This window comes from Diorhabda sublineata, chromosome 3 (assembly GCF_026230105.1).
Source record: "Diorhabda sublineata isolate icDioSubl1.1 chromosome 3, icDioSubl1.1, whole genome shotgun sequence".
Taxonomy (NCBI): Eukaryota; Metazoa; Arthropoda; class Insecta; order Coleoptera; family Chrysomelidae; genus Diorhabda; species Diorhabda sublineata.
The window spans coordinates 41,938,070-42,010,158 of NC_079476.1; the positions used below are offsets into that span (position 1 = coordinate 41,938,070).

General features: G+C 32.9%; 1 protein-coding gene across 2 annotated transcripts; it reads left to right on the forward strand.

Moving 5' to 3' along the window:
- The first annotated feature begins 7,144 nt into the window (after positions 1 to 7,144).
- Positions 7,145 to 58,719, forward strand: LOC130441340 (T-box protein H15-like). 2 transcript variants are annotated; one of them, XM_056774966.1, is made up of 5 exons: positions 7,145 to 7,409; positions 8,560 to 8,896; positions 37,292 to 37,565; positions 51,462 to 51,697; positions 56,159 to 58,719. In XM_056774966.1, exons 1-5 carry the CDS (start codon positions 7,253 to 7,255, stop codon positions 56,718 to 56,720), a joined length of 1,566 nt encoding a protein of 521 aa, XP_056630944.1. In that variant the 5' UTR covers positions 7,145 to 7,252; the 3' UTR covers positions 56,721 to 58,719. The 2 variants fall into 2 exon arrangements, with proteins under 2 accessions (XP_056630944.1, XP_056630945.1); XM_056774967.1 differs by having other exon boundaries at positions 7,311 to 7,409; positions 8,564 to 8,896.
- Positions 58,720 to 72,089: the final 13,370 nt, after the last annotated feature.

The following is a 72,089-nucleotide window of genomic DNA, read 5'->3' on the forward strand; positions in this document are numbered from 1 at the left end:
TTTCATTGATTTTATACAAATTTAGAAGTATTTTTTGTCCTAATTCTTATTTCTAGGAATAAGAGCAATAAAAATAAGGGTAATTTTATACTTTTGCTCTAGAAAATCGAAAAATCATTCGATTCCGATGAATTTTTTTTTGAAAATCTTCGTTTTTACGGCGGATTTACGAAAAAAAAATATGGCAAATATCTCATATGGAGATTTCATATAGTTTTATGACTTTAAATGCACTTCTTTGCATATAATCGTTCATCACTTTTTTACAAAACATCCAAAACAATTCATTTATTTTTTTTTTGTTAATCTACACAAAAAACAAAGATTTTGGGGAAATTTTTTTGTTTTTATTCATTTTCTATGTCACTTAAAGATTTCATGTGGTTTTCTGACTAAATGCTATCATCAATGTTCTAGAACATCGAAAAATCATTAGATTTCGATTAATTTTTTCGAAAATCTTCGTTTTTACGACGAATTTATGTAAAAAAATATAGAAAATATCATTTCTGTCTTTAAATGTGACTCACTTCTTCGCATATAATCGTTCATAACTTTTTTACAAAGCATCAAACACAGTTCGTATTTTTTTATTGTTAATCTATACAAAAAACAAACATTTTGGAGCAAAAAAATTGAAAAATGTTTGTTTATTCATTTTTTATCTGTAACCATAGTAAGATACCATTTTTTTAACAGTGAAAATTTTAAATTTTTCAAAATTAACTTTTAATATTGTACACTCGATTACAATAAGTGATTTTTAGAATGTTTTTGTTCATATAATTTTAATGATTACTCAATAAAAAAGGTAAAAACGATTATATGTGAGAAAAGGTCAATTTTTAGAGAAATTGTTTTTATTTTTAATTGTAAAAAACTCATAAATCAACATTTTTTTATAAATTATTTTCAAATTTGTTCTTTTTTTTATATAGATTACTAAAAAAATATAAAAACTCCATTTGATTAATTGGAAAAGAGTTATCAACAATTATTGGTGAATGAATGCATTTTCATAAACATTTAAAGTCCTGAAATGAATACAAGTTTTAATTTTTCCCATAATTTTTATCGTAAATCCTCCGTAAAAACGAAGATTTTCAAAAATAGAAAATTCATAGAAATCGGAGCATAAAATTACCAAAAAAAGTAGGTAACGTATAACCCGCACGCAAAAATGTTGTAGACCAGTGTATAACTATCATAGATATTCCGATATTAATTGGAATATGGAATTGAACTTATCAGAAAAACAGTTAACTATCTCCATCTGTTACGATGGCACGATATCTATTTATCTATGAGAACACACAAAACATCCGAATCCGCAAACAGCAAAACATTTTAATAATGCAAAACAGGCTTATCTTCCATCTAGATCGCTTGACCAATCTAAGGACACAGTTTCAAAGTTTACGTTAGTGTTATTGCTCGATTCTGTCAAAAACAGACTGCCGCCTCCTGATCTACATATAAGCATTAGGCCAATAAAACTTATTTGTGGACGATTTTGCTGGGAACCGAATTGAGTAATGGATAGAGATGAGAGAGACAAGGTTCTGTTTTGCGTATAATGTTGCGGTCAAACTCCGTATAATTTTCTCGTATAAAACATAGGGGAGATCTTACGGATATTATTCTGAACGGTTATACATGCAGTTTTATAAAGCCGGTGCAATCTTGCTACTATTTTGATTTATTTCAATATATTGGTATCTGATTTCGAACGTTTGGGGTTTTTTAATGCTGGAAGAAAAACGAAAGGTCGATCAGATGTTGTTAATCATCCAAGTTTATTCAGGAAATTGATTGGGATCGTTATTGTTGCATTTAGAACGGTAAATATCTCATAAGATGTGTATCTTTATAACTGTATCATTGAATAATCGTTTTAGTAGCGCTCTAACTACAGGGTAGCTTGAACATTCTGTTTTAAATAAAGTTTTACGTATATTAATACCTAACCTAACCTAACCTAACAACAGGGAGTGTGTAGATTCTGTTTTGAATCAAGTTTTACGTATACTATTTTAACGTTTATTTTTTTCTTACTATTGATTGAATCAAATATTTTATCGTACACTTTAGAAGTGATTCATTTAGAATTCTTCAAATTATTCCAAAGGATTATTTCTTATTGTTGTTGTGAAATGCCTTACAAAAAAAAATTCACACATTTGAAGCGATGTAAAAACGAAAATCGGATTAAAAGCCCTTTCCGAGTCAATAATTGGCGATGCTTTACTAAAGATGCGTTTGTTATTTTACTGAATAAGTTGCAAACGTATCCTGAACAAAATATATGGTCACACAAAACATGAAAGGGTACTATTCGTAAGAGAAAAGCTTTTGTAGACTCCAGATGAAAAGAAGACGCAGTTTTAGATCAAGAGTTAACAACGATATCGATAATAGTGATAAGAAATGTTTAAAAAACATTATCAAAATCGGTAAATTGTAGTTTGGAGGTGGCTCAAAACAAGGTTAAAAATAAAGCAACCTCAATATTAATATTTAAAAGTTTGCTTCCTTGGAATCAAAAACATTATTATAAGCTTAACTAATAATATTAAACATTATTTTATTATTTTTTCATCTTCGCCGTTTATTTTTGAGATAATCCGCAAGTCGCGACTCAACTTCGGTTTGAAGTTTGAAAAACTTGAATATTCCAACATCTTCTGAAAGTTAAAACACTTTGAAAACGTTTGGATATACAAAAATTCTAATATTTTTAGCAGGCATCACCGTGTAGTAGTTTCATTGCGAATTTAGTTAAGGGTCAAATAACCCACCCTCAAGATGAACTACCTATAGCCCAAATAATCATTTTGGTATGAACGTAATCTTCTATCAGCTACATACACTTTTCTCGTGAATGTTTTAAGTTCGATACCCTTTTTATAATAAGAATCGTCAAGGTCCTTTAGATCCTTGACCACCAAGTCATTTTGTCAAGTACGGGAACAGAAAATAATCCTAGGAGGCTAAATCTGGTGTATGAAGTAGCAATTCAAACTTCAATTTATTCATTTTGGCCATTGCGATAACGTGTGTTTAAGGTGGTGCTGCGTTTTGATCTTCTCAGTCCAATGTCTTCGATTTTTTAGTTAAAACGTTGCAATTAGTTCGCATAATACTAAGAGATGGTAGTTTTTCCTTTATCAAGATAATCAATTGAAATTATCCCACGTACATCTGAAAAAACCGACGCCATAACCTTGCCTGCAGATGGAACGGTCTTTGTCTTCTTTGTATCCGATTCTCCTTCCATTATTTTGATTGTTCTTTTGTTTTGGGTGTGAAGCGATGGATCCACGTTTCATCCATGAGTCGTCAACTCAATGGAAGGTATTTCATCACATAACGATGACCAATTTTTCCAGTTTTCACAAATTGATGGCTGCTCGTGTTTACTATAAATGTAAGAATCCCTAAATCAGCTAAATAAGTCTGCAGTTGACCAATCTACAGTGTTCCATCTCCATTTTCAGTTATTCGCTGTTTTCGATTCCTTTATGAAAAGGCGCGTTAGTATTTATACCAAACCAAGGATAATTTTCAAGTTACCATCGACAAAATACGTCCAGAGAGTATTTTTATTGAAAATATATAATATAATTTTATTATTTCATTTTATAGACACGAGGACCGTGCGAATCGACTAAAAAACCCGAACCAGGTGTATTGCCTCTTCTTAATAAACCAAACAAACATTGTTATACATTTAAAAAGAATTATCTGTAGTATAAATCTGACCCTATATATATATATACGGTGACAGAGTTTACATTGCAACTTTAGATTTGTTAACAATTGCTGTTGAGAAAACCTCATAAATTTCATCCTATTTATTGCTGACATCTATTAGAAGAGAAGGCTTCCAGCCCACCGTGGTAGTTTAGAAAAAGACCAGGCCCTTTCTCTTTTTCTGAAAACTAGAACGCCCTGTGTTTTTGTTATTTATATAAGGGACTTATTGTGACTGAGACCACAGAAAGAATATGACTTTAATTGACCGTTAAGGGTGATTTTGAAGTGTCTTTGACACCCCGGGGTCGCTTACTGTTTTTCCCTAACATGAAATACGATATATGCTTCAAGGCTTTTCAACTGGTAGATATACAGATCATTAGGAAGTTCATTCATACCTACTCGTAGATAAGATTATTCATTTTTCAAAACAACTGCCCTCTTCATAACGTCTACGGGGTGTGTGTATTCAAATTGAATCTATAATCAATTCCACCACTTTATAATAATTGATTTGGTAACGTAAAAATTTTAAAAATAAATAAAAAGTAATGAATAAATCGATAAAAGGATTTATTTTTTTTTAATATTTAGTCTTTTTCTTCGTTTGAATTTCCTTAGGTTAGATAGGAAATAAAGAAAACGATGCAAGGAGAAGATCGTGTAAGAAAGTAAGAATTAGAAACTAAAAAACAAACTAAATGCATGTGATTCGATAATAATAAAGGAGGAGGTGAAGAAAAGTGAGAAAATTAAGCTAGAATCATAAAAAAAATAATAATAGTCGAGACGAATTGGCAGGGAAGAGGAAATAAGAAATAGAAACATATTTGGATAAAACGTATTGGAAAACCTGTTAAATGAATCACTCTGTATTATACGACTTGTCGTCCATTTTTTATGAGTAAATTAAACGAACGGTGCTAGAAGAATAAAGTCGATTCACAATAGCATTCGTATTAATCTAAATTGTTTCATTGTTAGTCAATCTTTTTGATAATTTAGTTGGTCATTGTTCCTGGAGTTTTTGAAACAAAAATTTTCACAATAGAACACCCCATTTCTATATGCTTCCTTCTGTATTTCTTATTCTGGTTACTGTTTGACGGACAGTTACAATAGACGTGACATATCTGAAAGGTTTTGTGAGAAGACGTAATATGATATCTTATGAGATTTGCTTTGTACGAAATGACGAATCCGTAACTGCTGTTCAGCGAGATTTCCGCCGTCAGTTTAATATCCAAGTGACTTTTCTCGTAACACGATATTGCGATGGGTAAACAACCTTCGAACAAGTGGATCAATTTTGAAGAAAAAACCACCTAGCACTCCGGAGAACATTGAAAGACCAAGATTCCCAGAAGCGATTACAATTTTGTCGACAAACGCTTACCATTTTTGAAGGAAATGAAAATTTGATATTAAGTGACGAAGCCCATTCTCATTTGGAGCACCTAAAGATGAAAATTCGTCGATTCGTCACTCAAATTGATGTAGATATGCTGCAAAGATTTAAGGCCAGTTTCCGTTTCCAAAATGGACATAATTTTTCGTAAGTAGTCCCATGAATGACCCTGTAGATAAAATATAAAGTAAACACAAGAAATAAACAATAAAAATAGTATAATAAGTTGAATAAGATATCAAATTAATAATTTTACCTCTTTCTATAGATAGAGCCATTCATATAAACGGTATAACTCTTGCAGACTAATTCTTAATCCATTTCTACATAAACTTGTTGTAAGCATCGGTTGGGTTTCGTTTTCGGAATTATTTTTAATTGCCTCAATAAACTTATGGCGCATTCCCTTTAGCGAATTTTGAGTTTCGAAAAGAGTAAAAGTCACAGGGATCGAAATCTGGCGGCTGCTTTCGTGCTTAGCCGAAAAATCAATCACAATTGTGCTAGAATGTGACGGCGCATTGTAGGGGTGAAGAATTAATGGCAGTAGGTACAAAATCGCCTCAAAGAAGTAAATTTCTATACTTTGGATTGACCAACGCCGAAAGATAGGTACCCCGAGTGAATCTTATGGATCAATTTTATTAAGTTTTAGAATATCCACACACATGAACTATCATTCATTTTTACTGGAATATGGAATCAATTGGATCAAGTGAAAAAACTACTTAGTTATTAATTTTGAGTTTGGTAACAGGTTTTTGTTCACTTTTCGTCCATCTAGTTTTTTCATTCCTATTATTTACTCCATGCAATACAAAAACTAACCCAGGGCCGGATTAAGCTAGGGGCTTGGGGGGGCTATAGCCCCGGGCCCCAGGTCCAAGAGGGCCCCATCATTTGGAAATCTTCTGTATTTTTTGATGTGTTGATACCACAAATCTAACGTATTGATATTATTTTGTGAATTTTCCGGGTTTTCGAATTCCTTAAAGGGGCCCCGTCATTATTTTAGCCCCGGGCCTTATAAATATTAATCCGGCCCTGAACTAACCTAACCTAACTTGTTGATAATGGTTAGGTTAGAAGAAGCTAATTTAAACAAATACGAAAATCACTTATATTGGATGATTTTTTATGATTTTAAAAGGTTCTTACTGAAGTAGAATGCTTGCAATAGCAGCTTTTGGTAATGAAACACCATCGGAGAAGATTTTTTACGATTGTTTTGCAGAATTTCGTTTTGGTGGAACGTCCGTCTGCCAGTGATGAATGACGAAAAGATGCAACAGGATTAAGAGACTCTACTGATTTTTCCTGAACATTTAGATGGATTTCGAATACCAGCCCATAATGCATGTCAAACAAATGAAGAAGCTGTTGAACAATTTCATGTTTCTACGATCTCATTTCCAGAGTAAAAAACAAGTTTGGTTTGAGGTACCTATATATACCCCGAGGGAGAATATTTCAAACAAATTCGACCCTCGTATTAGGATGATTGTTTTTATTATTAATTAATTAATGGAATATTTTGAAAAACATTATGGCTATTCGACCCAAACTCTTCGGAAAGCTGCTAGCATGTGCTACAGAAACAAGTCAATTCAAATGAAATCGTTATAATGAACAAGAGAGGTATTTTGGTAATTAACACGTACGAACTACCAACAGCAGGATCATTCCCCGTACATTGGACAAGACAAGGCTGTACATTTTATGACAACTGGGATAATAGGCAGCCATAGCCGGATTACGCTCGCCCCCAATGACCGGTGGGTGGCCCTCGCAAGTGATATCAAGTGGTCTGTCTACGTAGCATGTCGCCACTGTTACCACAATTCCCTGATTGATAGCTCCAGTCACGCGAAACTGATACCAGACCACACGCATCGCCACGCCTTTCCGTAGTCCCACCCCTTCGATTCGCCCCACCTTCTGCTCAGCGGAGCGAGTGACGTTAGTCTGAGTCTGATTGTTAGTATCTGAGTGGGCAGCAGTTGTAATGGACATGTGTAAATATCAGCATTGACGGTTGGTTGTGGTGATATCTTTTTATTATTGTGACTTGTGTGACTGTGTTTTGTGATGTTGCTCGGAGTTATGCCCGAAGATAGCGTCCCTGGGGGACTTCTCGTACCCACCGCTAAAAGCCAGAGGGCTACGGACTTCTCTATAGCCGCTATCATGGCCAGAGGTGCTTCGCCGCCGGATAGTGTCGGCGCCAGGGAACTTCAAACCGACGGTAAGTGTTCGTTCGTAAGTATGTAAAAATGAACGCGTTGTTCGCGAACGAAATCATTTCAAAATCAGTTTCAAACAAAAAGAATTTAATTTGGTATTAAAATCGATCTAAATACTTCAAAATATCACTATTCCTACTGGATTTGATATAGATAAAGTAAAAGATTGATATTTATTTAGGCCGGCGATGATATAAACTTCATACGAAACGGCAAATTTAAATATCAAAATTCAAACTATTCAGAGTTTATTGCAGGTAATTTTGGATTCGTTTATCCAATAAACTGTCAATAAGACAAGTTTATTTATAATTATTTAAAACGATTCACACGCAAACTGATTGATTGTTTAATTTTCAAAAAATTATAATGAAAAGGATTTTCGGAAAGTTCTTTCAGCTATTTCTGAATATTTCTTGTAATTCTGTACAAATATGCTTTGGCCAGTTCTTAGGTACAACTCTTTTACTACTCTTTAGACCATAAATTATTTAATTAAAGCATTTTTATTAGTCTATGATAAGTAGAAATCAATTTACTTAATGTAATGTTTTTTGAAAATCAAATTTTGAAATTGTTTGTATGTATATGTATATAAAGTTTGAAATTCCATTATTTCGTTAATTTCAAATTGACAAAATTTTTTAAAATGGGTGCAAACAATAAAAAGATGATATTAACGTAGGACTATCATTTCCTACGCCACTGCTTCGCTTTACAGTGACGTGCATTGGGATTTACTTTATATTAAACATATTATTCAACATTATCATATGTTTCATGATAAAAAAATAATCTTTAATCCCCTTAATAACATTTTAAACGACCATAATTTCTCAATAATATCATCCGTAATTCTATTGGGAGTTGAATCTGTATAAAATCCATTAATATTCATTTTTTTCATGTAATAATAAACATAAGGTATTAAAATTTCAAAATTTTCACCACAAAAAAGTCTACCGACGATAAAATTCCATCTAATTTAGTTGATAGAATTAAATTTTTGACCGGTTTCGGACATCTTGAGTCTCGTCAGCCCAACATAAAACTCCGTTTCTTCTTTTGAAAATAAATTTCATTGAAATAATTGAAATTTGGTTGAAAATCGTCAATGTACTAAAGTTTGAAAGTTTAACTATTTTTTTGCAGATAGACTTTCGCGCTTGAGCTCGCCAGACCTGGACGATCGTCTCGAAGACGATGACGTCGAAGTGGACGTCGAGGAATGTTCGGACAGTGAATCTACTCGAATGATTAAACCGAAAATTTCAAGACAAAGTCCTGCAATATCCGATTGCGGTTCCGAAGTGGCAGATTTAGATCGAGAATCGCCAGATATAATATCAGAAAAAACACCACCGAAACCACCGAAAATTCTATGTAATTGCGAAGAATTATTAAACGTAGAATGTCATCTAGAAACCAAAGACCTTTGGGATAAATTTCACGATCTCGGAACTGAAATGATCATAACAAAAACCGGGAGGTAAGTGAAAGCGATCGTATTTAAAATCAATATTTATTTTCCCCTATAATCAATTGTGATATAACAAGGGAATTATGAAGTTGAAGGGTGTATTACATCCCTGAAACATCCCCTTTTCTCGAAACCTCATATAGAGAAGGGGAATGGAACAATATTGGTGAAGTTAATACACATCGGAGTTTGGAATTATGAGGCTTGTAATGATTATTGAATTGAGATAAAGGTTATCTTCCTATATTGTCATGTGGGTCAATAATACGATAAACTAATTAATATTTACATAAATATTCATACGATCTCAATAAGTAGTATTTGTTCTCAATTATTAAAACATTTTGGTGAGTCCATCAACTAAATTTCTAATGGCACCATTACGTATTCATAATAATATTTATCTATAATATTGACAAGTAATGACAGTTCAATTGTCAAATGTCAAAATCAGCTGATGCCGTTTAAATATGGCCGCCGTGGAGTAAACAAGTTATTTGTTGGATTTTAGACCTTTTTGTTTCCAATTTTATTTCGAAATGGATTCTTAACGAGTTACTACTTGAAGAATTATTAAATTTGCTCCTGGAAACGTAGCTTTGTAGGTTTTTTTTCCTATTATGCGGGGTGTGGCTAATTGGGGAATAAAGTCTGAAAAACAACAGGTGTAACTTTACAACCTTGAAAAATTAGATAAATTTGAACGCAACAGTGGGAATTAACTTACAAAATTACAAAAAAAAACAGTTTCCGTTGTAATAATTTCATTGAAACAAATCTAAAAAGTATCTATGAAGTCTTCTTAACAACATAAAACCAAAAAACAATAGAAAACAACCAAACAACTAGAAAAATAAAACAAGAAAAGCTAAAGAAAAAGTCGATTGTTTAACCCACGGCCCTCATTTTGACGTAGATCAGCTGTTTTCTTAGAGCGTCTAATTGTTGAATATGTCACAAGTCTGGAAAATTATATGAGACTTCAAGGCAGCAGATCAACAGTTATCTTCTGACCAAAAAGAAATATTTTATCAATTTTACGAACGAGCTAAATTCCATGAAAATTGTAGATTTATGGTCAATACACCTTTGATCAAAATGGACTTTAAGGTGAATTGGACGAAATTTGTAGAAAATGTCTTTCAGTGTTACCACCTCATGCTGCATCAAACTTAAATTACTAGACTTGTAAATACACCAAACAAAAAGTTGGCATGAGTAGTTTCCATAACCCAATCATCACCACACGAAGCACCTGGTAGGTGACTTGATCGAATTGAACAATTCGTATTTATAACTCTTCATTGTGGGAATATGAAGAAGAAGGGATAGGATCCACAGCTCTGATACTTTTATATCGAAATTAACAGGAACTTCTTTAACTGAAGACGATGGTGTTGATGGAATCGTGGAATGTGAAGATCCAAAATGAAGTTATGTTATCAAGGTTTACGTGTCACCTGTCACCGAAAAAGCAACGCTGAAGAAGAAGACTTGTGGTTTGTATAGAAGCAGTTCATTGAAATTGAACGTGTCGGTTCAGAACTTTTCCTTAACCAAGTTCACTTTAATCGGTATTTCGTTTCCAATGAATGCGATATTGAAATGTAGATCTACTCTAAGTAGATGTTTCCTTGTGGTTCAATGAGATGTGTCAAGTTTTGACTAAATTGTTCTTTCTTATAGTAAACAATTCCTTGGACTAATTCTATTTTGTATCTAAATTTTTTTGATGACTTCAGTCGGTTATCGGTAAATAAATGTTCTACTATTTTTTACCAGATAAATTATTGCGTGACTAATGTTTTTACCTCTGAAAAAGTTAACTTTGTATACTTATTATAATTCAAGTTATTAGATAGCAACCACCCGCAGAGAATGAATTTTTTAATATTTATCTTTTAAAAAAACGTCGGACGATTACATGTATACCAACTAATTCACTATTTCAACGCATTCTTCAACTCTTTTGTTGACAGCAACTCAAACATGAAATTTTTCTTTGATCTGTAACCCATCAACCTGAATTGGAATAGTGCCTCCTTAAGAATTCCAAAATAGGCCAATACAAAAGATGATGTAGTTCTAACTGAATTTCAATATTAATTTGAGTCAATTTGAGTTCGTGGTAGGTGGTAAAATTTCAATGACACATTCTAGACTTTCATGTAGTTAATAATTATAAATATTCCTTACTCATTCAGGCATTTTTTAATCTTTATTTATATATTATATTATAAATGGTAATTAAATTGTTTTAATAAGCAAAAATGTACCAAAACCGAATCGAACTAGTTTGAAAATCATCACCTCATAGCCCACCATCTTTTATTTAAAATGAGGAAATGACAGTGAGGCAATCACAAAACAAATCATAACCTTAAAAAAATACTTTCTACCTATAAAAACAGACCTAATTTATTTTCTTTATTCTTCACTACGATGGTATGATTGGATAAGAAAAAATTAGAAATGAAATCATCTTCCAACCGTTAGTTTATTCGCCATTCCGATCAAGTAAACGTACTACCAACTGTCAAAAACTAACAAATACCTACTTAACGAATGTTGATAATGCTGCCAGGAAATGATTATTGTTCATGGGACAAATATTGAGTTAACTTAAGACGATTATTCAATAACTTATGATCCTATATTAAGATAAATTTTGAAATAGACAAATCATAGTTTTTTTTTTTAAACTTTTTAATATAATTTAATATAAAGTCGAAGTTAATCTAAAATGGAGTTTCAAGATATCGTGAGAATTAACCAATTCCATAAAATTGAATTTACTTTCAAATTAACCTTCTAGTTATTTATCAAAATGCTCATAAATAAATTTGGAATGACAGTTGACTTAGTAGGAGTTCCAACATGTGATTGAAATTTCTCTATCCCCTTTCACTTTCATCTTACATTTACTTTTTGTATGAATGCAATATAAATAATACGGAGTTTCAAATGTGGCAAAATATCCGTATTTAAATGGTTATTAATTCGAATAAATTAACCAATATGATATATATATATATATATATATATATATATATATATATATATATATATATATATATATATATATATATATATATATATATATATATATATATATATATATATATATTATACCTGGCCTAAATTTTCGATGCTTGACTTCAGAATGGCTCTCATAAAAAAATGAAAATGATATATGACATACGTCAGATTAGGATCAGTGAGACGTGCAGGTGCCTCGGTTTTTATATACACATGAGTATTTCTCAAAACGATTCCTTTCGTTTTATTCGCTATAATCGGTTTGATTTTGTGGAAAAAATTAATTATCATCATGTCATCGTTTGAATACGACGAGGCATTCATTTTACGGCATTTCAAAATCTAAACTCATCAATATTTTGAAATATACACTTTATCAATATTTATGATATATAAGAAAGTACGTTGACAGCCATTTATTTGTTTTTTTGATATGCAAAGTTTCCGTTTTTTTTTTAAAGATTTCCTTGTTTAAAAAACTAAAATTGATAACCCGATTTGTGTAATATTTTTTTCATTTATGTACTTATAATAAATATATTTTGGTAAATAGAATGAATCTGAAACAAACAATTTATATTTGGAATGCCCTAATTAATAACCCCTAAATTGTGTTCACTGTTCGCGATTCGAGTTTTCGTTTTTCGATTTTATTGAAACAATTCTTCAGCTTGATTTCTTATAGTTCAAATACGGTCACGAGAATTATAACATTTCAAAATTCTCTATAAGACAGGGACGGCTTCGAGGTATATACAATAAAATACATTTGTTTCCAAATTCAATAATACTAGAGGGGACCCAAACAACGTTGTCCTCTTCAAAATATCGTCCAGTGAATTGCTTCTCTTAGTTCAGTGCCTAAAAATATATATGAACCCTTATAACAAGACATTGAAGGATCAAATTCGTCATAAATTGATGATTGCTCATCTCTAGGACTCACTTCGATAGAGCAAATTTTCTTGTGTATCCATTAACAATGGATAGTTCACAATTCACAATTGAAAAGTTTTTCCCTTCCTTTATGTGTAATTATCTCAAATTACGTATAGTATTCAACCTCCTTTTTTTCAATAACGAATTCTCAAACAATATGTATATAAATCGACAAAGAAAATAAAGTCCAAAAATTCTTATCGACTTTTGTGATTGAATATTGTATAGAATATGAATTGCATTATCCGTTGCCATAAAAAATTGATAAATAATTTTTTAGCGTAATCAATGAAAATAAGTGTGTGTGTGTAACGATTTCGAATTCACTGGCAATTTGGCACCTTTTAATTCGAATTCTGTCAGATTATACCGAACACTCACCAATTACCATACATAATTGGAAAGAGTTGCTTTTACCCTGTGATTATAGACCCGGGTATAAATTTTCGAAACTCGGACGCGAAACTCTGCATTCGATATTAATGTTCACAATTAACGATGAAAACCGTGTACCGGGCCACCTGTCACCGATATTAGATACAGCACTTTGCCAAAAAGTCTTCGAATGATTATAAAAAATTTTGAATATTATGATAGTTGATATTATTAACTTGCGTTTCTAATTTAAAGAAAGTTTAAAAACATTTTTAATCAAATTTTAATTAAAATTAACAAAAAACTTAATCAAAAGTTATTTCTTTACTTTTATTCATTTCCATTCTAATCAGATTCTTTTCTACATTATTGGTATATCTCTTTTTTTTTTTTTTTGGTTTTTATTTAGTTCTGTTAAAATTTTCATCTACTTCACTATAAAAAAACCCTTTTCCGCAGAGATTTAGCGGAATCTGAAACAAATTTTTGTATGATGACGAAAGGGCTTTTGTATTATTTCTAAGGTAGTATCAGCTCCGGATTTTCTTGCATTGCAACTTTGCCATTCCAATTGTAGATACTACAAACTTTAGATAGAAATTTTGTGATGGTATTTTTAAAACAAAAATTCACTTCAACTTTAACGCTGTATATTTCTTACAAATATGACACTGATGAAATTCAATGTAAATAGGTATTTAGGTAAACGTTTTTTCAATTGATTTATGTGGAAAATAAATCGATATTTCGAATGGTTTCGGAACTATAGAAATTTTAATACAAGCATGTCGAATTTTTTCTTAATTTCTGGATTTTTCTACATTATAGTTAAAAATACACGAAAAACTATGGAATACTATGAAGTTTTTTCTGAAAAATCCAAAAATCATGTTAGTTTCCGGGTTAAAATGTATAATTTTCCGAAAAATTCAACTTTCTGCCTACATATTAATTTTTTTCCGATGACCTGATATTTTTTCAACTTCTGGTATCAAAAATCCCTTTATACAGAAGCTAAAAGTCAATTTTTTTCTACATTTAGAACAAGGGGTCTTCTATGAAATCCAACTTCTTCACGTCTTATGCTGTCTCCTAACTGAACACGCAGATAAAGCAAACCCGTCGGCTTATTTTTCTGGTCTTGCCTCATACGTCAAATCGCAAAGAAATAATTGTGCCCCTTGGAATGAAATATGATCGCACTACCCCCACACAACTTAAGCTGAACCTTTTCCACTCTAGAATCGCTCGTATAACTTCAAAATTAATTTTAACATTTCGATTTTTTATTTAAAACAAAACTTAAAGTCAGTGCACTGTGATAGGAATATTTGAAATGACAAACACACAAAAAAAATTGTTTCTAAATATATCTGATTTATCCCGCTATACAACCCTGCTTTATAAGCAATTTAGTGGGAGCTTAGCGAAGAGAAATCAATGAAGAGAACTCCAAAGAGGGTAGAAACCCAATCGGAATTAGATAGTCTACTGGTAAAAGTATATCTTTTGGAAATACTATTCCAGCTCCAGTAGTTATTCTCGTTCGCCCTCTCTTCATCTACTTAATTGCGGATCAGAAGAACTTTAAATCACGGCATGTCGCGAGATTTAACATTGTAACATTGTTATTTTATTAGTACATAGGCGTACGTCAAACAATAGGAAAACGTATTGTATTGAAAAGAAAAATAATAAATCGATTGCTTTTATTCTGTTCTTTAAACTATTCGTTCGTGTTTCTAATAGTAATACTGAAGAGGAGAATAAAAACGAATAAACCAGGTATGGAGAACCGGGTATGGAGTAGATCTACCATTAACTTTTATCTATCTAAGTACAAGTATCAAACAAAGTGAATTCATTGAAGAAATAGGTAATGAAGAAAAGTATAATAGCAAAGAATCGTGATCAAAATAACTAATATATATATATATGGGTATAAGGATACCAATAATCAGTAGTACTAGATCACGTCTACTTCACCTGCAACAACCACATTACCGCCAAGTCAATATCATAGTTAAGAGCTATAAATAACTCGGTTTCCTCCAGATATGTTTTCTTTCTTATGTGTGAAACAGTCAGTCTGTTTTACTTGTTATTTTTGACCGCGCAGTCAATGCGAATATTGCTCCCAGTTTTTCCACTAGTACAATTAGAAACGAGGATTGGACCAACAACCAGGAAATAAGGGCACGCAAAGAAAAATCAAGGTCCATCTTCAACGGAAGACTCAAGAGTCATAATCTCTTTCTTGAAATTTAAAAAAAAATGAATGCCAAGATACTTCGTTTTCTTTGTCTTATTTTATGAAGTTGAGTGTTAGACCAGATCCCCTGGACTGCCCGGGTGGTAACCAATTAAGAACTCTCCATAGGAAAGATAAAAATTCGCAAATCATTGTGGCGACTACATCATTTAAAAGCACTCGAAACTTTTTCTGTCTACACCTGACTGATCGATACCTGACTAAGAAAATTTCAAGTAACCTTCTTGGCATACAATAAAATTAATCCTCCACGACATAAATGATTTGGGAAAACCCAATACCAGCTACAAGCTCGTATTTAAACGAATCCAAGCGTTTGGAATCGAAAAGAAATTCGTTTACATCTCGAAACAGCGAAGCGATCGAATGCCGAGATCTCAGCGATGTTGAGACTTCATCATCATCATCATCATCATCATCGTTCAGCCTTATCTTGTCCACTGCTGGACATAGGCCTCCTCCAAATGCCTCCAGTTTTCTCTGCTCTGAATGGTTGCTACCCAATTTCTCCGTATTCTTTTAATATCGTCGTTATCTTGTATCCTGCCCACCGCCATTTTTGTATAAGTATTGTCTATGACATCTTTAACTCCAGATCGTCATTCCTTATCCCATCCCTCATAATGACGCCGAGCATAGATCTGTAATTTGCAATTTAAGTATTGATCTTCTGGTTAATGTCAGGATCTCCGCGCCATAAGTCAGGAACTGATTGGCTGATTGGCTGATTGGCACATCTCCTTTAAACACATCTCGCAATCTACCAAACCAAGTCCATCCTAGTGTCGTTCTTGAGACTTAGCTCGCTTGAAGTATACAGATATGCATCCTGCAAGGTAAACCATCTGGAAAAAGAGGTCCATGAAGAAGGTACTGACTTAAAAACCCTATATCCTGCTTTAGTGAATTCTCTCTTCAACTCTTACGCATTGTTGTTAATAAATTGAAGATCGTCAGTATTCGTCACGAATAGGCACCACAAGACGAGAGATTTTCCACATTTTCCATTATTTTTAGACTTCCCATTCACTATTTATATCCTTAACTGATACCAAATACTATTTTCTGGTGGGTTTAATGGTCAATGTTTTTGGGACAGTAAAGGAAACGAAAAATCACTTATTTAACGGATTAAAGGATCTAATGATCAAATTTTGAAGTTACGAACTTTTATTTTTTTGTTTCGATACGTCTCTGTATTTTCAATCCCTCTTAAATCGAGTAAGTGACAGTGCGTTAGATTCTATTTATGGTCAAGGTGGTTCGCTTCGCACAAAGCGATCGTTTCATTCAATTTATAAGCGATTTATTGGAGATGTTCCCAGCTGGTCCCCTCCGTTCTATCAATAAACATTATTTTTTTATTTTTTCTTCTCTTTATTATTTTTCGAGCCGCGAAAATTGAATTCTTCGGTCATAAGAACGATGAGTATTCATTAAAATTATCACTGAAAATGATGATGGTGTTATATTTTCCACTACGGTTTTGCTTTCTCAAATAGTTTGACAGAAAAATGAGAATTTTCCGACTTTTGGAAAGTCAATTGATATTTCGGTATCGAAGCATGTATAATTTTCAATTTAGTTTAGAAAAATTACGTTTCAAGGTGGCGAAAAAAGATAAATATTTCAAGTAAGTACAAAACCCATAGGACAGACTATTCATTCGAAGGACTAAGTGATTAGTTATAATATAATGTGACTAAATTCAAGGTTTCACTGTCAAATTTCGCTTGTCAAAACAGACAATTTGATATACTTAGCTGAAGTTCGAAGAAGACACGCTTAGGCAATTAGAACGCTGCAGGATAGATTTTTAGAATGAGATCATTTTTAACTTAAAGCGAAACGTGCAAAGTAAATACTAAATTTAGACCGATAGAACTAGATGCCGAAGATGGAATATAACTAGAAATAATCGTTCAATCAATGGCAGTTGATTAATAACGCCAGGATCTTCTTGTCTCGAGACAAAGAAGGATCAATAAACATGGAAACATCTATAAGACACATTGTACAAATTTGAATGTTAATTATGTTACGATCTAGACGTCCTTAAGTCTCTCTCTTCAAGTCTCTGTCATAACAAAATTGTCTCTCCCCAATTTTCTTGTATATTTTTTGATAATGATTGCAATATAAGCGGTTGATCGTCATCAGTTTCAAGTGTTGTATCATAACGGTCCATCAAATGATTCAGATTTGATTCCCACTGATATGTAAGCGACCAAAGAATAGTAATTCCTCAACACAATTAATGATGTATATTTCAATAGAATTTGAGTTTAAACGTTAGATGAATGGACTATAAAATTTGAATTATAGATTAGATACCTCAATCTATTTGTATATTTATTTATATTTAATGCAATTTTTATTAATTTAGGGTAATAAAAAGTTTCTAAAAGTATGTGAGGAATATTTAAAATAATACAGGGTAATTTCCATTTGACTGGTTGTTTCGTTCAAATTACAAATTATGATCTATTTTGAGAGGAGCATAAAAAGGAAATAAACAAAATGGAGTTGGATATAAAGAGATCAGCGGGTGGGTGAACCGTAAATCATCGACATTACACCGGGTGAAGTCCAACATGCAGTACGTATTTATCGAAGTGGGTGGTTTTACAAGTTTGTCCCGTTTACGAGTTTCAAGGTTCGAACTTGTATATATACTTTTATTGCGTTTAACATAAATATTGTAAATGTCGTAGGTATATACCGAGAGACTCAATACGCACCCATAAAAACTCAAAACCATTTTTATAGTCCAATTTGAATATTCGCGATATCAAATGTTTGATCGAATTAAATTTAAAATATAGCATTATAAAAACGGTTATTGGAGGATTTAATGACAGAATCATTACCATTTAGCAGCTATAATAACAAACATGAATCTCAAAAAACCGACGCCACGACATTGCTTGCAGATGGAACGGTTTTTGTCTTCTGTGGAGCTGGTTCTCCCTTTTCAGTCTATTGTTTCGATTCGGGTGTAAAGTAATGGACCCACGTTTCATCCATAGTTATGGAACATTGCCAAACACCTTCACGACTCTGTTTTTATTCCTTTGGTGGCAAAAGCCGCACCCATCTTGCGCACAGCTTTCTCGTATCGCGATGTATCGCACTTTTTGGAAAGCTTACAAGTTCTGCTAGTTCGCGCATTTCCAGTCGACAATCATCCAGTACCGATTTGCGGACATTTGGTCGACCAGCATCACGATCATCACAGCTCGTACGTTCACGTGGCGTCTTCAAACTTGAAGCATATACTGTATGACCAGGTACTTCTGGGACCACCCTCGTAATCTAGATCCTTCAGTAAGACCATATTTTGACGGCGAATAAAGAGGTATTGTGGTAATGGTAACGCAGTGAACACTTCGACGTCCCGCGCAAAAATGATTGTTGATTCGATCGGATTATTTGTATCAAGTTTCGATAACCAAGTTATCGCCTTCAGAGATTAAAACACACATATTTTTGTATCGTACGTCTGTACTTACCTAGTGCCGAAATTATATTTTCGAATGTAAAATTTAAATTTCAAATTAGTTATTTATATAACCAAAAAATCGTACACAGAAATCAACATATATATTGGTGTTTAAATAATACCTATATGCGTTTCCGGTTAGTAGTTTCCTTCAATTAGATTCAACCCTAGATAAATTTTAATATCTCTTAATCATATTTATGTGGTTTTAAATATAATTTATATTTATTTTCATGGAAGTTGCATTCTACAAATAAGGCCGGTGATATCTAGTCGTTACCATCGAAATGGGTCCGTATAAACGGTTTCATGTTCTGTCACAATGGATTATATTTGCTTGGTTGATGAGCACTTTGATCTGATGTAACCTTAATGTATAAGGGTATTATCTTCGAAAAGTACAGTAATTACTTACAATTAAGACAAAGAATCAATTAAAGTATCGTTTAAGAAAAATTCTGTGCAAAACAAACGCGGGAGTGCTTGTCGATGAGCTGGAGTAAGTTTTGGACCAATCGCAGGTGGTTTTGGGGTTATTTTCCTGCAATCTTCATCTTGATATTGTTGACACATTGAAGTGGTCATTACAAATGGCTGTAAATCATCTTCGTGCTTGATTCAGAGCGTCTATGAAAGGATCCTTGCACACTCTTCAAACCGCTGCTCGGGGCATATCCAGTTGTCTATCCATAGCTCGCTGACCAGTTCCATTTTCGATTATAGCAATAACTTTTTTTTGGTTTAGTACGAATTAAACTAACAAGATTCATATTCACATCGAAACATTTAAATTATTAGGGACAATTCAAATAGAGCAAAAAGAAACAGCAGGAAACTTAAAACATCGATATAAAACTGAAAGATCGCTTTGGATTTTTTTGTTATTGAGATTTAGGGAAAAGAATATGTATGAAGTTATTGGTATATTACCCATTAATTGAATACTTGTTTGTGTATTACTTTAAACATGGGTTTCCAATGAGACCGCCATGTAGATGTAGAGTTTACTACTAGAGTTTGATAGTATTTTGTAGGAAAAGGACGTTTAGTAAGTAATTTATCTAGGTAGGTAACACTTCATTCTGAAAAGAGGTCTCTATTCAGTATATTTTGGAAATCCCCGCTCTAGACATTCTCATTTTAATTTCAAACATTGGAAAAGCTGTCGAACTGTACCCATACCAAGAGTCGAGAGGTCGCTCAATACCATTATCATGGAATTATCGTTTCAGTTTAGACCGCCGGTCCATTAATTATACGGGTAAATTGGTGACAGGTAGGTGGGGGCGGTGAATCGTTAGAGGCGGCGAAACCAGCTTCCCTGGGGGGCGGGAACGAATCACTGAGAGGCATCTGCCAACGTATCGATCGCGTACGCAACAATGGCGTGACGCATCTGTTATTGTTAGCCGCCGTTTACTCTATATGTGCCGCCACCATACCGCCGACGATGAGTCGATTATTATTGGAACGAACTTTGTTTTCGGTTAGTTTGTTTTATGATTATCGACTGTTAATTCGGCACTATGTTGAATTGAAACAGAATAAATTAGAAATTTATTGAGATATCGACGATTGTTTATAATGAAATTTTTTCTCGAAAACGATTTTATGGAATTTGTAAATTGCCGAAGGATTAAGTAGAAAATACTAAGAAGCCGCTATGCCTGCTCTCATGTAGATTAAGAAGATACTCAGTTTTGTTCGCCTAGTATTACCTAAAATCGAAAGTTAATTGTTTTTTCCGAAGTTCATGATCAAATAATTGAATAATTGAGTAATTAGCTACAATAAACTAACACGTTAGTTTGGTATTTATCACTTTCGTACCTATTTTGCATATATTATGCATGTGTAATCTACACCTGCAAAACGTTTTCACCACGTTACACATAGCGTCGTCATACTTGACTCGGTTGGAGAGGAAAGTAGCATTCTGCGTGTCTTTTCAATAGACACAGTCGTACAAGTCAATGACACGATCATTTATCATTTTGTAAATTGTTAATCTGTTGTTGTAATTGATTGCTGTACTCGTAAAATAAGCAAACTACTTGAACTTATTACGATTGAAATCGACTTATCGGAAAGAATTTTATATACTGGGTGTCTCTAGAATAGTCTAGAATAGTCGATTACCGATAAAAGACAAGTTCATATAAAACAATAATTTTATTACCAAATTATTTGTTCGACATAATCGAAATAATCACCGAAGAGATTGAGACATTTGTCATATCTGTGGACAATCTTTTCAATACCCTCTTCAAAGAAAGTTACCGCCAATTAATTCAAGTATAAAACAGACCTTAAAACTTTTGGAAATTCCGTCGAGAATGCACTAATTGTGAATCTGTTGCACCAGGCCATCTAAAACGACGGATTCGCGTCCTTGGCCCCCATCATCATGCACGTCATTACGGCCATCTTTAAGCTTTCGACATCATTCACGCACAACACCATCACTCATGAACTTTTCCCCATACACACGACTCATTCTCCTATAGATTTCTGCATAACTATGGCCTTCAGCCTGCAGAAAACGAATCACACTTCGCAATTCGCACTTGGCGAGAGTATTAATAATGGCGGACATGTTTACGTGGCTGCAGCACAACGCCGACTGACGTCTGATTGTCAACCGCGTCTGCACGAAGTTGAAAAAAATACGGCCCTCGTAGAAATTCTTCTGGAAAGGATGGGGGTGTAAGAATCAAATTTCGTTTTTTAGGAGAAAATCTGCAAAAAGGTTTTCATGGAAATATAACATGGGCTTCCTACTTTTTCTTATACATCCATCTCAGATCTATCCAAATCTAAAATCGCGTGCCTGTCATTTTTTTTACGATTATTGAAATAAGATAGAGATGGGAATTCAAGAAAAAATTAGAGCAATTATTTCAAAATGAATAATTATTTCAATAATGTGCGTCTAAATATACCGATATCAATTTTACATAAAGCACCACATAATTCTTGTTAACTAATGTTATAGATTCCATCGTAATGAAAGAAATTTTTTTTCACGTTTTTATAAAGTAAAAAAAAACAATTTTTGTATTTATTGGTGTTTATTGAAGTTTGACAACTGTTCCTTTGATGGCGAATTTCTAATCGAAAATTTCAACCAATCGCAAAAATTTAATGGTACATTCTAGGGTTGGTAAATTATATATTTCTAACAAAAATATTGCAAAAATTTGAAATTATAAAGTATGAAATTTTTTCGCTTAAAATAATACAAACGGCAACACATTAATTTCTAAATAAAATACTAGATACTTAAATTAGTTGATGATTTTTTTATTGCGAAAATATCGTTAATTAGATTCGATTCGGCATTGGTATATTATTTATTGATCTTGGTCCAGCGAGTTTAACCTCGATGAATATTTATCAGGGCCACCCGTGTCTCTAAAATTGACATAGTATCGGGTCTTCGATACGTTATGTCGGCGTCAGCCAATACTAATTATCGGTAATATCACAAGGTGTAAATAAAAACTCAGTTGGGGTTGTACAAATGTCCCATAGTTGATGATCCGATCGCGTGCATCGGCCAACAACTGGCGGACAATTGTAAAAGTGTATCCGTTAGTCGCCTTTCATCATTAAACAAACCTCTACTAGTTCGACTCCTCGGTATCATTTATTACACGGAGTAAATTAGTAACCATAAAATAAACAGATATGGAGTCAGAACAATTCATTTTAAGAGTTTATTTCTATCAAATGCAACGTCGTAAGTAAAAAATTCTTCTTCTTCAATCAAAATGAAGTGCCTACTACTCACAAATACATGTACATACACTTTATTATTTCTAATTTGAAGACATAACCTTCAGTATTCCTTTAGCAGTAATCAATACCGAACGTTTCCAGTTGAATTGTGAACATGGGAAAAATTATTTATACAATCAAATGGTAAGACCAATATAAAAGCTGAAATATTCTACTCTGATCTTTCATTTACATCAGTGAAATATTAGTACGAGCTACCAAGTCGAGCATCGATGTGGTAGACCAACTGAATAATGAAGAAAATCCAATTAACATTCTACTAGATACTATAGTTATCCCAAAAACGGACTTTTTTGTATTTGCTATATTAATCAAGATAGTCGATCCACTGGCAATATGGTAGAGACTTCTTGGATTATTTTCTTTTTCCAAACCAGTATTTAGTGGTCAAAGATGATGAAAATTATTATCTCTAGTTCTAAATTCACAATTAAGATTACAAAATTGATCAATTAGCTGAAGCTGTTGAAAACGTTGAAAACAAAAATACAGAAAATTCCGTACCAATTATATATTTAGAGACTGCGATGTCTTTTTTCAATGTTCATTTTGCAAACAGATAAAGTCAAAATGTATTATTTTGCATTGTGAAAATTCTAAACAATAACTAAGAGTAGGTATCAACAATATATTCTGCTTCTTCATGAGCACCAAAATAACATTATTGATATGCTTTACAGGCCATGTAGGCCTGGCATCCGTTCTCTATGTAGTTTCTCAACATCTCACTCTCTGTCCCTTAATAATAGAGCTTATTGTAGCTTCTCCATAAAAATCCTCCAGCCCTCTTCTGTGTGTACTCCTCCGTAGATTCCTCTTAGTATCTTCCTCTCCCATCTTCCCAACATGGCTTCATCTGCCTTTTTTAGTATCCGTGTCTCTCATGCGTATGCTGCGATGGGTCTTACTACCGTTTTATATATTCTTATTTTTGTTTTTCTGTACACGTATTTTGACTCCATCATTGATCTAATACTTCCGAATTTTTATGTTCCTTGGGTTATTTTGGCTTTCAATTCTAATTCTTCTTTTCCCTTGTGTTCTATTACTACTCCTAGATACACAAAGTTGGGAACTCCTTTGAAATTGTACTCTTTGTGTCTGGTTGTCCTCAAGTATCTCCCATGATTATATATTTTGTCTTCTCTCGATTTATTTCGAGGGCCCAAATTTTTGGCTTCCTCTATCAACGCTACGTCATCTGCGAAAGCTAAGCATCGTTATTGAAGATTGTCCCATCGCTTTTTAATTTACAGTCACCTTGTCTGAGTCCTCTATTGACATGAAATTCTTCAGACTTATACCCTTTCCAAATCATTTCATTTTTTGTTTTATCCAAGGTTAGTCCAACTAATCTGATTATTTTTGCCAGTACGCCTAATTATATATTTATTTTGTCATATATGCCTGCTCAAAATAAAATAAAGGCGATAAAAAAAATAGAAGGTAGAAGCTTCACGTGAAGATAATCTTGTAGATTGAGATTTCGTCATCAATAGTTTCACATTAAGATAATTTTTTATCGAATTCGTTCTAGTCCGATCCTGTCAATTCCACAAACCACAAAGTAGGATTTCAAAAATTAAATATGTTGAGGTGTCTTGAGAGTAAAAAAAAAAAAAATAAATTACATTTACCGGAAACACACCGAATGGGTTCTGATTATAGTCGTTTTCACTAGATGGTAACAGGTTGTGAGGATTTTTTTATATACATTCAATTTGATGTTCTCGGAGAAATTCTAATGAATATGAAGACGATGAATGATAAAAATTCGTGCAATAAACGTAGTTATATAAACAATTAATACAAAAAGTATGAGGATTAATGTTTTGGACGTGCTCGTGTTTTAAGAAGGCAAATATTTCAATAGGACCCTCTTGAATTTTCCTCTACCTACGCATCTGTTGTAGGCAGTAGCAACAGTTTCGTGTAGGTTTTAAACGCGTTCGAAATTACGTACAAAACGTAACAAGCAGGACAGATGTGACGTCAGGACAATGGGGATAACGAGATGGTATCCCATATCTTACAATTCACCTCAACTTTGGCAGTTCATTTGTATTTTTGTTAACAACTTTTGAAATTAGCTGCTATTCGTTTCGAAATATTTCACGCGCATACAATGGTTATTATATGAAAGAAAAGAAATCGTCCAGTAGGCCGTGTCGACACCAATAAGTGTCCTAATGATTTTTATGGTCATATGTCAACAAGTCGTTCGGTTGAAATTCCTAGGGAAAAATTTTCAACCAAATGTATTATTAGTGGAACTGATTAAAACCACAAACTATTTACGTCTACTTCCATAAATGTACCTGAGCTTTTTCGAACTGTCGAGACCATCAGCTGTACAAAACCATAGAAAAAGGTTTGGTTGGTTTTTCCATTTAGTAAAAAAGTCCAAGTATATTCTTAACAGTTTAGTACAGTTGCAGCTTGCAAGGTGCAGTGCAGTCTATTCCGAATTCTAGCGTTGATACGAAAAATTTGAAAAAACCACGTAAACGACGAATGTTATTATCACTTGCTTCAAAATAAGGCCTTTACACACGAATTGCATACAATATTTTTTCTATTTGCGAACGTTTTATAAAAATAAAAAAGCTTAATGGTAATTTTCTTCAAGTATTAGTGCGTAAAGTAAGTTTAATTTTCAGTTTTATTGATTCCTTATAAAATAGGTTATATGTTTATTGATATTTCTAACATCTTAATCAAGATTAAAACAAATTAAATAGAAAACAAATTGGACTGGACGCGACTTGAACCTGGGATCTTCTGTAGGTGAGCCATTACGCTACAGAGACCTTAATCACAATTTTTTTTTACATCTTAAGTATAAACTTTATGTTGTGGTAGAAAAAAACATTAATGAGATTCCAACAGTTGAATCAGTTAGTAGTCCGCTTGGCGGTGTTGCTTTAAACTATTAGTTATAATTATAAAAAAAAAAAATAGGATGAAATAAAATAGTTACCGATGAAGAACAATGAGGTAATTATTTTTCAAAACAAACATAACTGACTTCTTCTCACTGATGGCGAATTCGTGAGTCCTTCTTCACCCATTGTTTCATTTTAATACCATAATGGAAAAGCTTTTAAACGCGTTGTACAAATAAGGTAATTACCTTATAATATGTATTCGTGTTATTTTTATTTCACTCCAATTTCTAATTTAATTTTGATTAATGTCTAAGCGTGAGCTTTTTTATTTCTACAGAGAGGTGTATGTAGGTACATGTAGGTAATTGCCCCTATGACATAGGGCCTATGTTAAATCAATTTTCTTTTGTTAGGTTATGTAAAATTAAAGCGAGACGTATAAAAATGTCAATTAATTGCTTAAGTACCGAGGAACTGTTTAATTAATAACTAAAAAATTATAATCACAGAATTTAAATGTTTGTAGTTGCCTCGATTAAAAAAATTCGAAATTCCAGTGTGTTCTGCGTGCTCTTTCGATGACCTACTTTATAATACTGTCTAAAACATCGTGGCGTGATTCAACTGAATAATTTACCTGCATTTAATCACGCCAAAAAATTTTTGTGGCATTTTGAATAGGTTAACAACGAATATAATATAAACCGATGAAATCAATTGAAATATAAAAGGAAAACAAACCTTCTACAAGGTAAAGTTTTCTCGAAAATATTCTAGTATAATTTAGATTTATTAGAATTGAAATCGATCAGTATCAGTATTAATGTTCACCGTTACTGGCTACTTTCCAAGGAGAATTATTATGGGCAGTGTATTTTGGAACTGAGTAAATAAATAATCGATATTGAGTAAAGTGTGTATTAAGTAAACGTGTAATGTTGTCAACTTTGAGATTTTTTATCGTCATAAATTTCGTTCAACACGATGTTCAAGTTAATTTATTGATCGATTATTGTTATCAGCGTTTCCTTGAGACAACTTCCATATAAACATATAAAAAACATTTTCTAATTATTTAATTACTTGAAAGATATTTAGAAAAACAATAGTTTCCATTACATGTACAATATTGGAAAATATATTACGAAACATAAATGGAAAATCGCTTTCTTACATCTACTAGTACTTATTTCAATATATTCAAGGTTCTACTGGATTTTCATTTTACTTTACCAGAATTTAGTTCAATCCCCATATTGTAAATGAAAGTCCAAACAAGCTGGTTAGACTAGAACCTGCGTCAGTGCCAACTCTATCCTGCAGTGGAGGAAATCACCAATACAAAGACAAACGTTTTCGTAAACGCAACTGACCTCTACATCGGATCTTATACACTTAGAGTAAAAATAAAAAACATCGACTTTTGCAATCGTGTGGGGAAGATGCAGAAATACATCATTTCTACATGCAACGATGCGTGGATATTCGGTTACAGAGAAGAATCAGAGCTCTACCCAACGGGAAACATAATACCCCTTATAACGAAATCTAAATGTCCAAACGTTCAATAGTAGTAATCTCAAATCGACGAGGTTGTGTAGATTCTGACTACCAGAAGAAGATACTACGGTATGCGGCTACAGGTTAACAAACTTGCAGTTCTTAGTACTAGGTTTAGAAAAATCAATGCAAGGAACAATAAGAAAGTTTCATAAGAAACATAGTCTAACTATACTGACAATTACGTTTACTGAAACCTTGGTTATCTGAAGACAACAACTTGGTTGTTGAAACCCGCGTCAGACTGTGTTTATGAGTCGTTTGACTGACACACAGATTATGCGTAAAATTTCGTGACATTTCGATTAGTCAGAAAAAAGTGACAGTCATTTAAGTGGAGCTACTTTTGTTATTTTCGAAACAATTTCTTGTGTTAATTGTTTCTTGATGAAAAAATATAATGTACAAGCTCAAGAGTTGCTTCAAAAGTGTTATCCGGACTCTGATCCATCGAAAAGAACCGTTTGTTATTGGTTTGCTGAATTTGAACGTGGTCGTACAGATACCGATGATGGTGAGCGTTCTGGTCTGGTCCAATTGAGGTGGTTACTACGGAAAACATCAAAAAAGTCCACAAATTAGTTATATCTAATCGTAAATTGTAATTAAGTGAGATAACTGAGAGCGTAACGTTATCAGAAAGCGCCATGTTTATAATTATTCATGAACATTTGATCACGAGAAAGCTTATTTCAAAGTGAGTGCCGCGTTTACAAAAACAACAACATATTGATGATTCAAAGCATTGTTTGACCATGTTTACTCGTAATAAATCAGGTTTTTTGCATCGATATGTGACAATTTATGAAACATGAATCCATAACTTCACTCTGAAACCAAAACGATCATCATCTGATTGGACTGCAGCGAGTTAACCACGTCCGAAGTACCCGAAGGCATAATTATCAGCTGGAAACGTTTTGGCTTCAGTATTTTGGAATGCGCATGGAATATTGTTCTTTTACTGTTTCCAAAAGGGAAAGATAATCAAAAGCGTATATTACATAGAGTTGTTGAATGGTTTGGATGCAAAAATCAAGGAAAAACGGCCTCATATGTCGAATACAAAACCACTGTTTTACCAAGACAACGCACCCATGGCAGCGATGGTTAAATTGAACGAATGACACTTCGAATTGCTTCCTCATCCACCGTATAGTTCAGATTTGACCCACAGTGACCAGTGGCTATTATCTGATTGTAAAAAAATGTTCGCCGCTTAGAAATTGAGCTCAAATGAAGAAGTAATTGTTGAAACTGAAACCTATTTTGAGACAAGATTTTATACAAGAAGGAATTCCATCTTAATATATTTTTAATTCACTTCAGAGGATTATAAAACAATCAAAAAGGTAGTAGTGGAATAGATAAGATGAAAAGCACGATAATATTTCCTTATATGATACCTTATCTGGATGCATTTACCTTAAACAAAACAGATGAAAACGTCGTTAAATATGAAAGACGGCTAGTACCTAATAAATCTTTATAATCAATAAATATTATGATAATTTTCAGATATTCTGAATCATCGACTTAAATATTCAATGGCAACAACAACGAAAAAAAAACTTTAATCCTAACCCGGTACACATACAAATGTCATCAACGTACATATTTATTCGTGCGATTAAAATTTCTTAACGGCAGTTACCGTTAATCCGGGCAGTAATTCAATTTTATTTGAGAATTATTAATATTAAGGGCCGTTAAAAGTACCATATTTCTTATGGTAATTTCATAAATAAATAGAACTGTGATCGTTTAACGCTTCTCGGGTATTCAAAATGTACAGGATGAAATTATTTGAATACAACTAAGTGTTATTATCAACTCTTGTTGAATGTAGATAAGATTTTTCACTCTAATTGTTTATATTCTCCCCTTTTTTTTGGTAAGGTCCACATGTCAGGGGTACACCATTAAAAATTTTGGTTGTCAATTTATCTCATTCAGTTATTTTCATTACCAAAAGGTTCAGGTTCGTCATCACTAAACACTTGCTTCTTTACTCGAGCTCTAGCTGTGGCATGTGGCACCGTCTTGTTGAAACCACATGTTAGACATATCCGATTATCCCATTTTGGGCAAAAAAATCGTCAATCATCACAAGGTAGCGCTCGGCATTCACAGTAACGTTACGAACATCGTCGTTTTCGAAGAAGTACGACTCGATGATGCCACCGGCCCGTAATCCACAACAAACAGTGACTTTTTCGAGGTGCATCGGTAGTTCTTGCAATGCTTCTGGCAGGTATTCACTCCAGATGCTTGTTAACGTATCCATTCAACTAGAAATGAGCTTCGTCGTTGAACACAATTTTTCGATAAAAAAGTTGATCTCCCTCCAATTTTGCTAGCGCCCATTCACCAAATGCTAGACGTTGTGCGAGATCGTGTGGCTTCAATTCTTGCACCAGACGTATCTTACAATGTTTTAGACCAAAAATTTCCGAATAGTTCCCGACCAAACTACCCATAAATTGGAAAAAGTGCGCGATGCACTCTCTTAACCGAGCACAAATTTTGATGGTAAAATTCAATAATTTGCAAGCGTTGTTCGTTCGTAAATCGATTCACGATTAAATTATCGATCAAACTGAATAAGTTTGACAATGACAGAAGACACGATTGACGTTTGATCTGTCAAAAACAGTGTTGCCAAAAAGATACCAGCAAAAAAATCACTCCGTTATTTTCGGATTATTTTCAATAGCTGAAGAAAGACCAGGTTTACTCGAAGAGTATAAGTTTTGAGATGAATTTTGGTTTCTTCTGTTGTCACAAGACTAGATGCGAAGAGGAGATACGAGAATACATTCCGATTGAGTGGATTTATTATATACTTTTTCAAACAATGGGAAAATATGGAAAATTGACACCGATCTTTCCGGATTGGCTTTGATCCAGTTGGTCAGCTCTTGATCATACTATTTAATTCAAAAGAATTTAAATCGGAACTAATGGGACGATCGTTATGAAATTATCTCCTGACCAATCTGTTAAGCGACCGTTCATGTAATAGAAATATATAATATGGTAGCTTAGAACCGATTTTTGAATATGTTAATATAGGGAAAACATAACGAAGGACTGATTGTTTCCTTCCTTCAGTTATTTATCTTTATCCCAATTCCGTTTCTTCTCCTTTATAGACAACTATATTTTATACATAATTTATTCAATTATTTAGCAAATCTATCTTCTTTTTTTCACTTGTGTTTTTGCAAACCGAAAACTGACCCAGGAATTTAGAGGAATTTATTGAGAGGTTCCTTTCCAAATGTGGGGTTGCTCAAAGTAGTTTGCGTTATCTAATTTAATGTACGATGTCATATTTTTGGAGAAAACTATTTATAATAAGAGGATTTTCGCAAATGTGTCTAAGAGACTTTACTAAAAGAGACTACGTAATGACTGAATGCAATCGTATAAGGCCTGGAGGGACGTCGGCAATGTCCTGATTAATGACTCTGGTGGCAAGTTAACAATATCCCGAGGAGTTTGTAGGCCAACTATTAATTAAACAACTCGATTCAGCTCATAAAAATAATTAAATGACTCTTAATCATCCCGTTTATTCTTCATACCGAAGATCATCAGTTTTCTTCTTATCTTTCGGATGAATTAATAATTCAAATATGGTAATTGACTTACATATTTAACTATAAAAAAGTTATTTGATAATATTGATTGCATTTCCATCAACACTTTTATATTTTTTGAAATTTTTAGACAGAGTTCTGAACAATTTTAAAGATAATGTTGTTTTAAACGTTCTTACCAAGAGTTTATAATAGGTATCAGTGGTGGTGTGTTTAGTGTTAGTATTTATAAAGAGGCTAATTACAAAATAATCATTAATATGTGAACACAGCTGACATGCATCTGCCTGCCAAGAGGCACCCTTTGAAACAAAGAAAGGATATTATGATAAATATCAACTTATAATTTTATTTATTTATGATCTCGTATTACTTTGCATGTGAATAAATATATTTTAATGTGTAAAATAGTGGTTGACCCTTCTCAACAGCTGGTGCTATAATATCCCGAACGTTTCATATCAGATTATCGATAGTAGAACGTCTTCATTAAATAAATCTTGTAAATCATGGTTCGAAGTACAAGGTGTCGTTGTAAATGAATCCAAACTACGGACTAAGGAAGATCCGGTGAAAGAATTGAACACATTACGACAAAAATCAATTTAATAGAGTACCGAATAAGATTGGTATAGTTGAGCCCGGATGCAAAAAGACTAGATGAATTTAAAGAACTAAAAACAATTATTTTCAATGAAATCGATAAAGCGAAAATTCTAGGACTAACTCTGGAAGAACACACGAAACATTACTCGAAAAGCCTTGCTAGTAATTTGGTAAATATATAATGCCATACTCAGATTAAGATATTTCAAAGTTGATACAGATTCATAAGTTTTCTACCATCAGTTCTTTAAAAAATATATCAAAAGTTACTAGTTTACAGACTTCAATAATAGAAGGAAGACAATTCATAACTTATCACGAATTTAGATTTCTTCAACAGCAAGCATTTACCGAATAAGTTGTTAATGAAATCGGTGATGATTTATTCCAAGAAGAGATACAGATATAAGTCCTTGAAGTCCTATATAAACTATAGCAACCACACCAACTCTATAGTAAAGTATCAAAGGACATAGATAGAACTGTATCTAATAAAATCAGGGACTTTGTAATGTTGGTACATTTTTTATTTAATATATATTACGTAGGATTTACCCACGACGATGTCAAACCATCGCAACATTCGCAGATGACACAGCCTTGCTTGTATATAACCAAAGTTCAAACACAGCAATTAATCTTCTCCAATTACACCTGGATAAATTATTAAGCAAATTGTTCAAGATATGAAAAAGGTTAGCAAATGAAATGAACAGCGTGTATGAAAGATTCACCCAAATAAAGTTTAACCCAGATATTTACGCAAGATAACTGTTAAAGTTGAAATTAAAGAAGCTGTATCCTACTATTGGATGATTCCAACAAAATCTGAAAATTAATTGCTGGTTAACGTAGAAAGTACGTTAGTCTTCGGCCATGTTTGCGTCCTGGTCGTGGCGAACCGAACGCTGCGAACGTCGCTAGTCGCTGGCGACTAGCGACTGATTTTGATAAAGTGTTTTTAGGAAGCAGTAATAATAATTCTCCACAGTTACTTATATCGATGGTTAGCGCTCCAAAAGCAGCGTTCCACATTTCAACAGCAACGTTGTTGTTTCCGTAAACCTTCTCTAACATTTTTGATGGACGTGAATCTTGATACTAAGGCCCATTTAGCACCAAGCCAGTCTAGTCCATTCGCGTCCAGTCAAGTCGGATACTTTTGACGGGACTTGCTTAGTATGAAACCAGATTTACACATTCTCTTTGTTTTAATGGTAAGTTAATATTTCCAATTCAAAAGCTTTGGACGCGATTGGACTAGACTGGCTTGGTGCGAAATGGGCCTAAGGGTTTTATAGTGATTAATCTATTTCGTAAATTCCTTTAAGTAGAAGAAGAAATATTTTCACTGATCTTTTTTGTCAATTAAAATGATGTCGGATTGAGAATTTTTATTATTTTTACACCTTGCATCACGCTACATTGTATAAACGCGTTTTGATGACATGAGATCAGGTCGGCCAAGGAAACCAAAATTACAGGCTGTCGATTTAAAATTAAAGGCAATTTAGTAACTTTAACACCACTTATTTTTTTCGAAACACACGTTTGTTGGGTACCTGTTCGTAAAAGTGAAGCGGTCGCTATAATGTTGGTTATTAAATATTCTTAGAGGTTAAGGTGAAATTATATGCACAAAATTTTAGGGGAAACAGAAAAAAATACCAATTAGAAGTCCTTCACACCTAGATTCTTCTGTAATTCCTCTAATCTGTTCACTGTAAACACATTTATAATTAAATTGCGAAACGTGATTTATAAATCACGTTCAACACAGATTCTCTTCAGGCTCAAATACGAGGGGATGGTCACAGAAATACTTACCTAGAGATGGCGATAGATACCACCTTATAAGAATGTACAAAATCTATAAAGCACATATTTTAAGTTTGTTGTCACAATGGAACAAAAACACCGTCGTGAAGATGTTTGATAACGTTTCACAGAAGTTTCACACCCAAAACAAAAGAACAATCAAAATAATGGAGGGAGAACCGGCTACAAAGAAGACAAAGACGGTTCCATTTGCAGGCAACAAAAAAGTATCAAGAAACAAGTGATGTTTCATCACGACAATGCACCAGCTCACACAATCGTTATCGCAGTGGCCAAAATTGATGAATCGCTACCTCATGTACTCCATTCACCAGATTCAACCCCCTCAGATCATTTTCTTTTCCCAAAATTGAAAAAAAATGGCTCGGAGGACAAAGATTTTCAAACAATGAAGAGGAGATGCCGGTAGTTAATGATTTTTTTGAATATCTTAACGATTATTATTATAAAAAAGGTATGGAACTCATTGAACATCGCTGTGAAAAGTGTATGGAGGGAGCTAGAAGGGGATTACGTTAAAAAATAGTGATAATTTTTTTCCATAATTTTCTTTGTTGAACCGGGTACTTCTTAAACCATTTTCGTATGATGAATACGAAATTGCATTCTCAAGATCAGAGCTGTTCAATCTAAAGTAGATATTTTCGGAAAAATTATGATATTCATAAACTGGGCGTTTGAAAATAAACATCTTGGATTCATGCCCTTCCAATGTTTAAACTAACAGGACTGGACTATTTAGAGCAGTTTATTAAATGAATCAAACATAGGAAGTATCTGAATATACGAAATTTGAAGTTTACACTAAATTAATTTAGTTGAATCGTCTAGATTTGATGACAATATGTTTATAATAAATAACAACATTAATTTTTACGTTTTCAAATCACCGTATCTACTATGGTTCATTCAATATCCATAGAAACATTAATGGAAGAACGGGATGAAGTATTTAAAATGATTATTGCATTTATTGCATAATCACAATTTTATAATTTCTCGCACGACTTTGTGGAATTTAAAAAAAAAGAAAATAGAAATTAACGGTAAAGACATATAAAATAAATAAACAGATAAACACTGAAGTAGGTTTCTCACTTTAAACTAATTATCTGTGAAAAAAGACCTAAAATCAAAATAAATCATCACGAAAAACGTATAAAAATGTCTAAAAAGTAAAAATTATTCCTAATGCTGCATCCATCTTATTCACCAGACCTGGTTGTTCTGACATGACAAAAAATGCATGCTTAGAAAACGATTTGAAGGTTTGGAAAGCGCTTACTCTCGACAATGAAGAATACAACGCGTGGTTAGGAGATGACATGATTTATTTACACCCCCCTTGGTTCTATTTGTCATCTACATCTTTGTAGTCTAGTAAAAAGTAAAAATGAATATAGTTTTCTGAACCATCATCATCATCAAGCCTTTCAATCCTTTGAATTATGGCTCTTGGTGCTTTAAAATTCTTTTCTGAAGTGGATTACTCTCCGTATTCTATTTTTCTATTTCTTTATAGTTTATCGTTTGTTTTGACTGCTTTTGTTATTATTTTTCATTCCTTTTGGTTCCGGACTTTTCCCCCTTCAGTTCTCTATATTAAGTGCCCTTATGTCCTCTTCTATTTCGTTTCACCGAGTCTTTCTCTGCCCGCCTCTTCTCCTAGGCCACAATGGAGTCCATTGGGTTATTCTTTTGATCATATCAGTTGGTTTATATGCCCAGTCCAGTTGAGTCTTTTATGTATCTCTCACTATATTTTCTTTTGCCAGTTCTTTCACAATTTCTTCGTATTTTTCTTTTTCCCTCCCGTGTTATGTGTGGACCTACTATAGTTATCATCATCTTTCTCTCGATTGTTTTAAGTTCTTCTTCTTTCCTTTTGTTGATTACTGTTGTTTCCATCGTATACGTGATGTACATTTTTATTTTGTTCTGTTTGGTTATAATTTTGTTTTTTAATAGGTTTTTGTTCCTTCCATAGGCTTGATAGCCTTTTCGTACCCTTTTCTTTATCCTGTCTCTGGCTGTTTGTCCCATCGTTAGTTAATTCTCAATTGATTTTCTCTCTCTTAAGGTTTCCCCCTAATTTCATAAATTTTGTTTTTTTTTTCTGTAATTTGTTAATTGCCTTTATTAGTTCCCTCTGTCCGTTTACTATTAGAGTTATCATCATCTACTTATGCTACTATCTGTGTCTCGTATTATAATTTTCTTATTTTGTAATCTTGTCTTCCAATACTATATTGCATGATGTCACTCGCATTTAGTATTATTTTTATTAATTTTTGTTGAATTTGTTATCTTTCTAGTTCTTCTGTTATTTTCTCTATTTGTATTGAATCGAAAGCACTTCTGAAGTCAATAAAAACTACATGTATTTCTCTTTTATATTCGACTGTCTTTTCTATTATTTGAAGTGTGGATTGCGTCGATAGTTTCTGGTCTAAAGCCTTTTTGATGATCTCCCAGTTTTTTCTCTGCGAGCATTCATTCTCATTTCAATCCGTATCATTTCTCACTTTATATATATATATATATATATATATTGTTTTACACTTTAGTTTCTCAACTACTTATGCATATGTCTGGAACCTAATTAAAAATGCATCAACTTGAACAACATCGTTAACAAAAATCCTTTTAGTCTACGGTTATTAATAATATCTTAATGAGGAATGACTTGCTCTCGCAAAATGTAAATCGTACAAAAAGAAACGTTGGTTGTTTGCTTGTCGCCTTTTTGCGTTAATAATTCAGACAACGGGCAAACGCCATTTGTTTTTGTCCATTCTGATACGAAAATATTTCTTAATGGTTACACGGTTAATGAATGAGATAAAGAATATAAAAAGCCTTGTTAGTTTTAAAAACATACGTCAATTATTTTTTGTATAAACTGTTAGTGGTGCAATTATTTTTCTGTAATCTTCTCCCAAATTTCCGAACAATAGATTTTAAATGCAAATTTACAAAAAAATCTAGAAATACTAAGTCGGATAATTATGATTTGGTTTTCCGAAAAAATAGTTATTAAGGGGTGTATTATTTGTTGAGGTACAATCGTTAAAATATTTAGTTAGCATCCTTATTCATTAAAGATTTTATGGCTTGTGTCCGCTCTCGTTAAAGGGTTTAGTACAGCAATTTAGTAGTCTACAAAAAATAATTAAAACGTAGTCCCATAATTGTGTAACCAAAAACTATCTCTAGTTGCTAAAGAAAACAAATTAAATCGGTTAATTGTGATAATGATTAAATGTGTTGTTACTCTTTATAGAATTTTTTGATGTTTTTGTGGCATAAAAATTCCGGTGACGCCTATGATATGAAAACGGAAGTAAATGCATAGGTACACTCGAATCAACGCAACGTCCTGGAACCGAAATTAGTTATTAGCAATCTGAATTTATAGTAGTTAAGTCGCTTTCATGAATATCTGCACAATCATCGTGTTCTTATGCATTTCTACCACCTCATTAAGGCTTGGAAGTCGTTTGTTAAATGCTATTTATCACAATATGAACAGTCATTATTTTTGTTGGTTATACTGATTCGTAGTAGAATTTTATTACGGTCGATAGAATTCACAAATTCCCAAATTTAAATAAAATAGAACAAATCTGGTATATATTGTGGCCGCTTTCAATATTTCATGTATGTAACTTAGTGGAAACGGTTTCTTCTTGCTTCTGCAGTTTTATTAAAACAGTTCTGGGAAGCAAATGAAAATTGTGATTCAAAAAATGCAGCAGAAACAGTTAGTAAGTTGAAGGAGTAAAATTCATCTTGCATTTAGTTTATGAAACGTTGAAAGCTTGGAATATGAACTATAAACACCAATTTAGAACTTAATTCACTTTTGCTTTCTAATACGGATTCTACACAAAGTATAAGACACTGTTTTCCATAAACAAAACGATTTTGAATTATTAATTCGTATGTGATACATTGAAGGTTTGTTGTTTGTTGCAGGAGAATGTTTCCTACGTTAAGAGTATCTTTCACTGGTATTAGAACTGATCAAAGATACGCGGTACTGCTCGACGTAGTACCGGTCGATAATAAACGATATCGCTACGCCTACCATCGGTCGTCGTGGTTGGTAGCGGGTAAAGCAGATCCACCAGCTCCCAATAGACTATACGCACATCCCGATTCACCTTATTCTGGAGAACAGCTCAGGAAACAAGTGGTTTCTTTCGAAAAAGTTAAACTTACCAATAACGAGATGGATAAAAATGGACAGGTGAGTGTCAAACAAATTCTGTGTTTGCGATTTTTGAACCTCATCAGCACAAAGTCGGATGTTTTAGGTCACTAATTTCATCTATCATCAGAGATAGAGTCGCATTTATTGAAAGAAAATGTGGTTACTCATAATTATTTACTCATAATTAACATCAATGTGCTTAGTTGAGTTTAAATGATATGAAATAATTTGAGATGGACGATATTGAACAAATCGTTATTTGATCACGTAACAGTTAAGTTGTACATCTGCGGTTATGTTAACGAGTTAATAACACCAACAGTTGGGATTTTTCGAAATGATTTTATAATTAGAAGTAGACTGTTTTAGGTTCGATTAACATCCTTGAAGGTGGTCTACCCTTCATCACCTTGTTATGATCCTTTTCCTTTATTTAGTTAAATTTTCGTTTTACGTAGAAATTTTTGTTTGTCGTCGATTTTGTTAAATACGATCGATAAAACTATTTTTCTTAAGAATTATCTCTCTCAATAAATCGTCTTGATGTTAGGTCTCTATCGATAGAAAATTAGTTTCAAAAAACAAGTCAAAATTGGCATTTCGATCTTCACATTGACAATTTACATAATTATATATCTCCAACAACATAAATATCAAGAACGAAAAATCTGTTTTTACCACAAAAAAAAATATTTTTTCTTGGTTGTTTCATTTGAAAAATATCTTGAGGAAAGTTTCTTAAGCAAACTTGACATTGATTTTTTTTCTGTTATGTAGAAAAAAATGATATTGATAACATAAAAGAAAAATTCAACTGTCAGAATAAAACACTTGAATTCAAAATTGAAATCGTCAAAAACATGAAATTAATTTTCTTATTTTCACATAATGTAAAACTTCTAATATGTTGACTGTACAAATTACACTTATCTGAAAATCACTCTGTATACAGGGCGAGTTTTATCTGCATTTATACGGTGTCCAGTGAGCAAGTTTATTATCATTATCGAAAATTATGTATTGGATATTTTATCTGGGGTAAATTCTTAACCGATTCGCCGAATGTAACAAGCAGAACCGTTGTTTATGTTTGGGCCTTGGATATTGACATACTCTTGGTGTCGAAATGTATGTACAAACAAATCCGGAAAGTGAATGTCATTAGAGACCTTAATAATACGCAGGTTTCGGTAAATATCAGTTCTTTATAGATCTAGTTATGTTTCCGTAAACTAAATGAAAAGACCCATTTCTTTTTGTTTTCCATCAAGTTTTCAATCCAAGAAACATCAAATTGCTATCTAATGATTAAGTACTTAATGAGAAATTAGAATATGGAAATAACTCCGGCGAAAAGTTGTGTCCATCGATCATAACTAACTTAAGCGGTTGACGTGAAAACATGCCATTATGAAACGCAATTCTTTACCGAAGAAAAATTATTTTCTTGTAAAAGTTATCGGTTTACTTCTCTAATGGATCTACCTACGGTAAATACTGTAACCAGGTAAAATATGTGTATTCTTCAGCTGCAATATTTATTTTATCGAACGTAGCGATAAACGTTTAATAAACAGGATCATTGAAGTTATCGCTAAGTTACAAACATTATTTATTTAACGATTATTTGAAAGGTAATTTTTGTAAAGTTATGAATAGACCCCCCTGAGACCTGGCCTGCACACAAACACTCATATTTCAATCTTCACAAAATGGATTTTAAACGAGATACCTTGTTAGTCTCTAGGTGAGAAATTTGTTGTCCTCTGGACTCCCTGTCGAGTCACACTGCACCAGGCTTTTGCTTGAGAAGACACTTGCCAAGATTTTTACGATTTAGGCCGGTTAATTTTCATATCACTAATATCAATCGATATAAAAAGTTTCAAAGTTAATAAATAAAGTGCAAGTAAACGATAAAAGAAACTATTATTTCGACATTTCCCAGGTTCAGCTGCAATCAAAATCGTAGATTACAAAATAATATTCCAGGAAAAGAAATCTTTTAAAAGTAAGTCATATCATAGAGAGGAATTGAGGAATATTTTTAAGAGAAATCGACTGGCCTATTTGTACATGTCGTGAGCAGGTGAAAGAAAGCTTTTGTAAATACGGGCAACCTCTGAGCTAGCAGCACAGCAAGAGGCTAATACAGCTACGACACATCTCTTCTTTTTCACTTTATATTGTCACATAATCATAATTCCCGATTTTAATATGCGTGACTCTTCTTTCTCGCTTCTATGCTTATGATTAATACTGAAACTGGCGTATTATTTTCTTCTTTCACTTCTACGTATGGGGTCCTGCTGGAATTCAGATGATGCTGTTATCCCTTGTGACAATGTGTTAAATAGGGACAATGTAAGTGCGGTGTTGGATGATATTACGGATAGAAAACGTGGGTTTGTAGATGTGGAGTGTCCTTTTGACGTGTTTTATGAAGTTTTAGTGACTTGCAGAATTTTCAATCATTGTACATTTCAATTTATTGTTTAGAAAGAAAGACGTTTTCGAAGAATTTCATTTTAACTTTATTTTGTTTGTAATTTTGATTCTACAGTACTTTATCGTCAGTCGTCAGTGTCGACGTCTTACGAGTAATACGTAAACAAAAGTTTTTTAAATAATGATAATAAAACACCTGTAATCATCGAATTCTGATGCCTACACTGGTCATTGTTTTTGGAAGCTACACTGAACGAAGGATACGTGGTAGTGAAATTGTCAAATGTCAAAACGTCAAGTGAATTTGACATTTGTGAAAAAAATCATTCAAAAGTAAAGTGATTGAAAACCTATGGCCGAATTACTAGGCGAAATTTTACGGAATTCATTCCACCATGATGTATAATTTCATAATGTGTTTGAGTATTTGAGAACTTCCTTTCACATTTCTTGTGATTTTTTATAATTTTTACCGGTTTCGAAATTGATTAATAACAGTAAGATGATATCCCTAACACCGGCGTAAAAATTAAAATTTATACTTATGTATACTTTTACAGGTGTCATGCTTCAGAAATATAATTTCGATTTATAACTGCGATGGGAGCATTTGCTGTATTTAATTAAGCAACAAGATGTTGCTTTTGTAAAACTAATAAGAGCTTGTCAGACACGATGAATCTTTATGTGGAATATACTTATACGACAGAAACGATGTTCTGATAAATCGTTTCATTTCCTTCGTTAATCGCTACGTATTTTATTAAATAATTCATCAATTTACCCAATTTTTTAGTACTAAATGTTCAGTTTCATCTATATACTACACTTTTACCAAGGCTCGTTATAAAAGACTACACTATCAGTAAATCGTTGGCCCCAAGCACTCGCACTGAACATTCCTTCGTTGTTGACATTCAGGCGTCAGTCGGCGTTGTGCTACAGCCATGTAAACATGTCCGCCATTATTGATAATTCCGCCAAGTGTGAATTGCGAAGTGTGATTCGTTTTCTGCAGGCTGAAGGCCATAGTTATGCAGAAATCTATAGGAGAATGAGTCGTGTGTATGGGGAAAAGTTCATGAGTGATGGTGTTGTGCGTGAATGATGGGGACCAAGACGCGAATCTGTCGTTTTAGATGAACTGGTGCAACAGATTCAACGTTACTGCTTTTTCTACGGAATTTTCAGAAGTTTCAAGGTCCGTTTAATACTTGAATTCATTGACGGCAACTTTCTTTGAAGAGGGTATTGAAAAGCTTGTCCACAGATATGACAAATGGCCCAAGTAAGTGTCCCAATCTTTTGGTAATAGCGGAGGTTGAAAAAAAACGGCCTCGTATATATTTTTTTATTTGCAAAATTCTCCTGTTCTCTAATGGTAGTAGTTGATTCCTACTAGATTCCTCATAACCAACAACGATGATTGAAATCCCTCATAAGAACGTCCAACAGTATATTACTAAAGTAATAATTAATTTAAATATTGTTTCCATTTAAAGTAATTCAATTATTTTATTCAATTATGACAGTTAAATAAACATGAACAGCCGTCATCAACATAAATAAAAATAAACGGAATATTTATATTAAGTTTGCTTAGGCCATTTTCCTCATTAAAAAGTACAGAAACCATTTGCTTTCAATTCCAATTATTTGAAAACATGATCTGAAAATCATTATGCTTTCTCCAATGGCGCGCATTTGCAAGGAGAGATGCATAATCCATTGACCGGTTTTAATGTTATTGTACCTCATCAGAACGGTTAACACACGGTCTAATATGGAATAAAATTTTTTCGAAGGAGATTTTATTCAATGTTCGTCGTGGCTAATAGAGGAACAGTAAATGTTGATTTCAAAATATCAAAATTTTAAAACAAAACGAAAATATATGATAATTGTTTTTGGCATTAATCATATTTATCGTCGACTCGAGGAAGCGATGTTCAATGTGTCGAGTTGTTGCAAAATTGATTTCAAAAACTGTTTCTAGTAATTACTGACTAATAGCTAACGAATTATCGTAGGTACATAACGTATTTTTAGAAATAACTATCTCGTTTTAAAAATATTGACACGAATATTTTACATTTTTCAGAATAGTGAATATTAACGTATTAAAATTTCGAATAGACTAAAACAGCAAATTAAATTTGGTTAAATATTAAGAAGCATTTAACAGAATCCAAATTTTCATTCTCTTGATAGTTGCTAAACAAAAATATATAAATGAATATAGAAAAATCTAAATTTAAGGGTTTTCTTCAGTTTCATGTTTGCCTTGAACCTGCCACAGCTATCTTAATAAGTAGTGCACTTTTGCTGGCACTGCAACTTGAATTTTCTTCTCAATCTTCTTATTCTTGGAATATTAACTTTTCGGAATGGCTGTGTTACATTGAGTATCCTTTCTGGGTAGCGGACTGTTCCTTTCAAATATATACTTGACGTTTCTCTGTGGACTGGACTTATATTATGATCAAATGAAAAATCCATGAAACTTGGAGCCATAGACTGCATTATTCTCAGAGTGAACCAGATGCATTAGACCCTGGACTGTTTACTAGTCAAGACTTTGTAAAGTCAGCTACCTGCTTGTTGGCAAAGCGCTTAACCTCTTCTGGCTTTAAAAAACTTGAATGTGAGTACCGTATTTTGTGAATTACTATCTAATTATCGAATTTTTCCGATGCTCTTCTGGTAGTAATTGGTGTAAAAGCCTTTTCATACCAGTTGGTGGGATAGGAAAGAAAACTTTTCGATGGTTTTAGACCCGAAGCCTCATTCTATGTTTCTGTTTAAGATAAGATTAACTTTATGTTTGCTCCCATTGAGTTTAAAGATTCGATGCACTTTGACACAATTTTATAAGATTCAAATGCTTGTAAGATTTGATAGAAAAAAAATGCAGTAATTACGTTGGGTATGTTAAAGTTAGATCTAACTTTTCGACCATCTGGTAATATAATGTATTTGTATCAACTACGATTAATTAAAAACTATTTTGAATGTGGTTTACGAGGGAAAAGTTTGTCAACTTCTTCTTTATATAATAGTTTGTCAAATGACGAAACTATAATTGAAGCTCTTGAGTGATTCTGTCAAAGGGTAACAGATATTGAATGACGGGGTAGATACAATAAACTTATGTTTTAATAACATTGCTTGTAATAGTCTTGGTTTGATTGTAGTCCAAGGAATGCTTAAATGCTGGACTACTCTTATCAATCATTTTAGTTTCAACTACATCGAGTTGAACTTTTTCCGCGCTTCTTAATCGCATTGCATTTGCTTGAAAAAAAGAAAATTGAAAAAATCGTTAGAAGAAGAACAAATTATTCACCTTCAATTGCATCTTTACTATACGATCTGTTTCATAAGTTCTTAATCAGTTTAATATTCTTGTTTTTTTTGAATGCTATTTTCGTCATCTGCTCAAAAAATATCAAATAATCGATTAGGTGCTATATAATATGATGATTTATAAATCCGACTGTCGCTTTTTTGGTGAGTTTATTATTTATTTTTTTGTTGAAGAGGGACAACACCGTATAGTATTTTGTCATAAACGCTTCTTGTCAGGTGCCTGTTTATCCAGTGGCGTCGCTCTAATAATAAACAACAAAAACCATAGTTTTGGAATTAAGTTTTTACATGACATCTTAATGAATAACGTGTTTCGATTTAATTTCTGTTTTTATTAAGAATTTTTGTCATCCATCTATCAGTATCAGTATCATTTCGAACGAGACTTTGCTCAAGGACTTTTGTGTGCATTTTCATTTCGACGACACTGGCGGTTGAATGATAGTGACCAATTCCTATTTATAACCAATGGATTATACCATTCATAAACGCCGAGAACAGGTGACCGTTTAGTCGTAAATATTGCAGTTCATACGAAGCTTGGACATATAACGATAAAAATAACAATTCTAGTTAATAAAGTGAACTCCTCGTCATCGGTCGAAAACCTATTAACTGCATGTTAAGTTTTACAATAGTAATGAATAAGTAAAAACGAAGAAGCGTAAAACCGAAATGTTTTTATTGATATTGGTCGATTTTGAAACACCTTGCCTTATAAATTGATTTAAAATACCATGTAGATGGGCCAGCGCACCAAATTGGACAAGATATAAAACGTAAACAAACGGTATAGCAGTTTGGTACAGTACAAATGAATCTTTTTACTATATAGATGCCTAAAAAAACATATTATTGACCCTTAATAGAAATAGAAAAGAAGTTCAAAGGTTCCAAATATACTCAGTAATTTTTACCTTTAAAATAGATATTTAGTGGGCCTTAAGAAGTCTTTTCCGAAGAGAAAAATATGTGTACAAACGAAATGCTTTTTTTGATTAAACTAAAACAGCTGATGATGTTTATTCTACATCTACTGAAAGAACTTTCTTTGCATCATCTCCAAACTTTAAATACTCGACAACAGATTGAGGTTGTTGCTCATGTAGGAGTTTGTAATTGGTCCATTTCACTTTAAAGCTTAAACACTAAGTCTTAAATTGAATTTTTCCAAGGAAAATTACGTGAAGCGATTCAAAATCTTTTTCTCAATGTGTAACAGGATACGTCTTTACAACTAAATGATACATCTCACCATAATTGATATAGTTTATTCCTAAAACATCATTTTTATATGGAAATTTATTTTCTCAAATTTACCGTCAGGAAAATACTCATCTTCAGAGAAATGCAGTAAACAACTTTTCATTCGTTTCGTTGTCCCAATTTTCTTCAAAAGACGAAGATCATGAACGACGGCGAACCACTACGATTGTTTTTGTTAAATTAATTACACGAAACTTTTAATTCTGAAAATATTTTTAACGATAACTCTTGTCAGAAGATCCGATTTGATGGAAATACGAAGGGAACGAGCTTCGAGTCTGAATATCATTTCGTATCGCTATGGAAACTTCTTTTCCGAATTGAAAATTCAAAATTTTGATGTAATGTCAAAATTCAAGTAAAACGGACATGAATCTTCTGGACAATTACGAAGTGAGTTTCAAAACTAAAGAATACATATCGAGAGTGTGTTGTGATATTATCGAAGATATTTTGAAATCGACGTACGACGAAGAGAATCCAATTACCACAGCGCTCGTCAAGTGCTCTCAAGGTACCCAAACCGAATCTACTTTTTACAGACTCAATCCCAGAAAATATCGAGGTCTATTCAAAGGATATAAGAAATGGTTGAAATTATTAGAGTAAAACCGAAAATTGAACAGTGTTACGAATTTATAATTGAACATAATCCGTTAGCGACGAGCTTTACTTTTATAACAAACATACAAAGAATATTCAACGAGTTTCACTTTAATCTTGAATAAAGAAACGATATATGGATAGGAACGTGTTTACTTTAAACAACAGAAGAACTGGGGAAGTAAGGGAAGAAATTCCAATAAATGATCCCGTTGAAGATGTTAGAGAAGCAGCATATTTAATGGCTCAAGGAGATAATAGACATTTGGAAGATTTAATAAGGACCGTTAATCAAAATATTATCGTGAACGTGAATATGTCTTTTTATTTTAAAATTATGATTGTTATGTTAACGATAAATACGTTGGTACTGTTCAAATGGTTGATTTGGGATCATTTTTGTATGACATTTCAAGTGCAATAAAATTAAATGAATTTGTGTTCAAGTTAAATTTATCAATACACAAAACACGCCGGTAAATATCTACTTCGAGACGAAATCTTCAAAACCAGCAACAGAATATATACTGTGTCAATGGGTTCAAAATAATATCTAGACATATATTAATTCGTGTTGGAACGTCCTGTGATGATGTCCGATGCCCATTATTTTCTATTATTTCAAGCTTCTTCTCTTAGTCGTCTCTCGCTCAATCTTTCCGATCTTCTTCGTTGGTTAGAAAGCTACTGTTATTGTATGGCTTTTCAGTACATGTCATTCATTTGGAGCGTTAATAACAATAATTTTTTATTTTTTCATTCAAATATATCGAACTTTGTTCCTGAAAAAGTGTTTTTGCGGGGAGTTCTTCTTCATTACTTTAATAATATGAAGAAAAATGCTGCCGAAAGTCATCGTATTTTGGAGGAAGTTTACGGTGAACATGCTCTAGCTGAGCGAACGTGCCAAAAGTGGTTTCCACGATTCAAAAGTGGTGATTTTGACTTGGAAGACGATGAACGTTCTAGGCAGCCAAAAAAGAACTGGAAGCATTACTCGATAAAGTTTGTTACCAAATACAAAAAGAGCTCGCAGAATCTTTGGGTGTCACTCAAGCAGCCAATTCAAAATTTTTAAAAGCAGTTGTATATATTCAAAATCGAGAAAATTGGGTTCCGCATGAACTCAATCCGAGAGGCGGTTTTTCATGTCCGAAATGCTGCCGGAACGTCATTTTTTCATCGGATTGTTACTGGCGATGAAAAATATATTAATTATGACAACCCCAAGCGCCAAAAATCATATGTGAAATCCGGTCAACTAGCCAATTCAACAGCTGTGCTGTATTATAAGATGCTGAATCCGGGTGAAACCATCAATGAAGAACAATATCGAACACAATTAATTCGTTTGAAGTGAGCAGTAACCGAAAAACGCCAGGAATATGCGATCAGACACGAGGCAATAATGACAACGCTCGGCCCCACGTTGCTATTCCGGTTAAGAACTATATGGAAAACAGTGGAAAGTTTTACCTCACCCGCCTTACAGCCCTGACTTTGTCCCTTTTGTCTACCATTTGTTCCGGTCGATGTAGAACGCTCTCACTGGAAAACGGTTTACATCAGAGCAAGATATCAAAAATTTGTTTCATTCTTGGCTGCCAAGCGGGCGCATCTGTTTTGGGATGGGATCCACAAATTGCAAGAAAGATGGGAAAAGGTCATAGTTTGAATATGTACATGTTTTTCTTAAATAAATGTTCAAATTTTGAAAAAAAAAACGCATGAATTAAGTTATAGACCACAATATTTATAAATTTTGGTTAACTAATCAGATTATTTCAATTTTCTTTTAATTTTTACATGGACAACGTTTGAGAAAAAAGAATGTCGAATGCATAACTTTATAAATCTCAATTAAAAATTAAACTCGTACATGTCATATACAGTATAAGTTTGTCATTTTCCTCTTGGTATAATTGGAATAAGCGACATTGTTTAATTTTAGAATTAATTACCAATATGGGAAAAATTAGTAAAAATTAAGCTACGAATGTCCTTTTCTGCCGCCCTTTTCAATGTATTTACCCTAAAGTGACTATTTTTCGTTTGAAAATTTGAACAAATAGTCTGGTGAACAGGGATTCCAACCACGGAATAATCTCATTATCAAAATTGACGAAACTTTGTAGAGAGGAAGTGGTTCACTTATTTTGACTCGATTTTACAATCTCCAACATCGTGAAATAGGATGGAAGAGATGTCACTATTATTGCCCGATATATCCTTCACATTATATATAAAAAAGACGTTTTTACCGATTGGTTATTTGAGTATATTCGTCAAATATTCAAATACAAGTTGCAATTGCTTGTACATTTGCATATATACTCATTCTACATCGAAGTATAATTAATTCTCTTCTGCAAAACGTTATTCATGTATATTCATATATAGACACAACGAACACAAGTTTCAACTCGAGCTTTACTTAATAGTCCAGTCAAAATAGACATTTGACTTAGGCAAAATTCGCATAGAGCTGAAAATTGACAGAGACGTTAAATATATCATTATAAGAGATATCGCGGTTTTAATCATTAGAAAATTCATATTTTACAGAATATGCACACATTTCCGCACCACCTATGAGGTAATGTACTTGGTCCCAGTAGGTATACTCCACGATCTATTGTAATAAAGAAAGTTTGATCAGATCGTATCCTATGATTAAAACCGCGATATCTCACGAATGGCGAGTCGTAAGAGAAAAAGTGACTGGACCATTTTTGTAGAGAATTGTATGATCTACAACTTTTGTCTGAGCTACTTTCACGATAATACTCACTGTTTTCGAGAAAAATGGAAAAAACCTTAATTTTGTACTTTCGACCTTGAATAAAATTTTTTTCAGACGTAGGATCGAAAGGGACTTTCGACATTTCATTCATAATGATGTATTTAAAGTCTCTGTCAATTTTCCGCTCTATGAGAATTTTGGCTAAGTTATGACTTATTTTGACTGGATTATAACGTATCAACAGAGGAAATGATTTGAATTGTTAGATACTGCACGTTACGACAATAGAACCAGCGTTGCCGGTTTGATTTTTAAATAGAAATTTGCGTTCACTTTAAATTATATCGTCTTTCATTTATATACTATTTTTTGTTTTTAGAATAAAGTTTTAATTAGTTTTCTTTAAAACCTGAGATAACTGGAAACGTTAATGATGAACATCTACAAGCACATTGTTTTAATACTCATAAAAGAAGCTGCCATATGACGAGAAGCGCTATAGACATCACAATAGCCTCTATATAGCTTAACGTCGATAAAGAAAACGTTTTTAGTGATTTAATAAAATTAGCTATTAACTGACAATTTATATACGCGCCTTCCTCCACATTAACTTACCAACATTATTAAGAAACAGTTATTATCCAAGTAAAAACCCTCTAACGACGTTTATGATTTTCCAAGACAGTATTTCCGATTACTTATCCCCAAGTCTGATATTAAATACAACTATTGGCAATGGTGTTTGTAATCGCTGTTAACGCCGTTAACTGTGACGAACGCGCGTGCGTTCACGCTATCTAAACAAGTGAAGTTCGCCGCCGTCTACGAAATCGGCGGAGTTGCTAAGCAACACGTCACCTAACTCTTGCTGCTGCAATAATGATTGGTGGCATAGAGGCAATGGCTGCCGTACACTCTACTACGGTTCTACGCACCCCATCAACAGATTATTACACGGAAAAGGTAGGTAAGAGAGGAAAATATTCATTCGTAAATCAGTCGCGAATACGGTACGTTCAATAGGGGAAAATTCGGTGACGGAGGATGAATTTTTGAAATAAGAAATTGTTTCTTCGAGAAATTATATTTTAGTACGCAGACGAAGAGGTGGAATAAGGTGGAACTTTAAATAAAACGATATATTTGACCTCACAGTTCTGGACCTCGTCCTCTTCAATATTTCCTCTAGTTTTAGGTATTGAGAAGAATATTTGATCCTTACTGAATTATCGTATTCTTTTATCCAAAAAATTCATCCAAGGATGAATTATACTTAGTGTTATAACGTGAATAATATTGATAATTTTGAAGTTGACTTGTCTAGCACCAGATAACAAATGTCTAATATCTTAAAGAATTGTATAAAAAAGAAGATGAAGAAATCACAACTAACGAAGTAGTTGAAATAGGAGAAAGAGACATTAATGAAACTTGAGAACTGAAAAAGTCCAGGCCTACACGAATAAATTTTTTAAATACGGCGGTAGTAGCGTGAAACAACTATAATTCGCAAAATCTCATTACATCAAAAAATTTCGGTTTAATGACGCTTAAGTAACACAATTTTACTGTTCAAAAAAGGAGACAATACAACCTTGAAGGTAGTAACAAAGATCATGCCAAACAAAACGAATGAGACCACCACATTGAGCGATGAACAGCAAGGATTCAGATCAGGAAGATCTTGTACAGATGCGATATTTGTCCAACAACATATAACTGAAAAATCCATCGAGTATAACCGGCGTTCGTGTGTTTTATAGACCTGGAAAAGGCGTTTGACCTAAAACAATTAGAGGACGTGGTATACCTTCCATACAACAGGCAAATCTCACATAACATCATAAAAACCATCGAAAACATTCTCAAACAGGCCAAAATGAATGGCATAACTACCGAAGAAATTCCTGTAAACAATGGCATTAGACAAGGAGGTTCTCTTAGCCCCGTATTGTTCAACATCGTTATGGACGAACTAATAAAAAGCACTCTTAACCTGAAAGGGTATAAAATGGAGATAGAAAGACGTCAAGACGCTATGATTACAAATAAACGGAGATGGCCTACAGAGATTACTATCCAAAAGTTTAAGAATGAAGATATCTGCACCAAAAACCACCTCAAAAACAATTTTTAGATGGTAAACTGATTGTAGATGATGAAATTATACAACAAGAAATGAAATTTAAATATCTAGGCATAGAAATATCGATGAAATCGAAGATACCAAACGGAAAAAGCAGCGTGAAACTCAGTTTACCTAAAGGATACAATCTTCCGAAATATATCGGAATCGAGACCAAATCCCGAATCTACAAGGCAGTCATCCGCCTGTATTAACATACACAGCGGAAACCAGACCAGATACATCGAACACAAAAAGAAAATAGTGCGCGGAAAAACACTTTTTGACATGAAGAGAAGAAGAACATGGATATTGGAGAGAAAGATCGAATGAATGACGACAGATTGGTAAAAAAACTAGAGACAAGTCGCACTTAGGACGCAGAAGCGTTGGAAGACCTCGCGAGAGATGGAGCGACAACTTCTCTAATAATTAAACGGCAAAGGATACGAGGAAAAACAAGCATTAAAGAAAGAAGAAGAAGACTTGTGTTTCTTTAAGTGTTACACTCATAATAAAGAAGTGATAATGAAGATATAGACAAACTGAGAAGGGTCATTTCAATTAGATTTACATTAGAAAATCGCAGTGAATCCTCCATATCTTCTGGTAGTTCACAAAAAAAGTAGTTTAATGATGAAATTAGAAATAATGAGACAATAATCACATTTATTATATGTGATTAATGAAATACATCGAGTTGTGCGCAAGTGAATGTCGTGAAGCGTGAGAACGCGTTCGAAATAATACACCAATCAACTAACAGTATATTTTTATTTACAACTTTTGATTGTTATAAATTATATATATTTTTCATCATAGCCCACGTTAAGAATTACACATTTCGAAGATTACCCGGTGAAAATCTTGCGGATAATCAATTCATTTCAAAGCCTTGTCTCGAGCCTCTGCGGCTATGGCAATAAGCAGTCAACATTTTTTATTTTTCATTTTTGAACTTAATTCGAAAAAAGTACAAGTAACTGCGACTGCCTTTTGCAGATTTCCACCCATTTTGGTTACTGTATCGTAGTGAAGAATCCGTCGTGAGTGTTAACAGTTCTGTTGTACACGACTGTTAGTTAATTACACCGAATCTTGAAATGAATTTGCACTAGAGTCAATAATCAATTATGTAATCCCAGCACGTTGCCCGACACGATTCATTTTGATACTGAAAGATGTGACTTTCTCGACTCTCTCGGATTATGACAAATATTTTCTTTTATTCACAAGTGGGTCTAAGTATGAACGAAATTGCTTGTGGTAATGATGAGATTTTCGTTACTTATCTTATAAATGTAAATATTGTGTGTATGTATTATTATTGTTAATTATACTCGAATTATCTATTTAATGGTGTTGTTCTTTTCAGATTGTTCTCAATTCTATGCACAGATACCAACCGAGGATTCATCTAGTGAAATGGCGAGAGCATTCCGGTCCTATAAACGACCTTGAAGTCGAACAATACAGAACTTTCATTTTCCCCGAAACCGTTTTCACGGCGGTAACAGCATATCAAAATCAGCTCATCACGAAATTGAAAATCGATTCGAATCCATTCGCCAAGGGTTTCAGAGATTCGTCAAGACTTACAGATTTTGACAGGTATGTCTAAATTGTTTCTCAAATAGATCCAAAAGTTAAATAATTTGGTTCTTCATATTGGACATCATTGTTGGTACTACTCTTTCGAGCTACCTTTTGCAAAAATGGGCAGGACGTTTACAGAGTTACAGAGTTATACTGTACAGTTTTTTTGCCATGCCTATCGTCTTAAGACGAAAAGTTCCTCAAAGTTTTTAGCTGATATGGTAATGAATCTTTTGGATTGTTTTGGTTCTAGAGTTTTCTGATTATCTAGTCACTCATTCAGTTTTATGTTATTGTGACTAAAAAATTAATTATAACTAATTCAAGATCAGGGTACAGTTGATTCAATCAAATTTCCAAAAGTTCCTTCGTATTTTTGAAATAACTTTGGTAACAGTAAGAGGAAATCGGAATCTTCTCATCACGAAATTGAAATCGATTTCACTCATTCACCAACGGTTACTGAATTATAATTTATCAACATATTTTTTAGACGATGAAATTTTTATTATTTTTAGATTTAGTTAAGCTTTACGAATCAATGAATGGAACAAAGAGAAAAAATCATAATATATTGTATATTTCAGATGAATTTTCCACTTCCAGATATTCAAATTTACTTTATGAAACAAAAAATTACCGGCTGGCAATTTGTTTTATGTTATTTATTTATAACTGAAATATCCGACCAAATATAGTCCCACCTCTAGCACATTCTCATTCATATTGTGATGGAAATTAATTTACGTGTTTTCAAAACTGGCTCGATGTGGCAGTAACGCTTAGAGGTGTTGTTTTCAAACGCCGACCTGTAATTTAAAGCAATCGATGTCTTCGAAGGGAATTTTGATGATATAATGACGAACGGGAATTTTCTCACACCTCAGGTAGATTGTCGTGCTTTCCTACTTATTTTCTCAACTGTTAACTGGTTTGTAAATTAGACAATAGCACGATTTAAGACGGGCATAATAAAAAATTCGTAATTTTATTTCGACAAAAATGCTACAGTCCACTGAAGATAATGATAATAAAAATTACGAGATGAAATATTTAATTTAAAACAAAAGTAGAAAGGTTTCATGAAATTTGACTGAAAATTCCTGAAAGTACTGCTTTCAGCTTGGAATAGACTTAACCGAACGTTGATCAGATGATTGGAATCATTAATGGAAACCTTTCGAACGCTGTGTCGAGCTGCTGTGATAATTCGTGAATTTAATTTTTCGTTCACGCCTCGTATTCTTCAAATAATGGCAATTGACCGATAGGATTAATTTTCTTTCGATATTAAGTTAGTGAATCATTATTAACATTGGTACGGAGACAAATCAAAATACCCTCAACGAACATGAAATAAATAATCTTCTACGTATTTAAAGGTCATGAAAATAATAATTAAACTTCTAAAGGGAACGGAAATAAGAGTGGAATTTGGGAAAATTCATCAAATTAGAAATAAAAAAAACGCATTTTATTCAACAATGTATCCATCTACGTATCCATTAGAATTCAGGATGATCTATCATCGTACGAATTGTCTAACGGTGATGATAACATAAAAAAAAAACTATTCGAACTCGAAAAACCCATCCAAAAGGCATTAGCTACGTTTTCCATCAAGTGTAATTGTGCGACTTCCTTTAAAACCGGTAATTACGGACGTTTGATCATTTTTTTAACACTTTAACAACTTTTTTTTTTCGAGCAAAAGAAAAGAAATCGAATACGTTTTAGTTTTCCGCTCGCTGCAGCGTATTTTTTTTTTTTGTCAAAACAGTTGGTACCACCGAAATAACGAAAAAAAAATATATTTCCCTAATGACAGTACCTCTAATTCGTTTCACACCGCAGCGGCGTGAAATAATTACAAGGTGTTAGACAAACATAAATTTGGTTCAACCCATAACATGATCAATAGTAGTAAGGCGGCGTTTCAGCTCTCAAAAGGGACCCTATCTACCGAATTGGATTCTATTATAAAGAATTGATTATTAGGTATAGAGATGGGAAATATTATATATAAATAACTGTTATCGTTTGAGCTAGGATATTTTAGAATTCAGTATTAGTGCAATCAGTGACAGAGCGTTGATAGACGCCTGGGCATGGACACTCCTTATCAGGGATGAAAGATGACGCCAGAATTCGATAGAGAATGAAATTCTGAATAAAAAAGCGTTTGACGGGTTTTGTCGAGAAATCAATAGTTTTTTAGTTATTCACGATTGAAAACTTGTAATTTTCAGTGAAAAAAACCACGTTTTGGAAGTATTTTGGACGAATAACTCGAAAACTACGCATTTTATTAGAAAAATTATAATAAACAAAATTATAGCTTATAAAAAAACAAAGAGGATTATGTTTTATAAAATGTTTTACGTTCAATACATATGAATATATGATTATTTAAAGGAGACTTATTTTGGAAAGAATACTCGCTCGAATCGATGGGTTCAGCTTCAAATAACGGAAAAGAGGTCGATTTTACGTGCATAATGCTTATAAAGTTTTTTTTAGTACTCAAAAAGACTTTTAAAATGAGCACTCGTAAAAATAAATTAGACAAAAATTGAAGAAGTTATAGTCAAAAATAAATTGGCTGCTCATATTTTTTAAACAAAAATGAGCAGTTACAACTGTACCATTTCCACCAAAATTAAAATTAAACTTAGATCTTCGACAATTAGTTTTATTTTAATATTATTCATACGATCTTAAAGTTAGACCGGTTTAGAATAAGTATTTTTTGGAAAAAAATATGGTAAAAGCTGGAAACGGATTTTTCATTATTTTTTTGTATTGTTAAAATTGCATAATAACCCTGAAATCATAAAAGATACGTAAAAAATTATCAAAAATAAAAACGTAGCTTTTTTTATTTCTGTAATTTTGAAATTAAAGGAGATATTGCCGTTTAGAGTATCCACTTTAGTGAAAAAATGACCTGCCTCGAGCCCTTCCAACATTTTTCCCTTAAAAAATCAAGGGATTGAAAGATTTTTCATTTACATGAACTTATAGCTCTTGAAATGTCCATTAAAATGCTTTTTTATAGAATACTGTAGCTTTAAAATTCATCGGGGTATGATTAAAAAACCAATGACATTTTTTCGGAGCAAAATGTTAGGATTTGAGTGCGCGTAAGCGTTCGGAATCGTTCATATAGGCAAATATATATAATAAAATACGCTTAGAACATGAAACACTATTTAATCTTTATGCTTGAACAATATTTTTGCCATTAAAATGATTCATTTTTAAAATTTTTTTCACTTAGAAACAGTTTTTACCCCTAAAAAATAGCAAGCATCAATCAGAGTTATGCCACTTTTGATATTGTGCCCAAGACGAAACTTATTCTAAATTTTCATGCAATTCCAGTCAGTTTAAAAAAATTCGGAGGTTACACCTGATTTTTAGCTTCATTGACTGTACTATATGTGTAAATATTTTCTTTTCGTACATTCTATTATCCATAATAATTTCATAAGGTCAACGAGGAATAACTTTTTACACATAGTTTTAGAAAAATTCCAACGTTCCCGTGTTTTTTAAATATTAACTCTTAAGCATATTATTTGAGTTACTTCGTCCATCTCTAGCAAATCTCAAGAACTGTGTGATCGAGCGTTGCAGCCTGTACCGAAAACAATCAATAATATTGAGACAGGGAAGTTGCGCGTTGAGGTGATAATGAGAAAAGATGCCCCGCCTTTTACCAACAAATTTGGTGGCGTCCGAAGATTAAGAAGTCTTTGACCATGTGCAAAAATTAATAAATAACGATGTGTGCAATTATGCCAATAAATATAATCAACTTTTATGCAGAAATCGATTTAATTATATAGAAAAGAGTATGAATTCCTCTCCTGATTTTCACGATTCATTCCTCAAAAAAGGCATAAACCTAAATCAAATTTTGGAAAAATAATTCAAGGGGTCTAAGGTACATGAGGTAGCAATTCAAACTTTACTACTACTACAAACAAATTCGTAAATCTATGAATGGTAATGGTGTTTCATCAAGAAAAAACTTTTTCCTCTAATCCAAATATGCCTGAATTTCTTAGTTAACACGTTGAAATCAGTTCGAAAACTACTAGCTCAACCAGATCTCTGTTTTCATTCCATTGCTTCAAATATTCATTCAAATAATTCCGATTTTGTACTTCGATTGAAACAACTTCTTGTCACGTTTTCTATTCTAGTGTGAACCAACTCATATTGGAAACCGCGTTAAGGAAAAGTATCGAATTCCGTAGCACTGACAACGCAACAAATATTGATTTACGAAAAATTTTCAAATTTGAAACGTGTCTTCAGATCTCCAGTTAAACTAGTTAGTACAAAGGTTTTGTTAAATACGCTTATCTTAAGAATCAGTTTTATCAATATCATTATCAATATTTTTATCGCGTTTTTGATATATATGACAATAAGCAACCTGGTTCCAAGCACTTTATTTTGTTTCAGAGAACCAATGGATAGTCTCTTCATGGATCAGCATTTCCTGCGGTCGTCGCTACGCTTGTACTCCGGCGACACACTCGATACGGAAAATAACAACGCGAGCTCTTTTTTTTCTGCTGCTATGGTGGAAAAAGCTAGGGCGCAACTTCAAATGTGGGGTCGCGCAGGTGTGGCATACAATTCCAACGAACTTCAAGCTTTCCTCCTCAACAGCACTCCTAATCAACAAGTATTTTTAGGTCAAAGACAATCGGTACCGCTTGGTATTCCTAGCCACCTTTGGAATCAAGGTAGCGGCGCTTCGTGGCAAAGTCCTATTCACAGTGGATTACCACCAGGATTATTAGGACCTCCCGCTTCTCACAGACCTCAACTTACTCCTCCTCCTTCATCTACTCCTAGTTCGTCCGGATCTCCTTCCCCTACCTCCATTAATACTTCTGCTGATTTGAGGCTACCTAAAGCAATGTTTCCCACTGCTATTCATCATAGGTTTAGTCCATATGCGACGATTTCCAGACCTTTAGGGTCTTCGGTGAGTCCTCCTTCTAGGTCTAGTAATTGATGTTGAATAGAAATTTTAAAAAACTGTATGTAAAAGTTTATTTGTCGATAGTTCAAAAAACTTTCATTAAATCAAAAATACACAAAATGCTATGATGTGAAATCGACTGTATATTGTAGATTTGATTGAATACATTTTAAACTATCGACAACGCGTTATAAATAAATTTTGGTCAACCGCCAGATAACCAAAGAGTCATGTAAGACGTTAAATGTAAAAAATTCCTTTGTAAATATCGGACTAGTTATTTAGAATGTAATTAATTTATTGGGAGATCTATAGAGTGTCTAAAGAAATAGTACAATCACCAATCATCCTCACAATTTAATTGTCGATATAAATTTCTTTGACAAGTGACAGATAATGCCGCTTACTTTAATATTTCGATGAAAAATGAGATTTTTTCCAAAATTTTTTATACATAAATGAAATAGATTTCAATAATTTTATTTCGAGTAGGTACCGATAAATTCGAATCGATTGTAATTTTTTTAAACATTCTGTATAGTAGTGATATTGAATGGTGTGCTTGTCTTATTCATATTTTATACAAGAACAGTATTAAATGTAAATAGCACAGTCGGTGTTTCTACCTAATTCTCCGTGGAGAATATACAAAAATGTTCCTTTCCAAACAGTAAAAAACCAGTGATAGAAATTTTTTGATACAGATTTATGAATCGCACTTTTTAAAATGCCTACTACATCTGCTACCTCGCGCACTTCCAGTCGACGATCATCCAGTGGATTTTCTTCAACATTTCTGGAGTCGTCACCTCATTTGGTCGACCACTGCGATGCTGGTGTTCGCAAGTCGTACGGCCTTGTTATAACTCTAAAATTAGAAGCTGTCTCACTTATAGCAGAATCTATTTCAGCTTTCATATTTGTTGGTCTAAGTATCATATAGTATAGTATCCAACAGGACTAATCAATCTCAAATGTCATCCGTGACACGGACAATTAGCTCGATGGGAGTAGGAATTCTCGATATTACAACACCATCTAGTACAAGAATCGGAAACTACTTTCCTGATAACCTATGACCAGTTCTAATTGCAGTCATTAAAACATTCATATTTGAACAAGAAATAATTATCATGGAAGGGACAATTATTCACAAAAGACTTAAATAAATTGGAATAGTTTTAAGGACTTTCTTTTGGGTTGACGTTTTTGTTCCGATTGGTTTTTTTGGACTCCTGGAAACCAGTCTTATGAACATATATACATAGTAGACAAAGACTTATCGGCCAAGATTTTTTCAAAATTCTCGTATAATTCGCCCGTTTTTCTTTTAGTAAATCCATTATCTCGTACCTGAGAAGTTCCAGTTTTTTTTTCGGAAAATTAGGCATTTCCTAATTTTCCCACTTTTTCCTAAAAGAGAAAAAACTTTCTCTGTGGGGCTGGTGATGAATTATAAGCAAACCAACTGAAATATTTGGAGTGAATTAATGACTCGATGAACCAAACAGGTTTTTGGTAATCGTAATGGATTTAGTACTTATTGTAAATCAGTACGGTTCAGCATCGGTTAGATTTTTTCTTACAGTCGACTATTTGGTTGATAAACAAACTCACTAGATTACAGAAAATTTTCCTTTTTCTCTATCATCATTATTTATACAGTGAAGCTGAATTAGGAATTTTCTTTTCTGAAAAATTTTGGATTATCAAACGCACCTTTCGAATGTTTATCATAGTAAATATTTTGATTTGTGTTTGCAAACCAATTTCATTATGCGGAACTTGATTTAAAGTTAATTACATACGATACATTTTCAAATAGTTAATAATTTTTCAATTACTGGGAATTTTACTGTTGAATTTATGATTGTAGGCTGTAAATTAAAGTGTATTATAAACCAAGTCGTAATCCTTAATGTCAATTATCGTTTATCTAGATTTTTATTCATTTCTTATTTATGTTGATTATTACTTGTTGTGTATATATTAATGGACTGTAGAATATTTAAAAATAAATTTGAATATTTGATTTTTTCGTTTCATTTCCACCTTTTGTCTTCAATATCCCTCAAACTCGACAATAAATTGGAAAATCTCTAAACACTATACGAAATTACAAACATAAGGAAAATAATTATTCATCCTGTATGTTATTAAAAAGAACCAATAAAATTTAAGGAAGTTGAGTAACTTTTAAGTACGCGTTTACTCATATCCAACATGTTTATACACAGTGCGTCCATAAAATAACGCGTAAATTCCTTATTAAGTATATAAATAGTGAAATTAAAAAATTCATTCGAATATTGACGTTCAAAACAGTTTTATCTACGGATTTCTACGGACTAAAGACTAAAACGTATTTCTTTAAATAAATTTCTATTTCTTGAAAAAAAAGCTTGTAAACATCAATTTTGAAAAAGGAAACTAAACCAATAGATCATCAAACAAGATTAAAGGAAAACTTACGATAGGAATACATCTCTATGACCACCAACTCATTCAAATCGGCGAAGACTCAAAAAAACCAAAAAATATTGAGAATATTTGAAAGAAAAGTCATCAGATTAATATATGGAGGATTTAGAATACACGAAATAAAATAGAGGAACCAAAATAATACAAAAATCGATTCATTAAAAGCCAGAGGTTGAGATAGTTTGGACACATTCTAAAAATGAGAGATAAGCGGATGCCTTAGAAAAGAAGGCATTTGGGATGGACTCATCAAGTTCATGAAGACTCACAAATAATTAATGTGAGAGGATAGGGAACGTTGGTGAAGAGCAAACCAGTTTGAAGGCAAGATGTCTGAGTTAAATAACATTAAATAAAAATTTCATTATATATTATTCAAACCCAATATTGGTCTAATAACAAGTAAGTTTGGTACAAAAATACAATATGTTACAAACGAATTTATTGCCAGTTTTTTAGTAGTTGGTTTCAACATTGGATGAAACAATTCCTAAATCAGTTTTCTAATGTATCGATGCACTGTATATATGTTCGTTGCTTATGCAGATACATCGAACAGTGTTTCATTATAAAACCCTAGATATTAAGTAGAAAATCTTCCAGATGTAATAACGAAAATAATTAAAATGTTCCAGTCTTTGTGTATTGCATGTTTGATGAATAATTCTATTGGATGTCAATGCTGATGCACCAAGTTTATAACTGGTACTGATTGCTTCGTCTTCTTCTGCTATCCATTAATGGATGTTTGCGATCATTTCTGACAATTTTATCTAGTGCCATGAATGAATCCTCCTGTGGCTATCTCACCTGCCCAATTTTTGATATTGTGGAGCCACGATATAATATTTCTGCCTAATACTTTGCTCCATATCACATGTCCCATGTATGCTTTTATCGTACCCAGCAATTCACGTTCTCTTATACCTATTCTCCTCAGAATTTCCTATGAGGTTGATTTTTCTTACCGTCCATAGTATTCTTCGATAGATCCGTATCTTAAATGACTTCTGACAATCTGGTGTTAACTTTCAGTGTCTAGCCTTCCGTACCTAGCACGTACCGTACGCATTTGCTGAAACTTATCCTGAGGTCGAGGTCAATGCCTAATGACTAGTTTTCACATTAACAAATTTTCAGATAGTTAAACTTTGTTATCCGTTCAAAAAAAAATACTATGGACGGATCGGGTGACCAACGACGAGGTGCTAAGACGAATGAACAGTGAACGAGAACTATTAACCATTGTAAAGAGAAGGAAAGCTTTTTACTTTGGTCACATTTATATAAATCAAAATCATGCCTTGTTACAGCTGGTCATGCAAGGGAAGATAGAAGGCTGCGCCTAGCTTGGGCAGAAAAATATTTTCTTGGTTGAAAAATGAATGAAGATTGGTTCCATGTACGTGATGCCGTAAATCTAATACGAATGATTAGAGATCCTGAAGAATTCCAAAGGATGATTGCCAACCTTTATTAGAATGAAGCAGGCACTGAAAGAAGAAGATCCGTTGAATCTCTTCGCTATTCTACGAAACTCCTTTTGGGCGATTACTAGGAATTCTATTAATTCTAATTACTAGGTATTCCAACTATTACCAGGAGTCTTTGGAGGTCATTTATGTAATCTGCTATCAGTCTTTCATCTGTAAATAAGTTGGGAAATATATTTTTCCCAAATAGCTTTTCTCTGTTTCTCGTTCATTGGAACGTTTATATGTATATATATGGTTGGTATGCAAGTATAATAGAGATCAGGAGGATTTGAAATTGATAAAAAAATAGACAGAGCCAAAATAGAAAACAAAAAAAAGTTGCATTGGAAATGTACATGTAATTTATTTTGTGCTATCATTGAATAAACACTTTTTCATATATATTGGTTACCTAATTAAGGAGGATTCAAATTAAATTGGAAAACGTTGGTGTACGTTCAAGAATAAATTATCTTTTATATCAATTTTATCTTCATATTCAAGTGGAATAAATCTGTTAATAATTTTTCTAACCAACAAATTGTTAAAGTTGTGTACAACAAGACCATTTATAAACACGGTAATCGTAAATAAATTTCTCGCACTCTAAAATTCGAATCATTAATCTGACTCCATCCGCTTAAAGGCATCAATATTGATTTATTCATTCTAATACCCATTGAATTGAATGCGTTCCCTGGTGAAAGAAAACACGAACTACAAGTCGCTTGTCATAAAATCGTTTGATACGTTGAGAGGTTGCTCAACCGTTAAATTAGCATTCGATTCATATATGAAAATCGAGGTTTGTTTATGGATTGGGTTACGGTTTTGACCGTATGGTGCGCTTAGTCATAACTTTTTATGTACCTTAAATAGGTTCATAATCAAATTAATAGCATTCTCACTATTCTTCTTATATAAACAAATACGGGGTGTTTGATACGTTCAAGCAAATATCGAACGGTTAAAAAAACAACATTTTGAATCTATTTATAAAACTTACATATCGCCATCTTATAACCAACAATCAAATCCTGTTGTATTCTTCATTACCATTTCACTTACCACTTACTATTGGTTTTATGTTTTGTAAAAACTACTACCATCGACATCTTAAATTGAGAGTTGATTTGACGGATAGATCGTTAATTTTATTTACAATTCAAACGAAAACATAACCTTAAAGTTAGGTTAGAATTTGAGAATTATGACTGTCTGTGTGTGTGTGAGGTACTACGAGGCATAAACAGACGATTGATCATTTGTATCTATTGTATTAGGACGGACAAGACGTTCTACGAGGAAGGTGTACCTGGCCTGACCAAGAGATAGTTGCTTGCAAAAAAACACTGTATTAGAAAGTACACAATCTATTATAGCACAAGTTTGAAGAAGCCACGTTGTTTAGAATTTGATTGGCAGCCATTAGTATTGAACGTAATCGGTTAATTTGTAAACATGGAAAAAAATTGGTCATTGTACTCCAGAAATGTTGAAGAAAATCCACTGGATGATCGTCGACTGGAAGTGTTCGATCTAGCAGACATAGTAGGCAATTCAAAAAGTGCGATATTAACTAAAAATTTGGTCCGAGAAAGCTGGGCGTAAGATGGGTTTGCTCACAATGGAACAAAACAACGTCGTGAAGATGTTACCATCGAGTGTTTGGTTACGTTCCATCACTTCAAAACCGAATCAAACTTATCGCAACGTTTAAGCGAAGAAATCAAGCGAAAACGGCCGCGTTTGGCTTAAAAGAAAGAGTATTATTATTTACATAAATATTATTATAGAACAAACAACTTGATAACCTATAAAATATGAACGTATAAATGAAAAATTCTTACTTTATTATATGGTTTCTATTAATTCTTCTACGAAAATATAATATTCTATTTGTAACTAGCAGACTGTAAGAACAAAAAATTGAACAAATACAATTTTCCTGAATACTAAACATGAATTTCAAATGTTATAGCGTTTTAATGTTTTTATAATTTACTGTATCTCAATTTGATTTAAGCTTAAAACGTGAAAGTTTCATAACCTACATTCCCGATTTTTCTTTAAACTAATACCAGTCTATAAAAATGAGTATATAAATCAAAAGGAACCATACGGATTTGCTGTTCCCATTCTTGTTTCCAAGTTAGCAAATGTAGCTGTGCATATAAGATTGGTTCCAGCAATTTCCATGCCTTGTCATTCACAATTTACGACTAAACTTCGAATAAAGCATTTTTCAGTTTCACAGTACCGTAATCAAACAATAACCTCATATCTAACCATAAATATTTTTATTTTTATTTTGTAGTTGTACTTGATATTAATCGATCAAGAATATAAAATATAATAACAGATGTCAAAATATATTATATTAATATTATTTTCTATTCCTCATTGAAAGAATAAAGTTCTATTTCTTTATTTCAAAAAAACTACGAGAGTTCCTATACAGAAATCCAAATTTTGTTCCAGTTATGAAGAGGTGTTCAGGCATCTGGTAGAAAAAAAATAACAGATTATCGAATAAGAGATGGCGCCTTCAAATCCAGTAACTCATTAATGTATTCTCAGAATTCGAAATTTAACAGTTTTTCCGTACAATTGCTTAACATTCTTAGATTTGAAAGATGTGGCGCTCAAACAAATAGTAGATCGTAGATTGATCTACAGAAACTTTAGGTGTATTTGGATGATATTTGGTTTGGGGATCATAAAGATCTATACAAAATGGTTGCCGCATTTGCTAACAAAAGAACTTGGAGCGTTTTGGAAAAGATGAAGAAGATTAAGTGCGTCATCTTATGACTGTAGTTGAGATTTTGGACAACCACCATAATCTTGTATGGAAACAAGGGATGACAAAGCCTGTTAAGGTTCATAAATCGAAGTTTTTTGGAAAGCAACCTGAAAATTATGTCCAAACTGATAGAACGATGAATTCAATTGAGATAAATTGTGATAAAAGGCCTATTTTGTTATTATGGATACTTCCAAGTCTCAAATAATTTATGCGTGGCAATCGAAAGCACTAGTGAAGTGTATTTCGGCAGATAGTTACTCCAGGAAAGGAATCCACGAATTAAGAAAAGTATATTGAACAACTAAATGAGTTTGTTCTAATACATCATTCACACAAAATCAAAATAGTTTCAGTATTAGCGAAAACTACGGCAGAAAAAGACGAGAAGAAATCGCGAGCTGTGAGAGTTTCAACTGAATAAAAGTTTCACAAAAATAAATCATGTCTACTCGAAGGTTCATATTTGTTATATCTGTTGATTATTTTTCTTATCCCACAAAGTCGATAACAATAATAATTTATCATTATTAAATGTTATCTCTAATTCTCAGCAAGGTTGATTCGAGAGAATAGAAAGAAATTACAATAAAAAAATCAGTGGCATATTCCCACATCTTTAATTCAAACCAAATTGGCGTAAACATTAAAGTTAAGGTTAAGGTAAATGGTAATTAAGAAAATTTTTATAATTGTCTACACGGACAAAGCTGCATCCGGTGTCGGTTGCGTAGTCACTAGAAACTCATAAAATCTTTTCGGTTACCCTAGACGTGTAGTGTTTACACTGGTGGTCCTTCAAGCTTTCAAATTTATCTCTCTGACTCTCTTTCATCGACCATCTAATAGTCCATAGACAAAACTCTCTTGATATAGCACACTGGAATATGTGGAAACAGAGAAGCCAAAAAGAATCATCCTGAAATCCCAGTTCAGCTTGCCGATTATCATTCAAAAATGTTTGAGAAAGAGTACTACAGCATGGCACAACATCCATCCATCTATTTCTCACATTTCCCTAAACTTTTTTATTTAGGAGAGAAGCTGTTACAATAAGAAGACTTCACATCAACCACACAAAACTTCTTACGGTTATTTGATGTCGTCAGAAAGTCCGCTCACTGACTGCAGAGCAGTTTGATATAAAAACCAACCTCAAAGAGACACTTAACTGTCCGATGGAAATGAAGAAAATCATAAAGTTTCCTAAAGCCACCAAATTGAAATTAAAGAAAAATCTTAGGTTACGTTTTTATTAATGGTATTTCTTAAAATTTATTTTTCGTTCTGGTACAAATTAATTTTTGAAAGTACGTTCCTGTTTTTGACATATATTTTTTAGTTTAACTAAGAGCAAGAGACCGGAATAATTCCCAAAGAATTCATGAAGGACTTTAGTATTGAGAAGGGTGTAAATATTTGCCCTTTCTGAGGCTTAGCATTGTGAATCGTAAACGAATTGTTTGAGACAACAACAATAGAAGTTAGGCTGTGGTTTTTGGCTATTCACTTTTATAACTATCATAAATCTTTTTGGTTCCGAGTATGAAAACATACAGAAAATGACACCATGCCTCCTTTTATGATTTTTTATAAGACGTTGAAATGGGCTCTCATTGATTTTCGGAATGATTTATTAGCTAATATCACACAAACATTTAAATAAAATCATGAAAAGAAAACGATTAATAAGTTTTGTTGACAAGATGAAATATTGCATAATATGCGGCCATAATATAGAAGAAAATAGTTAGAAAAAGTTTTGTGATTCATCCCGTATAGACAAATTTCCATCCACAGAATTTTTCTTTTTTTGTTCTGTTTCCAACATTAAATTAGCAAAACGATGTATACGCTGGGCTTTTTTTATCAGGTCCGGAAAGAATTTTCGACCCCAGTTAACATTTGCACTTCGAACAAGGGGTGAAAGTGAGGGTGTTATTCTGATTTATTGTAATAGCGTATACGCCTAACTTTAAATTGAGATCTGAATTACCAAGCAGCCGATATGTCAAACCTATAGAGCGTCAAAAAGCATAAAATTGAATTGGAGGGCACTACACTACACAGTTTTTGATAGCCCCAATCGAATGTATTAGTTTATTGACCCCGAATCGTATCGTTAAGGGTTCGTTTTTGGGCAACAGCATAATAAATATCAAGATAATTGATTTAACCATGGTATAATTAGAAAAAGTAATTAATACTACAAAATCGAAATGTCATGAAATTTGACACATAGTCTTTTGAAAGTTGGTACTTCATAAACGTCATAATGATTTGACAATAGAAGCGCCATCTGTGTGTCAGTCACGTGATTTATTGAGTGTAATAGACAATGGAAATGTTTATGATACAACACTGAACAGATCCGAGCTTCTAACCAAGACATTCTTTGTAAGAGTACGTAAAATTTTAAAATAAGAGAAAAAATGGAAGAATAAACGACTAGAATGAGAAAACAATGTCAAACTATTCAGTTATTCGCTTTCGAAACAATAGCCAATTAATGACCACCCAAACGTAACTCAAATTTGAAGCACAACTTAATTAACTTAAATCAAAAATAAATTGTTTCATTTGTATTATTTCCAATGTAAATCTAGCAAATTTGGTTTCAAGATAGTTCGAATTTTCAATCCAATCATTTCTTTGGTACTAATCATAGAATTGAGATTGAAATAAGTTGATCTGCATCTAAAACGATGGATCATCAATGGGTGGATGGTTCTACGGATAAATACTTTGAAAGATCCTACCAAATACAGCAATTTACCGAAAGTATTGGAGGAAATTTATAAATGCCGAATAATTATTTAAAAAAAAAACTCTCCTTCTTTTCCTTTAACGTTGAAACTCTTTAAACTTTGATAAAATCAGGTGCAACAAACAATAAAACCGTTCATATTGTTTGCTAATAGTGGACTAATTAAAGGGAATCATTGAGAATGTCCAAGTCATTGAGTTGTGAAGAGGATCGCACACATGAAGGGATTCGGACAATGATCGCGAAACGCCAAATTGCGAATACCATTGTGTATTCATCTGATTAATTCGACCTACCTCAATCAGTTGTCAGTTGTATCCGTTGTGAAAATGGTAATTTCCTTTTCACCCGTTACACATCAACTGATACTGTGTGTTATAAAATTCTTTCTTTCAACGAGCACGCGATGCCTTCACTTATTTCTGCTTTGCCGAAAAATTCGTGATGGTTATATCAGTTACTGTCAATAACAATTAAGTTAAAACAATCGAAATAAAATTTCAATTTATTATTTATTGCTAAAGATGCGGAAATTCATATGTAAACATATGGGAAAATTTTTTTCGTTGACCATTTTTTATTTTCGCGCAAAGTTATCTAAATTTTACCTTTTTATATACATATTTTGGGCTTTTTTCAATTTCAGTTTATTATCTACAGTCGTAAGAATGATAAAGGATCTCTATTTTCCACTCGAGTCGTGAAATTCTGTTTTCTTTTTGCGATAATTTACTCAAAGGATAAAGTCATAAACAACCCTCATTATGCAGGGCAAAATTCCGAAAAACGTAAACTTTCACGAGCTACATTTCCAGATGAAAAGTTAGACAATAAATTTCAGTCGTTAAATAAAAATGGTATATTCTACTATACTTTCCATTTCATGGATAATTTGAATGCAATTTTAGGGCGAGTTCCTCGGTTTCGCACATCGAGTTTATTTATTACTTCACCCTGTACGCAGAGGCGAAGCTATTTTTCAAATTTGAAGGGATACATGTCTTGTTTTCAAGATATTATGTTCAAAGAAGTAAATAAGAAAAAAAAAATAATTAATTAAGAAATAAAATATTTAAATACATTTGACAATCTTTCTGATTTTCAAAAATCGTCATCGGGCACAAGAATTTCATATTTCAACAGGTACTCTTCGGCGAATTCTCACTAAATATTCAGAGCTGTATACCTACAAAATCCAACTGACTCAAAATCGTGTTCCAGAAGACCAAGAACAGCAAATAGAATTCATCAATTGGGTCCTTGAGCACCTTACTGGTTGCAAACAATCATTTTCAGTAATGAAGCACATTTAACCTCGATTGCATCGTTAATGTCGCGTTTGCAGATTCGAAAATCCACCAATGATTCATCAGAAAGCCATACATCCCGAATGGATCAATATATGGTGTGCATTATGGTCTAGACGATTAATTGGACCGTTTTTGGAAGCTATTGATTCTGACGAGACGTATGGTTTCAGCAGAATGATGCCACATATTATACAGCCTGTGAAACGTAGACGATTTTGCAGGAATTTGCTCCTGGTCGTGTTATTTCACGATTATGTTACCAGAATTAGCCTCAGCACGCTCGCGTTTTAACGCCTTTAGACTTCTGGTTGTAGGATTATCAGGAATCACAGTTTTAAGCCAATCATCCTGCAACCATCGAATCATTTGAAGCTTTATTGGGTGTTGTATCAATGAAATACCACCACGTGTAAGCAATAACGTTATTGAAGATTTCGTCAAAAGGGTATGCATATACCAGAAAAGCCGTGGCGGGCATTTACAAGATATGTTGTTTCATACATAATTCCCAAATTTTTATTTTCTAAATTAATAAATATTTCGTTACAGAAAACCATGTCTTGCGCTCGGAATCATCCAGAACAAGAACAGTTTGGTAAAGCCGCTTCTCTTAAACCCACATTTTTAGAACCTTTAAAAATATATTGTGACTATTATGTGATATTCTCTAACTTCTCGTCGAAGAAGAATTTTTCAAACATTATAGTTTATAAAAGGGACTAGAAAAGATTCAGCAAGCATTCAAGTCATCAAAGAGGTTAATAATACTGACTCTATATGAAACCAGAAGTTTCTAGTAATGGATTTTTTACGTTGATATAAACTTTTATCGTTGCATTTATTGGTGCACCTTGTATATCTTATCTATAAATTGGAATTTTATTTATCAAGAGTTAATATAGGGGATAATTTCCTGCATTCCTACCCCAAGCTCGCTCGTGCTTCTTCCAACATTAGGGAGGCATTTTCCGGAAAGTAGTCGGAAAAAGCGGAATTTTTATTGTAATAAGCGAGAACCTTTTAAAATGCTGACTGCGGAGAGCCACGTGTTGCCAAATGGAAATGGGATATATGGAAAAGATACTTCGCCACGGGGACCGTGGCTATATTTGTAAATGGAATTTATTCTTATGTCAACTACGGTTCGCTCAATTTTATGTTACTTTTTTTATTTCTGTTTAGTAAAATATGCAGCATTACATCGGAATAAAATGTCTGTTGTTTAAGCGCTTTAAGTTAATATATGTAATTATTTTTTGTGGCCGAAACGTCTGGAATGATTTCTACGAAAAACCACATCGTTTATTGAAATTAGTAAGAAATTGATAACATTTATTTAAGAGATTATATTATATTTGTACAACACTGTAACCGAAACCAAAGCACATTAACGAAATATCATCCCCCTAACACATCCTTTGTACAACCTTGGGTGATATATAATCATCAAAGTGAAATTTTCTACATTTTTTTGTGGATCTACCATAACAAGCCAGTGTCAAATAACGAAACATAGAAACAGAAGACGCGTTTGAGTTTCACGTGAAAATGATTTAGTGGAACGGGATTTACAGTTCATCTGTCACGGGATACATCATTTCTTCCCAAATGACTTTCTCGCACCATCTCTTTATTGTGATTTCGCCTAATATCCTCTATTTTGTCCTTGTCCAAATCGTTGAGATGTTTCGACGTGTGTGGTCAAATCGTCAACAGGGAATCGTACAATTTTTGCACTTGAAAATTGTTTTTGTGGGGTTAATTTTTTGCGATTTATAACTTCATCATTTCAAATATAAAATCGTAAATAAAAATATTCTATATTAAAAGCGAATATAATCGATAATAGACAATCATACGATCTGAAATAAAGTTCCAAATTACGAAAAACTAATAATTATTTCTAATTTTTAAATATTGAAACTCGAACAATTATTTGCAACACATACAAGAGTCAATCTACTAATTTGTACAATTCTTAAGTAAACTTGAAAGAATAACTGAAAAAACATTAGTGAAATATTAAAAGATTGTCAAGGCCTATTTTCAGAAATTGTCTGTTTTAATCTTCCAACTTGATTTGTTCCTATGGAAGAAGGAAACTTTCAATATGATTTCATGTGGAAAAAACTAGTTAATGATCTCCGTTTATCCGAATTTTTTGATTTAAGTTAATTAAGTTGTGCTTCAAATTTGAGTCACGTTTGGGTGGTAATTAATTGGCTATTGTTCCGGAAGCGATGAAAATATCAACTTCCATTACTAATAACTGAATAGTTTGACATTGTTTTCTCATTCTAGACGTTCATTCTTCCATTTTTTCTCTTATTTTAAAATTTTACGTACTCTAACAAAGAATGTCTTGGTTAGAAACTCGGATCTGTTCAGTGTTGTATCATAAACATTTCCATTGTCTATTACACTCAATAAATCACGTGACTGATACACAGATGGCGCTTCTATTGTCAAATCATTATGAAGTTTACGAAGTACCAGCTTTCAAAAGACTATGTGTCAAATTTCGTGACATTTCGATTAGTCAGAAAAAAGTGACAGCCGTTTAAGTGGAGTTACTTTTATTATTTTCAAAATAATTTCTTGTGTTAATTTATCATTGCTTCTTGATGAAAAAATATAATGTACAAGCTCAGGAATTGCTTCAAAAGTGTTATCCGGACTCTGATCTATCGAAAAGAAGCATTTTTTAGTGGTTTGTTTAATTTAAACGTGATTGTACAGATATCGATGATGGTGAAAGTTCTGATCGTCCAATTGAGGTAGTTACTCCAGAAAAAAATCCACAAATTGGTCATATCTAATCGTAAATTTTATTTAAGTGAGATAACTGAGAGCGTAAAGTTATCAGAAAGCGCCGTGTTTATAATTATTCATGAACATTTGATCACGAGAAAGCTTATTTCAAAGTGAGTGCCGCGTTTACAAAAACAACAACGTATTGATGATTCAAAGCAGTGTTTTACCATGTTTACTCGTAATAAATCAGGTTTTTTGCATCGATATGCGACAATTTATGAAACATGGATCCATAATTTCACTCTCAAAACAAAACTATCATCATCTGAGTGGAATACAGCGAGTGAACCACGTCCGAAGTGCCCAAAGGCATAATTACCAGCCGGGAGCATTTTGGCTTCAGTATTTTGGAGTGCGCATGGAATATTGTTCTTTTACTGTCTCCAAAAGGGAGAGATAATCAAATTATATATTACAATCAAATAGTATATTACATAGAGTTGTTGAATGGTTTGGATGCAAAAATCAAGGAAAAACGGCCTCATATGTCGAATACAAAACCACTGTTTTACCAAGACAACGCACCCATGGCAGAGATGGTTAAATTGAACCACCGTATAGTCCAGATTTGGCGCACAGTTACCTGTGGCTATTATCTGATTGTAAAAATATGTTCGCTGGTAAGAAATTCAGTTCATATGAAGAAGCAATTGCTGAAACTGAAGCTTATTTTGAAGCAAAAGACAAATTCTTCTACAAGCACGGCATCGAGAACTTAGTCACTTTTTTTCCTAGTAGTTGCCCTACTGAGGGCATTCTATTACTGTCTCTTATACCTTTTATAATAATTCTTGGTGGCACTGCACAATTAGTTTTCCGTATTTCGTTTACTTTGTTTTTTAATATCTTCTTATAATTTTTCATTTCTTTTTGTACAAAATTCTGTTTCCCAATTTCCTCACATTCATTTTTTTATTTTCCCCTTGAGTCATTTTATTCAATATATTATGATTCTTTATAATTATCATTTCATTGGAGTAATTGATAATTATATGTCTTTTAAAAGCCATTACTATCATTTGTACTTGTATTTATTCTATCACCATATTCGAAATTACTATTTGTGACAACTGCACTTGCAAATACGCATATTTACATATGCATCCGATGCAATTCATATCAATTAAGATAAAGACAGGAAGTTCGAAATTATCACAAACGTACCGATCAATTAGCATGTTTACAAGTATGCTAGATATTAATAATAAGGAATATTTCTATATAGAATTACTTAGATATTTTAATATTTTCCACAGTACGTAATTATACGTATCTATACTAACAACAGAGGAAGTGAACGTTCATGACTCGTTGAGTGATTGTTATATGTAGAAAAATGAAATTATTCAATAGTTTTATTACTTTTTCCATTAGTTGCAATTCTATAGCTGATCCATTGATCAGAGCAGTTAACTTTGCTAAAAAACAAATAGATTGACTATTTAAAAAAAATTTAGGATAAATTAGGACGAATATTCAACCAGTAAAAAGTACATCTAATTACCTAAATATTCGCAGAAATTAATCCGAACCATTTTATGATTGAACATAATGAAAATTGCTACTAAGAGTGATTCCATTGATCTAGTGATGTGAAGGGCTCGAGTAGAGATACATTTCATTTCACGGTAGATTAAAACAAGATAATTTATGGATAATTCGAAAGGGTGATACATTTCCCAGAGGACGTCGGGGTTATCAGACGACAACTTAGCGGTACGGGTCACTATAATTATCCTTTCAAATTAA

What these genes read in the sequence shown, in the direction of transcription:
- LOC130441340 (XM_056774966.1), top strand. Translation starts at nt 7,253, where the DNA reads ATGTTGCTCGGAGTTATGCCCGAAGATAGCGTCCCTGGGGGACTTCTC. An exon ending in CAGGGAACTTCAAACCGACG is followed by an intron (nt 7,410 to 8,559) that starts GTAAGTGTTCGT and finishes ATTTTTTTGCAG; the next exon opens with ATAGACTTTCGCGCTTGAGC. An exon ending in ATCATAACAAAAACCGGGAG is followed by an intron (nt 8,897 to 37,291) that starts GTAAGTGAAAGC and finishes TGTTTGTTGCAG; the next exon opens with GAGAATGTTTCCTACGTTAA.